The 72,089-nt window shown below is 38.1% G+C and overlaps 3 protein-coding genes across 4 annotated transcripts in view; all 3 read left to right on the top strand.

Annotated features, from left to right (window-relative positions):
• rbm11 (RNA binding motif protein 11) overlaps positions 1-10,292 on the top strand; it is an 11,006-nt gene extending 714 nt beyond the window's left edge. The window contains exons 2-6 of one of the 2 annotated variants that reach the window (XM_022676375.2): positions 7,040-7,202; positions 7,974-8,037; positions 8,294-8,333; positions 8,978-9,154; positions 9,937-10,292. In XM_022676375.2, the coding sequence (XP_022532096.2) occupies positions 7,040-7,202; positions 7,974-8,037; positions 8,294-8,333; positions 8,978-9,154; positions 9,937-10,170 (678 nt within the window). In that variant the 3' untranslated portion in view covers positions 10,171-10,292. The remainder of the gene's footprint in view (positions 1-7,039; positions 7,203-7,973; positions 8,038-8,293; positions 8,334-8,977; positions 9,155-9,936) is intronic. The other variant, XM_007238313.4, reaches the window with a different exon arrangement.
• Positions 10,293-19,781: 9,489 nt separating this feature from the next.
• On the top strand, positions 19,782-52,297 carry tmprss15 (transmembrane serine protease 15). The gene is made up of 24 exons (XM_049466087.1): positions 19,782-20,005; positions 21,328-21,467; positions 22,266-22,333; positions 22,559-22,695; positions 22,883-23,005; positions 23,184-23,292; positions 23,890-23,999; positions 24,775-24,912; positions 26,362-26,511; positions 27,432-27,537; positions 27,651-27,798; positions 28,516-28,660; positions 29,180-29,269; positions 29,694-29,819; positions 34,546-34,686; positions 35,150-35,260; positions 35,571-35,703; positions 36,616-36,711; positions 39,825-39,874; positions 40,548-40,779; positions 41,335-41,516; positions 49,279-49,374; positions 50,042-50,181; positions 50,917-52,297. The coding sequence occupies exons 1-24, from the start codon at positions 19,888-19,890 to the stop codon at positions 51,097-51,099; spliced, it is 3,072 nt and encodes a 1,023-aa protein (XP_049322044.1). The 5' UTR covers positions 19,782-19,887; the 3' UTR covers positions 51,100-52,297.
• Positions 52,298-55,789: 3,492 nt separating this feature from the next.
• poglut3 (protein O-glucosyltransferase 3) lies at positions 55,790-69,179 on the top strand. The gene is made up of 8 exons (XM_007238312.4): positions 55,790-56,248; positions 56,998-57,195; positions 58,574-58,857; positions 61,596-61,812; positions 62,869-63,065; positions 63,274-63,468; positions 66,102-66,206; positions 66,513-69,179. Exons 1-8 carry the CDS (start codon positions 56,050-56,052, stop codon positions 66,654-66,656), a joined length of 1,539 nt encoding a protein of 512 aa, XP_007238374.3. The 5' UTR covers positions 55,790-56,049; the 3' UTR covers positions 66,657-69,179.
• The last annotated feature ends 2,910 nt before the right edge of the window (positions 69,180-72,089 follow it).

The raw sequence follows: 72,089 nt of genomic DNA, 5'->3' as shown, positions 1-72,089 counted from the left end.
AGTGAAGCATACAGATAAAAAGACATACAGAAGAAACAGAGAACAAACAGAACCAAGACAGTAGCCATCTAAAATATAGAGGTGGGCCGAAATATCAACGTTGCAATATATCATCATCATAGTTTTTGTTTGCGGTAGGCTACATTATTGATACATGGTGTCAAATATATATATTTTTTTTATTGCAACTTATTGAAATTTTATTGAAACACAAAAATGAGTTTAAATCAATGGACTTAATGTAGCAAGGCCATTGTTGGCCAATTCTTGGAATGTCACCAGTTTCATTTTTCAGCATGCAATAAATACTTTAGCAAATATCTATTTCAAATATTGGCCAAATCGCAGATGCCTATGTTTTGTTTGTTAAAACAAACAAACAAACAAAAACGGCCGATATTCTGCATCCCTGCAATAAATTAGATTAAAAACAATTAGTAAAATAGTTGCCAACAACTTATAGTTGATTAGTTGGGTCTACAGTGAGTTGTGAGTGCCGCCATGCACCTTGCCTCCCCAGCACACACCACCCGCTGACAGGTGGCAGCCTCATGACTCAACAAAGTTAACTTGACTAACTAGTTTTGGTTAGCACTAGCAAACCCAATTCCTCAAAAGTATAAAAGCACTTTACATTAACGCCTTTTAAGAACAGTGGTAGAACAGCAGGGCACGGCAACACAATATCATTGCATTAGCAGCTGAAGAGGATTCATGTTAGCATTAACTCTCTCATTTTTTCTCTCACTTAGTGTTTTTAGAGCCTTCTAGACTAGTTAAACAAGATATTTCTTATTCTTAGTAAATTTATATCTTACTCGTGTTTAGCAAACAACTTCGCGTTTTCCCTTCCACTTTAAAATTCCACCTTAAAAGTGGCCTTAAAACCTTAAAAGTCGGCCAGTAATGTAGGTCCAAATTAAGTCGCAGTCACATGAGTTTAATGAGTTTTCCTTTCCACCTTAAACATGGCAGCAGTTAGCTACATTCAGAGCAAAAGATAATAAGTCCATTTTTTTTTAAATAATGAATTTTTAATTGATGTTGCATGGAAGTGTTTGAGTCACAACCAAGTTTACACTTACATTACATAAATATCTATTTTTTTTATAGTTTTTTCCAGATTAATAATTAATTAATAAAAAAAAATCTACAGAAAATAAATCCAAAATTTCTGGTATTTTATTATTATGCTTCTGGATTCTTGTCGAGCCAGTATCAGATGGTAGTGGTTGCTGTGTTCTGCTCACACAACTTATAATGTGATTTATTGTGTGTGATTGTGCTTAGGTAAGTGTGTTGTTGCCATAGTTAAAGGAAGTGATTAAGGAGGGATTCTATGTGTTCATAGGTTATTTTTTGGTAGGTCTGTTACTTGGCAGTTGAGGCAATGGACCATGAACATAGTGTTAGGCTGTGCTTCTGGATTCTTGTCGAGCCAGTATCAGATTGTGGTGGTTTTGCTATTGTTGTTAGTTGAGTGAGTAGTAGATCCTGGCTGAGCCCTATGCATAACCCCAGCTGTTAGGTGCAGGATTTGTCAATTTCCTGTATTATATTACTTGATATCTAGTTAAGCTAGTGACTGCTGTGAAGAGAACAGTTGACAACAGAGGAAAGACCCTGTGACAGCATGGAAAGACAGCTGACAAGAGGGAATAGACCCTAACGGTGCTGCCATGGGCTGGCAATCCATGGTAGCAGCCACCATGGTTAACCATGTGTGTGCAACCAAGCAAGCTACATTGAAAAAGAAAAAAGCAATACCCCAGGAGTCAGCGAGAGCAGGGGTGGAAGATGACTCACAGGCGGATAACATGGTTACGGACTCTGGAACGGACATGACTACGAGAAGTGGGTTAAGCATAGAGGCAGGTGGGATGGTAAGTGGAAAGGAGTTGCTGACCTGTGTGTGTGGGTGGAGCAAGGTCACATCAGTGAGAGGGCTGAGGATACACCAAGGAAAGATGAGGTGCTTGAGTGAAGGAGTGCAGGGGCCCCGCATTGAACAATACTTTGAACAGAATTGTTTGAGTCAGTCGGCTGAAGTCCAGCGGCAGGTTACGTGCCACAGTCCGCAGGATATCAATACCTTTGATACTAGGGAGGCTAACTTAAGCACAGAAGGAGTGGAGGATGAAGGAGGTGTTGATAGGTCAAAGGCTAAGGGAAAGCAGATGGGTAGGGAGAAAGGAATCGGTCAAAGATCCAAAGTTAAATGGCCAGGCACAGGAGACAAGATGGCATGGAGGAGTATTAATGATGATTTGAAAGGTATGCTTGAGGGTTTGAAGGGAACAGCAGAGAGTAAATTGAACAGGCTAGGTAAAGTCATTTATGATTATGGAATGGCAAGATTTGGTGTTGTGCAGAGGAACGTAAAGTGTCAAGATGTAGTTAAATCAAGGCGGCAGGTAGAAATAGAAAAACTGGTTAAGGAATCAAGGTTACTCAGAAAGAAGTGGAAGAAGGGGAATGAGGCAGAAAGGGAGGGCATTGAGTTATTGCAGGAGGAGTTGAGAAGTAAGTTGGTAAAATTGCGGAGAGCAGAGGCTATGAGGAAAAGGAGGAAGAAGAAGGAGCGTGCTAGGATAGAGTTCTTTAGAGATCCATTTAGGTTTGTTAAGAGTCTGTTTAGTAAGGAGAAATCAGGAAATCTAAAGGTCGGAAAGAGGGAGTTGGAGGAGCACTTTAAGAGTGTTTACACAGAGAAGGAAAGGTCTAGCGACCTGGACCTACCAGCAGACATGCCGCCGTTAGGTGATATAGAGTGGAAAATGGATGTTAACCCCCCTAGGTGGAGTGAGGTTCAGGAGGTGGTGAAGGCTGCAAAGGCAGGTTCTGCCCCAGGGCCAAATGGGGTTCCATATAGATTATATAAAAGTGCACCAGATGTTTTGAAGTTTCTATGGAAACTAATGGCTATAGTGTGGAAGAAGGGGATTATTCCAAAGGAGTGGCGCAGAGCAGGTGGTGTTCTTATCCCAAAAGAAAAGGATTCTGTGGCTATTGATCAGTTCCGTCCCATAAGCTTGTTGAATGTGGAGGGTAAGATCTTCTTTAGTGTGGTTGCACGTAGACTAGCAACGTACCTGAAAAGAAATAATTTAATTGATACGTCTGTACAAAAGGCAGGAATTGCAGGTTTTTCTGGTTGCATAGAGCATAATAGTATGATTTGGCATCAGATTCAAACAGCAAGAGCCGAGAAAAAGGATCTACATGTGGTGTTTTTAGATCTGGCTAATGCTTTTGGTTCGGTACCGCATGCATTGTTGTGGAAGGCATTCAATTTTTTTAGGGTTCCAGAAGAGATTTCAAGGTTAGTTAAAGCCTATTTTGAAGACATACAGTTTTGCTTTAGTGTAGGGGAGTGTGTCACATCTTGGCAACGACTGGAAATAGGTATAATGGCAGGTTGTACAATTTCACCGCTAGCGTTTACGATGGCAATGGAGGTGATTATTAGGGCTTCTAAGTGGGTCGTAGGCGGGGAGAGGCTGCATGATGGCACCCGGCTCCCACCAGTTAGGGCGTTTATGGACGATATGACAACATTAACGACCACGGTGCCATGTACCCGGCGACTGCTAGGGAAGTTAAATGATAATCTTAGGCTGGCTAGGATGAAAGTTAAACCGAGCAAGTCTAGGAGTGTATCAGTCGTTAAAGGGAAATTGATACAAGAAAGGTTTATGATGGAGGGAGAAGTCATACCATCTATATTGGAAAAGCCAGTTAAGAGTTTAGGTAGGTGGTATACTGCAGCACTGAATGATAAAGAGCAGGTGGAAGGGTTGAGGACAGAAATGGTGGAGGCCATTAATAGAATTGATAAGTCTTTTCTGCCAGGTAAATTAAAATTGTGGTGTCTGCAGTTTGGTTTGTTGCCTCGTCTAAGGTGGCCACTTACAGTTTATGATATTCCGATTTCTGAGGTTGAGAGGTTAGAAAGGGTTATGAGCAAGGCTATAAGGACATGGTTGGGGGTGCCGCGTTGCCTTAGTAGTGTGGCGTGGTGTGGGAGAGGGATGCTGGAACTGCCGTTGACGAGCTTGGTTGAGGAGTTCAAATGTGCTAAGGTAGGACGTGAAATGCAGTTGTTAGGGTCAAAAGACGGGCTGGTTAAAGCAACAGCACCAGTGACTAGGTCTGGGAGAAAGTGGAATGCTCGAGAAGCTACTCAAGCCGCAAGGAGGGCACTGGAGCACAGGGATGTTGTGGGGCAGGTGCAAAATGGGAGGGCAGGATTAGGTTTAGGTGATTCTTGGAAAGCATTCGGCAAGGCCACATCACCTGAGAAAAGGCGTATGGTTACAGGGTTTATTCGTGAGCAGGAGGAGGAAGCAAGGAGGGCAAAAGCAGCAGGGCAGAGTAAACAGGGGCAGTGGATGAGATGGGAAAGTGTAGAGAAGCGGAGAATCACCTGGCGAGAGTTATGGGGATTGGATACAGGCCGTATAAAGTTTCTTTTGGGAGCTACATATGATGTTCTGCCAACGCCACAAAACCTTGCTCAGTGGGTGGGTGAGGATCCAAGTTGTAAGCTATGTGCAGGAAGTGGCACGCTGAAGCACATTTTGTCGGCATGTAAGGTGAGTCTATCCCAGGGGCGCTACACATGGAGGCATAATCAGGTACTTAGATCTCTTGCAGGTGCACTTGATAAGAAACGGTTAGAAGTTAATAACATGCCCGTGGTAGGTTGCAGTAGGGTAATAACGTTTGTGCGTGAGGGGCAGCATAGTGGAGAAACAGCACAGTGCTTGAAAACTGCTGGTAAGTGGGCCAATGCACGAGATTGGAAGTTATTAGTGGATGTAGGTAGTAAACTGCAGATCCCACAGTGCATTCTGGTTACAACCTTGAGGCCGGATGTAGTGTTGTACTCTGAAAGTAAGCGGATAGTGTATTTTATAGAGCTGACTGTTCCGTTTGAAGACGAGGTAGATGGAGCTTATGAAAGGAAAAGGCTGAAGTATACAGACTTGGTGGCTGAGGTGAGAGAGCGTGGGTGGCAAGCGTATATTAGACCGGTAGAGGTAGGTACTAGAGGCTTTGTTGCGAAGTCTGCCACAAGACTGCTGTCTGAATTCGGAATTAGAGGTCGTGTGCTAAGGACTGTAGTGAAGGAGTTGTCAGATGTAGCTGAAAGATCTAGTCAGTGGTTGTGGTTCAGAAGGGCTGAGGCTGTGTGGGGAAGGGAGTGAGTTTGTGCTTCTACAGCAAGCTTGGAGGGGGGTGGGTCTGGGACGCCAGACTTCACTGTTGAGCCTTCTGGAGGTGTCGTGGGCCTAATTCAGCGAAACACTGACGAAGGAAGGTGCCTACCTGATGACCCCTGAGAAGAGCTTGCACTGAAGTTTGTGTTGGAGTTGTTAGATGTAGCTGAAAGATCTAGTCAGTGGTTGTGGTTCAGAAGGGCTGAGGCTGTGTGGGGAAGGGAGTGAGTTTGTGCTTCTACAGCAAGCTTGGAGGGGGGTGGGTCTGGGACGCCAGACTTCACTGTTGAGCCTTCTGGAGGTGTCGTGGGCCTAATTCAGCGAAACACTGACGAAGGAAGGTGCCTGCCTGATGACCCCTGAGAAGAGCTTGCACTGAAGTTTGTGTTAAAGTTTGGATGAAGGGGATTGGTGTGGTCCTGCTCTTGTAATAATTTGTCTCATGAGTTTTGTAGACGTCTGAGTACTTGGCAGTTGAGGCACGGACCATGAACATAGTTCGCTATGCTTCTGGATTCTTGTCGAGCCAGTATCAGATGGTAGTGGTTGCTGTGTTCTGCTCACACAACTTATAATGTGATTTATTGTGTGTGATTGTGCTTAGGTAAGTGTGTTGTTGCCATAGTTAAAGGAAGTGATTAAGGAGGGATTCTATGTGTTCATAGGTTATTTTTTGGTAGGTCTGTTACTTGGCAGTTGAGGCAATGGACCATGAACATAGTGTTAGGCTGTGCTTCTGGATTCTTGTCGAGCCAGTATCAGATTGTGGTGGTTTTGCTATTGTTGTTAGTTGAGTGAGTAGTAGATCCTGGCTGAGCCCTATGCATAACCCCAGCTGTTAGGTGCAGGATTTGTCAATTTCCTGTATTATATTACTTTAGTTATGAGTATTTTATTATGAGTATTTCAACTGTCTTGTGATATATTAAATACTTCAGAATCACAGTTTCATGATATTGTCATTATCGTGGGGAATGTAATGTGATTGTATCATATCAGGAGATGCCCTGTGATTCTCAGCAATATTTTGGTTATAAAATATTAGTGTTTTTTATAGGTACTTTTGCCATTTGGGTTACTCTGTTGAAACCCCCCTTAAACCACACCCATTAATATAATCATAATTATAATATATAGAAACAGTATTCACATCAAGACTTATAATGTTGCCTAACATTGAATAGTATTGTATCTACACCAATTAGTCAAAACATCAGAACTTTTTATTTTGGCAGTTATTAATGTTTTCATTTATATTTACTGTATAAATAAACAAGAAAAACTTTGTGATAATAGGTAGAATATTAACATTAGATATAAAGAACAGAGGAACTTTTTATATACTTGTATTTTTAAATATAAAAAAAATAATGCAAATAAGTTTAAGTCAAAAATAAAAAAAGTCAGTAGGGTGGGAATGGGGGAATGAGTGGGTGAATATTTGAAGCGATTGTTTGGCATCTGATCTCTTGCAAATAACAGAGTGGACATCACTGCAGGAATCAAATCCTATTTGTCTGTATTCTAAGCACATACTTTAAGATTACTGAAATGCCTTCACATGGTCAGGGAAGAGTGTGTGATGATTTGGACTGCAGATTACAGCATGCTAATTGGTGAAAATAGCTACATTAGCCTTGTAACTTTTGTGTAAAGCTAAAGAAGCACCCAAATTATCTTATCTCATTAGCTACATTTGACTAATGTGGGTAAATTTAGACTTTTGCCGAACTGTCACTTTAAGTCCAATAAAATACAAATAATTTATGATGTAAATAGAGTCTGAGTAAAATGAGACATTTTATTTCTTTTATCAGGCGGGTCCAGTGCGAAAAGTGGTCATTCCAAGAGACCGAGAGGGACAGCAGAGGACTTTTGGGTTTGTGTACTATAAACATGCTGAAGCCGTCCCCTACTCCATTGAGCTCCTAGATGGAATATGGCTGTACGGTCGACCCATCAGTCTGAAATATCCTTACGGTAGGGAAATCACTGAATTTGAATCTGTGTTTTTAACAAGCTGAATTTTAAAAGATGTTGTAAAATAATCCAGTATGAAGTTCTAGTAATATTAATATCAAATATTATTTTTTAAACCAATAACAAGAGGTTTAGTCTGGTCACATTTATTTGATTTGTCAACATTACTACACAGCTCTACAGTTCATAGTTAAATTCACTAATTATTTTAATAATGTCCAGAAGCAGCATAGACTTATCTGGCCTCAGAGGCATCTGGGATGGACCATCACAAAGTTGAACTTTTATTTTGGTCAGGTGATAATTATAACAGCTCTGTTTTTTGGAAGAAAGGCTTGTGTTTTAGACCAAAGATGAAACGGAACATCCAGACTGTTACCAGCACCAAGTCCAAAAGTCAGGGTCTGTCATTGTATGGGGGTGTGTCAGTAAACTTTCAGTAATTTAGCATTAAGACAATGCTAAACCATATGCCGCACACATTACCAATGCATGACTGTGGAGGAAGAGGGTGTGGCTACTGGACTGGCCTGCATCCAGTCCTGACCTGTCACCAGAATGTGTGGAGAATTTTGAATAAAAAATTGTGCTAACAGCCCCACACTGTTACAAACCTCAAGGTGTGTCTGCTGGAAAAATGGGACACAATAACACCTTAAACATTTTATCACTTGGTATTTTCTTTGTGCTAAAACATCTTTGTAATGTAGTGAGACGTTACATTACAACATTACGTTTTAGTTTACTTTTGTTTTACCTGTATTTGTGTAGGACACTCTCGGCAGGGCTGCGGACCTGCATCCCCAAACCTGCAGAACGGACTGGCAGGAAACAAGTAAGTGTCCTATTTTATTAGGAATACAGTGTAGTCATTTTTACATCAGTAATGATCTGGGATGTGAAGTGATTCTAAACAGCTAATAATGGTCGAAATTTAGCTCAGCAGATCAGTGGCATCTTAATACTGTACATGGGAGATTCACAGCAAGATCAATGAATATAAGGATTTGTGTTATATTATTATTGTTACTGAAATACAGTAGCACTGCCTTGATATATTTGTTTTGTTATTATTTTCATGTTCTTTCCAGCACGCTCCCACCTCTGGATGGAAACACCTGGAGTGACATGGTAATGCTTCCTCAGACACAGCTTTTATAATCATATCTAGCAACCAGATTCCTCTCAAGCCTGGAACACCAACCAGACTCCTATCTAGCCTGGAACACCAACTAGATTCATATCTAGCCTGGAACACCAACCAGACTCCTATCTAGCCTGGAACACCAACTAGATTCATATCTAGCCTGGAACACCAACCATATTCCTATGTAGCCTGGAACACCAACCAGATTCCTATCTAGCCTGGAACACCAACTAGATTCATATCTACCCTGGAACACCAACCAGACTCCTATCTAGCCTGGAACACCAACTAGATTCATATCTAGCCTGGAACACCAACCATATTCCTATGTAGCCTGGAACACCAACCAGATTCCTATCTAGCCTGGAACACCAACTAGATTCATATCTACCCTGGAACACCAACCAGATTCATAATTCAATAATTATAGAGTACACAGTGTTACACATTTGTTAACTGTGGTTCAGACTCTCGTCTGTTTCTACAGGGGTAACTTTTTTACCCCTGTACCCCTGTTAATTTGGGGTGGTTTGTATCAGAGAACAGCATCTCCTGTGTTCAGATTTTACCACATTGCATTATGCACTCTGTATATTCAGGTGGTTAAGATTTGTATATTCTGTTTCAGATATCTGGTTTGCCCCTGGATCACTTCTGTCCAGCTCTGTTTCCAGCTCAGGGGCAGCACTGGCCCACTGCCTCTACCCCAACCACTGCTGCCCCAAAGTGGCCTTGGCTGGACTCTGGATATGCCTCTTGGATTGCTGGTTCAGAGGAGCCGTCTCCAGCCTGTGCCATGTGTAGGGTATCTGTGTAATGGAATATCTGATAAGTCTTGAATGTTAGGCTGCAACTAAAAATTAGTATAATTATTTTTTTCAATTAGTCAGTTGACAATTAGTCTAATGATTAATATATTGACTATTCTAAGGGGATTGTGTGTGTGCACACTTGTTCAAAGTAGTAGAATCATAAAAATGAGAAAAAAAAAAGTTAAATATTTTCTTTAATCACCTTTTCTTAAAAGACAATGCACACTTCAGGGCATTATTCTACAATAAAAACAGCATTGACTGGTAGCCTCTGTTTTATGTTATAGCAACAAGGGATGCACCAAATGTTTGCCAACAGAAAATATTTGTCCATATCTGATATGTCATCCAACACTAACTAAAATGACACCGCTCAGATGAGTAAATAAACTGTGCTTTTCTGGTTTGTCTGCTTGCATATGAAAAATGTTAAGTTAGTTATAAATGTACTTTTAAATTTGTAAAGTGGTAAATATAATAAAAACCTGTGAAAAACTAAAAAATATATATATTTTTGTGTGTCCCAACCTAAAACTACGCAGTACATTTCAGGACAGTATACTATAATAAAAAATACAAGCAGTTGTTTAATGTGGTGTGGTTTTCAGTGGGCTTAGTCACAATTGTGATTTTCATAATTGATTACATTTATTTTATGCTTATTTATTGTGACTTGTTGCTCCAGCCTTACTTGCATGTTTATAAGTATTTTGCTTAAATTTAAATTACTTCATGCACATGCTAACTTTCTTCCATCCATGATCTTGTTTGTCAGCAAAGACGGACACGGAGCACACTCCTGGGAGTGGAAAGCATCATAAACGCAGAACAAGCCACGACAGGAAGCACAAGCGCAGGAGAAGACAGAAGGTTTAAGTGTAACTGTGAGCGAGTGCGCTTATATAGCTGCTTTAGTGAAGTTAAAAAAGACTCCTGTCTTTACTTCACTGCACATATATCACTAAATTGCACTTTAAGCCAGTTCCTGAATTTTGTTTCTGTATGTTAGTTAAAAATAATGCCCATAACTTTAACATTAATTAAGTACAATGCTGTACCTTTATTTTCTAGCAGAATTAATATTTCCAGTAATGTTTCTGGCATGGTATGAATAAAGAAAGAGAAGCAGTGGTTTGTGTTTTTTTGTATCTAAAATTAGGTTGAACATGAGAGATCACACACATAATAACTGCAGCATCACTGGGCATCCAGCCGACATCAGCCAACAGATGCCTGGGCTAGTCTTAAGACACAAGCTATTGAAACGGGTAAAAATGGTAGCATAGGTAAAATACTATATGCAAAGTTAAACTAGACAAGTAATTAAAACTAAATAGGGCAATAGTAGACATAACATATTAGAGGAAGACATAAATAGGTAGCTTAATAAAGCTGTCACCATATCTGTGGTTCCTGTCCAAAGAGCATGGCAGTAGTTCCATGGGCAGTGTCATAAATGGACTGTGCTCTATGTGGCTGTGGTAAGGCAGCAGCATTAAATGTAGTTATTTTTAAAAAGAGAACCACTACCTGTCCCCCATGAGAATAAATAAAGACAGACTTATAAACTAAAAAAACAAACAAGCATTAGTTATCACTGACCATTTTTCTCTTTTGTTGACAGAGCTCACTGGTACTTGTTGTAGTGAGCTTTTGTTTTATATATTATTAAATGTATTTTTTAAACTATACAATGAAATAGATGTTAATATATATATATATATATTGCATATACAATGCAAACACAACAAAAAAAACTGACTGCCCCAGCCATCAACACCAGAACATCCTTAAAAAATAAAAGACTCAATTAAAGTCTTGCCCTCTGTACAGATAATGTGGAAGATTGAGTTAATTACCATCCACAGGATGGTAAACAGAAGTATGGACATATTGCCATCTTCCTGTGCTGTGCATAGCACTGATCTTTTTGTCTTGTGTTCATACCTGCTGTTTCAGTAAAAATCTCCTTGGAAGTTAATTTAACATAACAAAAATGCCATGTTTAGGGTAGTTTGAGCTGTATAGTGAAAGTAGAAACAAAGTTACTTTTATAATCTTAGGAGAATGCAAAGCAATAAAACTGAAGAAACAGAAGCAAAGTGAGGAAATTGCTCCCTTAGACGAGCTAAGCGAGGATACCAGAGACTCTACTTTGGATATTTTTTTTTTATTTGTTAACAACGCTCCTAAATACGAACTGATTACAACTAGCTGAAACACTGTTTCTGTTTCATCCAGCCTCATAACGTTACCTGGATTTTACAGATATTATCCGATTTACAGCATGAGTGTTTACACTTGTGAACACTTCTGAAACTAGACTTTTAATCCCACAGACTACTTCAAGCTGCTGAAAGACCAAAAAAGGGTGTGACAGTTCTAACAGTAAAGGTAAGCTGCATTAATTAATGAAACTGTGCTTAGCACTACAGACTACTGTTTCTAAAATTATCTGTATACCTGTGGACGGGCCTGAAAAAAATATCTTGTGTTTGAGGACCATTGCTTGAAGAATGTCCTGCATGTATGTGTCTCCTATTTTAATTATATTTTTCTATTTATATTTTAAGAACTTCTGTCCAGCTCAGGGGCGGCACTGGCCCACTGCCTCTACCCCAACCTCTGCTGCCCCCAAGTGGCATTAGCTGGACTCTGGCTATGCCTCTTTGATTGCTGGTTCAGAGAAGCCGTCTCCAGACTGTGCAAGAACAAAATATTTTAAAAACTATGGTAAAACTGTGTCTCCTGCATCAGGCAATGTATTCATAACCGTTTGGTGTAATAACTTTATATGAGTTTTTAGGGGTTCTGACGTTTTGATTTTTTTTAGCACAGCAGGCTTTACTTGTATTACATTTTCTTCCCATTTAACTAATATATTACACATTTTAGCTGTAACAAAAAAATAAAAATCAATCCTTAAATGAAAAATGTAACCAAGTAAATAATCAGTTTGATGATCATGAAGTACAGCAGAAAGTGGACTGCATACAGTTTACCCATTTCTGATGCCCTGCCTGGGTGTCCATGTGCTATCCTACAACATAGGATTAATGTAATGTTAGCATTAACATTATTTACTTTAGAATATGAAAAATCAGCCCACATTAACACACCAGTATAAAGGAAAGCAAACTCCAATGAGGGAAAAAGTGCAGAACTCTTTCAGAGAAACAGAGAAAAGAGAAACTCACCCTGATGTCACCTGTCAACAACCGGTTACTGTGACTCTCTTTAACAAAGTATCTTATACTAATCATTATGTATTAGTATATCTGTATTTGGTTTATTTGATTAAAATTCATTTTATTGAAAGAGGAATTTTGTTTTGAATATATTGGGATACATCTGATTTGTTTTTTGTTTGTGCTGCTCAAATTTTGCTGTTTAGTTTTGAATTTTGCATGATTTCTCATGAAGTAGTACAAGTACTTGATACTTTCTTACTTTGAAATACGTACTTTTACTTCTACTGAGTAATTTTAATTTTAAAGTAACACTATTTCTTATTTTATTTCAGATTTTGGCTATTCTATCTCTACTGGAAAGACAGGCCAATGAACATTTATCAGAACATATACTATTATCTAATTAATTATCCATTAATATACTATTATCCTACCTCAGTCTATATGTAAAACCTTTTGTTAGCACTTAAAATTACTCTTGATCAGCTGATCATTATTGTTAATTTTTTTACTACCCCTCAAAAAATTATATCAATGTTGCAACATTCCAAATCTCATGACTCAAAGCTCTGTTCAGGTAAATTGGTATAATGTTTAAATGTGTTTATCTCAGGTTTGTGGGAAAGGTTTTGAGGCATTACAGATGATGAATGATGATGTAAAAAACTGTAAATTACTGAAATAGAAATAGAAGATACATTTCACTTTGGATTTCTTTATACTTGAATTTTTTCTGGGCAGTATTGTACAGTACATTCTTTAGTGTAAATTCAGGATATTTTATTTGTAGAATAGGGTTTCAAGTTTCCATTTTTTTTATTTAATATTTATGTAATTTCACTTATACGTAATATTTATTTACACTGACAAGGGTTAGTGAAAACCTTTATTCTGTCCCATGACTTTTGCCATGTCTCATAGAATCTAAAGTTAGTTGCACTGAGCTGTCGGATTTGTGTGTATGGTCTCCTGCACTGAATGTGGATGTATGGTAGGGGACAGTAATGAACAACATTGGCACAATTACATATGCCAAGTACAATGTGGATTTTTGACCCTGTCAAAAATTGCCTGCACGTACGTCACGGAGCAGTTTAAGCAGAACAGATTACACCCTCGATTCTTGCTGCCTCTGTTTATGAATAACTATTATTGAGTGTCATTTGATTAATGAGGTTTGTATTGTGAGCAATTATTTTAGATATATTATGGTCCTACAGATTTTATGATAAACTTTTCTTCCACTGTTCTTCTCACAAAAGGATTTTATTTTATTCTTTTATTTTACTGTTCTTCTTACTAAAGGGATTTATTTTATTCTTTTATTTAACTGTTCTTCTTACTAAAGGGATTTATTTTATTCTTTTATTTAACTGTTCTTCTTACTAAAGGGTTTATTTTAATCTTTTATTCCACTGTTCTTCTTACTAAAGGGTTTTATTTTAATTTTTTATTCCACTGTTCTTCTTACTAAAGGGTTTTATTTTATTCTTTTATTTTACTGTTCTTCTTACTAAAGGGTTTTATTTTATTCTTTTATTTTACTGTTCTTCTTACTAAAGGGATTTATTTTATTCTTTTATTTAACTGTTCTTCTTACTAAAGGGTTTTATTTTATTATTTTATTTTACTGTTCTTCTTACTAAAAGGGTTTTATTTTATTATTTTATTTTACTGTTCTTCTTACTAAAGGGTTTTATTTTATTATTTTATTTTACTGTTCTTCTTACTAAAGGGTTTTATTTTATTATTTTATTTTACTGTTCTTTTTACTAAAAGGGTTTTATTTTATTATTTTATTTTACTGTTCTTCTTACTAAAGGGTTTTATTTTATTATTTTATTTTACTGTTCTTCTTACTAAAAGGGATTTATTTTATTATTTTATTTTACTGTTCTTCTTACTAAGGGGTTTTATTTTATTCTTCCATCGTTTCAGTGATTATGATCTGATTTGTTGTGACTGTTTTGATGTGTGAAATTAATTTCAGTGATATAAATATTGAAATATCCAACCTGCTCTTATGTTTACATATCTTTATTTATAAAATTTACTATAGAACCACTCGTTTGAACTCTGACCCAAACTTTTACTCAAACCAAGCCAGGACACTGGCTGTTTGGAAAAGAAGAGAAAGACCATCCACTTATCCTTTTGTTTATTTCAGCATTTCTCCATCCTGATCTGATAGGAACTTCTGGACATGCCTGTGTTTCCTGCTTCAACTGTATCACCTCACTAAATGTTGATAATAATAATCACTAGATTCTTATTTGAACCAAGTGTGGTAATGCTAAAATATTAAAAAGTTAAATGTTTAGAGCAGGGTTCTTCCAGCACCAGGGTTGAGATTTACTGCTCTCTGAGGCAATGAGTCTGAACTCAAAATTTCAAAACAACCTTTTTCATTTATTCTTTTATTGTCAGCTATATTAACCAGGCTTTTATTCAGTACATTTAATGATTTTGGGGTAATTGTTTGCGGTATTTTTTATTAATTAATTCAAGGACAGCTGGTAATATTCTTTAAATACATCTGATAAAATTACCTATATATAGAGACCACTTAAAAGTATAGAGACCACTTAAAAGTATCAGTTTCTTTGATTTTACCAAATTGAAAACCTCTGAAATATAATCAAGAGAAAGGTGAATAATCAAAAACCATCAAACCAAGCTGAACTTGATTTTTTGCACGAGGATGGGCATAAAGATATCCAAAAGCAGTGTGTAAGACTGGTGGAGGAGAACATGCCAAGATGCATAAAAGCTGTAAATAAAAACAAGGTTATTCCACCAAATATTGATTTCTGGACTCTTAAAACATTATGAATATGAATATTGTTTTCTTCTGCATATGTTTGCTATTTCTAATTTTCTATTTTTATTTGGAATTGGTATTTATAGAATAAAACAACAATGTTCACTTTACTTAAACATATACCTATAAATAGTAAAATCAGAGAAACTGATTTAGAAACTGGTACCTTATTTTTTTCAGATCTCTTCCTCTCTTTTGAATTTGATATTTAACACTAATTCATGTCAATACAGTCTCATATATTTCATAAAAGGGCTATTTATAAATATAAGTACCCTTTAAAGTACCTGTAACCCTTTTGATTTCCCACATGTCACATTATGAGAACTGGAATGAGCTTTTAAAAAATATTGAAGTATGGCTTTAATAAATGGCTTTTCCATTTAAAAATGTGCTGTAAAGCCCAGAAGTACGTACCTTTTAATTAAAGTGTTACCCCCATTTTTTACCTCTATTTATTTTCTCTTAAAAATCTGATTAGTTTTAAAACCGACTAATTTTATCCAGCTGGGACTTTGCATCAGTGACACTCTCAGAAGTGTGTGATGAATTGCCTTTATGATAAAATAGTTCTTTGTCATTGCATGATGTTTAATAAGTGACAGTTTTAGGGTGAGAAGAAATAAGCTCTCTAATGGAAGGAGATAAAATATTGGGTTGTGATTGATAAAAGTTTTATGGAGGAGTTTGAACAGTGGTGATGAAGGTACCGTGAGGAGCAGTGTTCTGGTCTGGTTGTATTATGTAATAAGGAAGTCAGGGCTGCTGGGCTTGGTCGCAGTGATAAGATATACTGGAGAATGTTTACAAATCAGTGTCCAAGGTCAGAACATATCACTGTTTATCAAATAAATTAGCTTATTTTTTATCTTATATGAGATTATATGATTATATGTATAAGTTACACACTGTAATCATACAATTTGTTTAAACTCAAATAAATTTAATCTGTTGTATGTGAAACTAGGTACAGTATATTACCATATATTACTTTATATTGCTCTTTTGAGTTAATTGAACATATGTGGTCATTGTATACATTTAAATGGGATGTGTGACTTCAAGTTCCTACGTTTTAAAACTGTGCACTCAAATTTGAAATGACACTGATGTTGGATTTAATATTTTCTAAACAACTAAAAAAGTGAAATGAACATCTTCTTTTTTTCAAAGTATAAAAAAAAACTTAAAATCAGGTTTTTGTAATGTGATTTTATGATATCAGATCACTCCCATCAATAAACTGGCAGATTACTGCCCTGTTCACACAGTTACCAAAAGATTATACTGCCAGTGTATTGGCTGAAAACTAGCAGCCAATTAAAGATCAAAACTTAATTTTAAAAATGTAGGGTTTTCCTTCAGATGAGATGGTTTAATTTAGAAATGTAATTACATGTCAGAAAGACTAAAGAAAATCTATTAAGGTAAGTGTTTTACTTTGTGCAGACTTTAAAAAATCTGTAAAAAAAAAAAAGTAACAAACAAGTTTGTGTTCTTTATAAAAAATAAACTCTTTACTTTGATACTTTTAACACAAATTTCTCTACTAGAACTGTGTGTAATGTCATGAAAATCTGTGTGAGTGTGGCCTCTGACTGCAGGTTACAAGGTTTTAAAACACAACAGCGGTGCAGCGGCCATGGAAGTTAGCAAGCGTGTTGGTTCAGCCCAAATCTTAGCTCCTACACAACTAAAAAGCCTCAGCATTCCTCCAGAAAGCTCAGTGACTAAAGAACAAATATTGGCAGTGAGTTTGACATAGGGAGAAGACTAAGAGCTCAGAAAGACTATAAGACGCTGAGCTGCTACTTTTCTGCTGAACCGCTTGTTATGCTAATTTTGCCAGCTAATTTATTACAACCAGTAATTTATCACAACTTCTAGGCTAGCTTACCAGGACCGGGCATTTTAATTAAAGTATAAATTGGAGTGTTCACATTCATATTAGTGCTCTGTGTGCAACTGAGGTAACATGGCAGAGGATACCTGAGATAGATAGCTAGGTTAGCAGGGTAAGCTAATTAGCTGTTTATCAATCTGCATTCTTTCTGTACTTGTAGTCTTGTGGACTCGGGAAATGTCATCAGTCGCAGCCCAAGTACTGTTCCATTTAGAAGTGTTCAGTTAGCCAAGTACACAACTAATACCCAGATGTGTTCTGGAAAAATTGTGCACTCAGTATTGAGAAATGAACTGGACTGTTGTGGCTAACGCAGTTATGCTAATGCTAACTTGAACTGCAGTCAGTCACAGCAGAGAAGCAGACGTGTCGTATCTGAATATGACCTTGTTGAAAATATAAGTAAGAAACAGAAAGTTAGACACTATCTTATCTCAATTTATTTACAAATGAACGATTTGTTATGTCCAAAGCGAGTAACGTTAAATGTTACTCATGGCCATTTCTAGCAACTTGCTAGCATTAGCTATTTAACGTTGGGCTTTAGTATTACAGACTATAATAGGCTATCTAACTGCGGATAAAGTTATATAAAATCCACATGAGTTGGTTTATAGCGTCGCTTGCCATCATAAAAGTTACTGAACTTGCTTGTGTGGGTTCAGTGTCCTCAGCTTGACAATCTGCCACTCTCTCTGGTGTTTTGAAATTGGACTACTATAGTTATTTCACATACTCGCTCTCTTTATCTAATGATTGCTACTTTAAATAAACACTGGTAACAATGTATTTTTTTTGCAATCAACATAAAAATTTACATTGTGTGGTAAAAGGCAATTGTACTGTGTTTGTTTAACTTAAAAAAAAAAACATTAAATCAGATGATTGTTCATTCCAAGTGTATTTTAGTTAAATAAACATCCATTAACAAGTCCATTTCTTAGGTTAATTAGACAAGCCACATTTTACAATGTAATCTGAACACATGTGAGAGCAACAGCTAATAGAACCACACAGACAAGAGGTTACTGTAGCAAACCCTTGTCAAGTACAACGATTCAGAGTTACATTCATAAATGACATTTAAAAAGCCTTTTGTTAACCATATTGAGAGGTGGAATCGACCTCACTGGGCTTGCAGGCATCTGGCATTGTCCTTTACACAGTGGAAATGGTATTTTTTGGACGAAATGGACAGCATATGATTATGAACTGGACCAAAGGTGAAAAGTCAAATGTAAAATCCTGGGTCTGTTATCTTATTCGTTTGTGTCAGGAAGCAGCATTGTGAAGCAGCATTAATGCTGAAAAGTACATTGAAATCTTAGAGCTACATATATACGGCATTTAAGACCACATCTTTACCAAGGATGTCCATGTTTTTTTTGTTTTAATGAAGGTGCTTGCACACCTACCTTGTTTGGTCTAGACTTTCTCACTTTTAGTTTGGGGTTCATCCCAAAGTAACAGGTGTTAAAAGGGCCACAAACCATGAACAGGACCAAAGGAGCAGTGAGGTCTGACCAAAATAGGTGTTCTCTGTTCATTTCTAATGAACCATGGTTTAAATATTTTTAAACTTTCGGACCAATTATAGGAAGTTGTGTCAGTCTTAAAAAAAAACAGACAAATACAAATGAATTGGTGTTGTGCCGAAATCCAACCCTTTACATGCAAGTGTGTCACGCAGCAGTATGGACACAAGCGCTTAGACTGAGAATGCATTTATTTACTGTAACAGTAGATTAATCCATATTTACAAACAGAAATAAGAGGAATCTGAGAATATTTTACACTCATTCTGCTGCAGGATGGGAGTGTAGGCGAAGGGCAGTCGGATTCTGACAGAGAGCTAGAATTCCTCATAACAACTGGCAAAGCAACTCATAACATTTTACAAACCAGTTATTATGAAGTATATAGAGACTCCACCTACGTAGCTGATGATGACCGGATGGAGTAAAGGTCTTTAGTCTGCTTCCTAAACTGCAGTGTGAAACCAAAATTAACCAGATCAAATTTATACAATGTAAAAAAGACATGAGCTTTTGTGCGGATTTTCAGGATTAAAAACATACTAAGACAATGCAAAACCACATGCTGCACTTACTACAAAGTTGTGGCTAAGGAAGAAGATGGTACCAGGTACTGGACTGGCCTGTCGGAAGTCTTGACCTATCATTATAGGGAATGAGTGGGAAATGCAAAAAACAATGATCTCGGACTGTTACACATTTTAAGAGGTGTTTGCAGGAAAAACAGGACAAAATAATTCCTGAAAAACTTTATCACTTGCCATCCTCTGAACCAAAATGTCTTGTAAAAATGAGTGGCAACATTACAAACTTGTAAAGGCTTTTCTGTCCCAACTTTTTTGGAATGGGTTACAGGCCTGAAATACAGGAATTAATCATTTAATTTTTCATGTCCTTGGATTTGTAATGGACGAAAGTTTCATGTCCTTGAATTTGTCTTCTGAGTTCAAAACCCTTAAACTTTCCCTTTTCCATTGGCGCCACTTTCTATACACTGATTAATAACAGTGTTCATTAATGCCAATAATTATGCTCAGTTATTGTATAGTAAAAGTTTATTGCCGCTATTCTTACAGATAAGCCGAGACGTTCAGACGCAGCAGGAGCTAACTGACCCTCTTTATATCAGACACAGTCAGGAAGAGCTCAGTTACTAGAAACTGACTGCTGCAGGTCATGGTACAGCTGGGCTAAAAGTGTACGTTTGAGGTTAAGTTAGTTAGGGAAATTTCATAATTAGAGAAAATCTGTGGAAAACCTAAGAAGCTGATTGAAGATGTGCCGACGGAAGAGTAACTGGTCTTCTTTTGAGGTTATCCTGACCACTGTGGTCATTGTGCTGTTTATTGTGTGTATTGGACTGAGCGTTGTCTCCTGGTTGGTTCTCGAATCTGGTAAGAACTACTTAATATTAATTCTCCTGTTTATTTCAAATAGTTTTGTGTTCCTCATCAAAAATTATTATAAAGATTATCATACTGATACAAAAGCAGTAGGATTAATATCAGTATAGCATGCCTTTTATGTTATAGCATAGTTGTTTAAATCGTTCAAACACTGTGTAATAATACATTTTTCAGCATTTACTCTAAACACATTACTACACATATAGCGAACATTACCCGTCACTTTTTGTACATGTCATGCAGTGTCTTTGATGTGGGGGAATGCTTTAAATATGTCACCATTTTTACAAAAATTGTTTACCCTGTGAAACAAGTGAAAATATAGTGATTAAGCTGGGAAATATGATTTCTGTGTAGTCTGAAAAATATGAGAAATAGTCAAAAGAATTAAACAGTTTTGTTGGCCAAAAGGCACAGTATTTTAGAAATTACACATTAATGCTTATATTATCACGTTATCATATATCTTAAATCAAATTAAGTTATCGTAAGTGTTACACATTCAGAACTTATATTTGCTCGTACAACATTTCTGTTTTTCTGTAAAAAAAAATAATTATTTTGACTGTAACAATCAGAGTTAACTGTATCATAATTTGTGCCGAAGTTGAACAAGAATATTTGTTGATAAAAACAAATAGTGGCATAAAGTAAGATTTTATAAAGGACAATAATCTGATACAAATAGTACAAAATGTCTTCTTCTTAAAATCAACATATCCAAAGAACACCAGGTACCGATATTTCTCATTGTACCTACAGTAAAACACCTAAAACAAGTATAAATAATTTATCTTTGAATATTTTAAATAAAAAATAGTTCATGGATTTTAGGCTATTAGACTACAATAAAAAGGCAATCTAAAATCACTGTTTTAACTCAATAAACTTTGGAGAACCCCCTTTTTAAACTTGTACTGAAAAAGATAGATGGTGGATTGTATATACTGTAAGTCTGTGTCTGTGATACCAATCGTGAAAGTGACTCTAAAAGCTTTATTTCCTTCTGTTAATTATAATACACTAATAAACGTTGTGTTTCCAGCTGTAATTATTAGCTAGCCTGATAACTAGCTACATACTTCAAAGCAGTAACCAGTTAACTAGCCAGCTCTGTTTGTTTTATGGGTTATATGGTTTGTTTCATGCTGAAATGTTTCCTTTCATCATTTTCTTTTGTATGTTCAGGATAGCAGTGTCTTTATTTTAATCTAAACATAGACATTATTCCATTTGTCATTTTAAAATGAATACAGTAATGCCGTGTACATTAAACAAGCATTCTCTCATCAGATCATTTTCTTTTTTAGCTAATCAAGACCCTGCAGTGTCCCCCAACTCCACACTCAGTGGGAGTCTGACCATCTCTAAAGGAGCTGTTTTTACTCAGGAGCTCAAAAACAAAAGCAGTGTGGAGTTCAAAGCCCTCGCCTTCGACACTGAACTTCTGGTGAATTACATTTTTGTCTAGAAATTGGTTATGATATTAATTACTTTCTGATATTTACTTTATAGACAAAATTATTGGGAAACTTGCTCATTTAAGTTTTCTTCTGAAAAAGGGGTCTTAAAAAGAGTTTACCCTGCTTTTGTTGGAGTAACTGTCTCTGCTGTCCAGAGAAAACTTGATACTAGATTTTGGAGCATTGCTGAAATGATTTGACTATGTTTACTTTCAAGATAAGCATTAGTGATTTAGACATAGTGTAGTTGGGTAGGGTAGTATAAGGTAATCATTCTTTATATTGTATAATGATTTTTCTTTTGACTGGCAGGATAATGCTCACATTTCTGGGAATGTCGCCATCAGTTTGCTTCCTTGGCCTCCCTGATCGCCAGATTTATCGCTAATTCAAGTTGTCACTCCTTATGCTGTCAGCCTGTCTGCTTTTTTGTCCCCTTGCTACCGATCTGTTTTGTTCTTGCCTCTTATATTTCCTGCCTTGTTATTGACCCTTTTTGTTTTTAGATGTGCAAAGCTATTAAAGACAAACCCCAAAACACTTGCAGCTGTAATTGCATCGAAAGGTGGCTCTACTAAGTATTGATATAGGGGACTGAACACTTAAAATTTTCTATCACTTAAAATCTTAATCAAATACATGTATGTTTGTGGTTTTAAGGTGACAAACAATTATGCAAAAAAAAAAAAGAATACTTCTGAAAGCCACTGTAAGTACTAAAAAATCTGTTTCCCTCAGTCTTAGAGGTTCATAATTTTTATTTTTTACAAATACTGTTTTATCAGATCTCTGAAGCCTTTGGATGGAGCTCCCTCAAAGATAACTTCAGAAGCTGCAGAGTGACAGAGTTCAGGTAGGATGTGCCTAATGCCTCACAATGAAACAGTAGTAGATAAGTATTATTTGGGTCAATGTGAGGTAGCATACATTCATACAAAGGATGGTTGTGGGACACAGCACTGTAGCAACTGACCCAACATCACTGATTTCATTCTCAAGAACTGGATCATAAACAAGTCACTTGTAAAGACAATGAATAGAGTTATATAGTAAACAAATCCCTATCTTGTCTCTCCAGTCAGGGAAGTGTTGTCGTGGACTTTGAACTTTTCTTCCTCGATGCTGTGGATTCAAAATCAGCAGAAGATGAGTTGGTAGCCAGTGTCCAGACCAATGGAGGACTCGTAATAGACACTAGCAGCATTCAGGTCTCAGGTACATATATATTTTCTCCCTCCATCCAATGATAAATTCATACTTTTATCCTTCCTTTCATCCATCCATTTATCCCCCACTATCATATCTTTTATTTTACTGTTTTTCTCTGTACTGCATTGATAAGGGCTTGTTCAATTTAATGTGGCTGATTCTGAACTGTGTGTGGGTGTGTGTGGTTGGTTAGCGGTGAAGTGTCCAGATGGCGAGAAGGCATGCAGAGATGGCATCAGCTGTGTCTCTCTCACAAACTTCTGTGATGGGATCCTGAACTGCCCTGACGGCTCGGATGAGTCTGATCGAATCTGTGGTACAACTTTATCAGAATTTTATTTTAGAACTTGATCAAAACTTCCTTAGAGCTTTGTTTTAACATTGTCATATCTTTATCCAAATTTAGTAATGCCTTTAACAGTGATCTATCGTATGGGCTCTAATTATTCTAGATCATTTAGGGCATTTTCTAACTGTGGTTAATGTATCCATAGCGACGGTATGTGATGGCCAATTCCTCTTGCATGGTCCGAACGGATTCTTCCATTCTAAAAACTTTCCACATGATTACGACATTGATACAAACTGCCACTGGATCATCCGGTACGGCTCCAGTGTTCAACACCACAGTTCTGTACAACATCCAATATACACAGTTCCAATCATGCCAGGACACACCCCTCCATCCATCACCTACCCACTAACCTCTCACCCCACCCAGCCACCCACCATCAGTCAGCCCAACTAATCCAACCACCCACTTATCCCCCCACCCACCCACTAACCTCTCACCCCATCCAGTCACTCACCATCAATCAGCCCAACAACTTCAACCACCATTCATCACCCACCCATTACTCCAACCACCCACTAATCACCTCACCATCTATCACACCACACTCACCCACCCATTACTCATCACCTCACCCCAACAATCCATCATTTATCACCCCAACTACTCCAACCACCATTCATCCCCACCCATTTCTCCAACTACTCATCCATCCATTTCTCAACCACCCACAATTACCCTGACTATTCCATCCATCCACTCTTTCACTCTTCACCTCAATCACCCTAATTGCCTCATACATCATCCATTTACTCACCATTACCTGTTCAACCATCACCCCATTCATCCGTCTATTCTTGTAGCTGTTATGTAGCTTTGATCTGACTCTGATTTACTTTGTTCTGCAGGGTTAATGATGGATTCTCTATAAAGATAGTCTTTGAGGTTTTCCAAACTGAGGAAGAAATCGATTTTCTATATCTGTATGAGGGAACTGGACCTGGAAAAACACTGGCATGTGAGTTCATAGCTAATATGCATTATCAAGCCTTTTTGGACCCAGGTTAGCTTTCTCTATAGGGTCAGTCTGCTTGGTCAAGTGTAAAAGCTACAGATCCACGTGGAGGCTTGTGTCATTGGCTAATTTTGTAGTGTGACACTTCAAAAAAAGCCTAATAAACCCACTCTGTGAGGGGACTAGACAGAGGGTACTGTAATAATCTCACTAATGTGAAGCTGGCCTGCATGGATAAAAATATTGGATAACAGCTGCTCGTTCAGAGGAAATCCTGCACACTGAAAAGCTACACATCCCAAATATATGTTGTGTAAAATAAAAATAATAATACACAGTAAACGGACAAAGATTTTTGGAAACTTCATAATTCATAAAAATTATGTGAAACCAAACCAGCGATAACATGCTCCTCCCCCAAACAAGCAAACAACAATTTATTAAATACTGTGAAAATGTAGAGAGCAACTACATCCAGCAAACTTACTGGGCTGCTCTGTTTCTAGAATTAATATATTTTATGTTGCAGGGATGATCATGTCAGGACACTGATATCATTAATTAAAATATTTGATCTCTAAAATTGTGATCTTGATTCACAAATTTAAGTATTTAGCTCTTTTCGAGTCTTATAGCACTTTTGCTATATGTCATTAAACACATGTTTTATAAAATATTCTTGCAATCAATTCTAAATTTTTGTGAAAATGTATTTTTCCAAACATTTTAAAGCTAAATTAATGATTAAACTACAAATTTTACATTTCTTTCTCCTCAGACTCACTGTCAGGCTCCTCTCCTGGAATCATCTGGCTGTTTTCCAGTGAAGCGACTGTGGAATTCTCCTCTGACTCCATCAGCAACCAGCAAGGCTTCAATGGCTCTTACTGGGAGGAGAACATCAGCATGCTTTCAAGTATGATTCACTTTCACACCTCTCAATATTTACTCATTTACAAATAAACCGAGTGGTTTATTGATAAACTTAGTGCTTAAGGAAACTTCTTCTCTTGGTGTTGGATTAATTTAATCTCCAGTAACCAAACAAATACTCTAATCAAATAGTTCCACACAGGGGGGCACCACCAATGGAATTCTGAGTGTGAATATGGGGTTCAGATGTTGTACTCAATGTATTTTCCATGGTAGAACATTAGAAAGTGACTAGTTTTAATCATGACAATGGTCAGAAATATATTCTGGCATGGCAATAAAATTTGATTTTGTCAATTTTAAAGCATCTCCAGAAGAGCAGAGAAGAAACTCCTAGCTGATACAGTTTATTAAAAAAAAAATAAAAAGCAGGTGTATTTCTGTACAGATAGTATTCTACTGCAAGATAAACTTGGGTTATGTCATGTGACCAATCAGGTGTTAAAATTAAAAACACTGTGATAACTGTGGGTGTGATTTTCCTCGATTTTTAACTAGGGGGAACTTGTTATCTTTTTTCTTCTACTGACAATACACTGTGGACAAATGTATTGGGGGCACCTGCTCTTTCATTTTTTCTTCTGAAATCAAGAATATTAAAAAGAATGTGTACTGTTTTTGTTGGAGTAACTGTGTCTACTGTCCAGGGAAGACCTTTTTACTAGATTCTGTTGCTTTCAGCTTAAAAGTGTGAGATCAGAATGTTGATAGGTATAGGCACCAATGTTTATCTGCTACTGGGAAGGTCCTATTCTTTCGGCATTACTTCTGTAAGCTGTGTGTGTGTGTTAGCACATCCGTTTTAGTAGCCAAATCAGTGCATTCATTAGAGGCAGATATGTAGTATATATTACACTTATTTAAGATTAAAGATAAATTTATTTATAGAGATTTTTGCTAAATAACTGTATGTCATTTTAAGTAGAAGTATTTCAATACAGTACTTAAGCACTAAAATGCTGTATCTGTACTCTAATGGAGTATTTTTTTTTTTCACTTTTAGTGTTTTACTTCAGTACTTATTTTAGACAAGTTAAATACCTTTACTCTGATACAATTTTTTTGTGCTGCATCATTACTCGTTACAATGTAAAAAATGTTAGGAATCATTCCAAACCCACATTATCACCAAAGCCAGAGTGGTATATGCCCTGCACTGTCATCGGGATAGATGAAGCAGCTCATCAATAAGAGAATTAATCGATCAAGCTGATTATACATTATACAATAAACTACTTGCAATACTTAGGTACAAAATATGTTGACTACTTTAATACTTCCATTTTAGTGCAGTGCTTAAAGAACACTTCAGGGTCTACTCAGGTCAACTTCTGCTTTTTAGATAGAGCACGTGTACTTTTACTCAAGTTTGGGTTTCTGATATCTTATACTAGAGGCATCTGGTGATCACTGACTGACCATATGTTTGCAGATGAGGAGAAGATAAAATGCTCGTTTGAGGATGGGTTCTGTTACTGGAGGCAGGATCCTATGGATGATGCAGACTGGGTCAGAACATCAGGCTCCACTTTCCCTCCCCTCACTGGACCAAGCTTTGACCACACACTGGGCAACCAGTCTGGTAAACTACCAAACATCTAATGAACTGAACATTAACACTGTAACATGGACAGAGATATAGCTCTCAAAAAAAATGAAGCCACCACAGGTCTAGCGCCTCTGCTGGCTGGTTGCATTCATGTGTAGCTTTGCCCACATTTGAATAACAGAACAGCCCAACCATTTTCCATCCCATTTTTTTCCTCTAAATTGTCTTTCCATCCTCAGTGTCTCATTCAAAGAGTTAGTTTTTCCTGTGCTAATATTGACACATTTTTAATTTTTCCACAAAAAGTCTGCTATATCATACGAAGACAAGGCTGCCCTTTGGAATAAAGTGACTGACAGGGGCAGGGACAGACTATTATACATAGAGATATAGTCGAGCTGTAAGGCTAGTTATTCAGTAATACGGTTATTGATCATGTGGTGTTATGATGTTGGTCATATTCACAGTTACTTTGAACACTGTAGTTTTTACTATGTTCTTTGTTAAGTCTTATGTTAATATAAAATGTTCACCGTCATGTGATTAGCCAGTCTGCTGACATTAGTGTAGTTAGTCGTGTTGGACTGGGTAGTATTTGTACTTAGTCAGCGTTCTTGACACATTTTTTTTCTGGTCTGGATGAGAAAATGTGGTCCATGTTTATATACAGTTATTTTTTAATTATATATAACCATGTAATTACGGTAACATACAGTAGTTAGCCAACAGTTTGTATTCAAGCAAATTACAAAAAAGCAATAAAAAAAGTTTAAAAAAAAATGTTTTTGTGTGAAAGCGAACCAGAATAGTAAGCCCCTCCCCCAAACAAGCCAGGAATAGGATTCAGGATAAAATAGCCACTTAAAAATGAGAGAACATGCAGCAGTTCTGTCTGTTTGAACAGTAGTTTAGGATTCTACAGGTCTGTGAATAAACACACACTGGTTCTGCAGGGTTCTACATTGTAACTCCAAGCAGTCCAGGCAACTGGGAGAAGGTTTTCCGCCTCTACAGTCTTCCTCTGTCCTCAGCTAATGGAGAAATTTGTCTGCAGTTCTGGTTAGTGATGCTTTTTGCACCTTGAAGACTACAACCAGAAAACAATATAATGGATATTAAACACAGTGATGAACATTATTAAATTCTATATATTTGTATGTATGTCGATTTAGGTATCACATGTATGGGGTGGACGTCTTTCGTCTGGCGGTGATGATGGAGCGAGGGTCACTCAGTACAGTTCTCTTCCAGCAGGAAGGAAACTATGGAGATAACTGGAACTACGGCCAGATAACCCTAAACAGCACTGCTGACCAAACGGTCAGTCAGACCCATAGATCTGACCATCTCTCAGCATTAACACACAATCCTTTCCATTTCCTCCCTTCTGAGAGAAGGACTTTGTGAGCTACACTTTTTGTAGCCCAAATACATTGATAATATTCTTAATATATATGCTATTATTAGAAATTATAGCTGAATACCGATTTTATAAAAAAAACTTTATCTCTGCACTTTCAATATGTCTGTATGGCTTTTGAGGTTTCAAAGAATAAGCATCACATACAGTACCAGTCAAAAATTTGGACACTTTTTCTCCTTCAATGTTTTTCTTTATTTCTTTATTTAATTTATTTTGTACATTGTAGATTAATATTAAAGACATGAAAGCAATTAAGGGACACATATGAAATTATGTTGTAAACGGTAAAAAAGTTTTTTTGACCTAAACCTGATCAACTGAAATGGTGATTTGAGATGAGCTGAAGCTTCACAGCGTATTCGAGGTGACTCTCCTTCATGAAGAGGTTAAGAGATTAAAATACCAAGTGTGTGCAGATCTGTCCTCAAAGATAAATGTGCTACTTAGAAAAATCTTAAGGATTAAAGTTCCTGGTATTCTGGTTTTACACTTTTACTATTTTTTTTTCCTGCAGCAGAATTTGGTTGTATATGAAAACAGTGCTTTTTTAACTCAGTTTAGCAGTTTTTGTAAAGCTCAGGATTGTTTGCAGCTTTGATTTGTTCTGGTTTCAGATTGTTTTCGAAGCGCGGAAAAACGGGGGCCTGAGGAACGATATTGCTCTGGATGACGTCACTTTAACCTCTGGACCCTGTAGAGAAAACCCATATCCAGAACCGACTCCGGTTCCTCTCCCCACCACTCCCACACCTATAAGACGTACGATAAACTCTCTTATTCAGATACACAGACAGACAGACAGATACACTACACTATATGTCCTACTATATGTTTGTGGCCAGACCTTCTTAATGCCTTCGGAATGCCTTCAGCTGCATTAAGTGGCACTTACTGCTGACACAGATGTGCAAATGCATACACAGAGCTTGTACTGCCAATAGAATAGGACTCAAATAATGATGCAGATAATAAATGTAAACTTGCCGGTACCATGGCAGGCTAGAGAGGTATAAAGACCAAAGCATTGAGTTGTGGAGCAGTGGAAGTGTGTCCTCTGGAATGATGCAGCCCCATTCAATATTTTTGGATGGGAGGAGTTGGAGAGTTGAGGATGAGGTGAGGTGGTGATTACCCAACAATCTGACCTCACTAACACTCTTGTAGAATGCAATCAAATCATCTGAACAATGTTCTAAAACCTAGTAAAATGTATACTTTTGTCCATATAGAGTATCCGGATTCAGTTGATCAGTAAAGGCATGTTTATTTTTTTGGCAGCTGACTGCGGGGGTCCTTTTGATCTGTATGAACCAAATACAATCTTCAGCTCACCAAACTATCCGAACGGCTATGGGCATAATGCATCATGTAAGTAATAGAAGTTCCTGGTTCCTGCAGTTCAAACGTGAAGTCTCCAAAAGGTTGTACACACCACTGATGGACACAGTAAATGCAATAAATGCATCTGCATTAAGGTGCACCAACTGTTGATATACAGTACCAGTCAAAAGTATGGACACACTTTGAATTATTAAGCAGAATTCAGCACAACACCTGGAAAGGCAAATTGCCGACCTGTAAGCCAGACTCCACCCACATAGGTGTTTAAGACAGGATTTAACAAAGCACTTTAAACTGTAAAAAATGTAAAACCAAAACTATCCAGAATAAATGTTCAGTACACAAAAAAGCCTTGGTTCAGACTGTGGTGCAGACTTTCATATATGAAAACATTCTTAGAGGTGTGTGAAAATTATTTCAGGTCTAATTGGTTGTGTGTGTTTTTGGTCAGGTTTGTGGACACTGCACGCCAAAGAAGGGCAAAATATCCAACTACATTTCCAAGATTTTGCACTGGAATCAGCGTATGACATGGTGGAAGTTCGTGATGGAGTGGATCCTTATTCAACATTACTAGGTGACTATAACAAAAAAGGTGTTAATGGGTCCTTACTTTTTATTTAGCTTTGATTATTGATATCATATTTCATTTAGTGTTGAATATATGGCACCTAAAGTGGTGCTTTAAAAGTGTTTAAATAAGCTTCCTCTGCTGCCCTATAGACAGGCTGACAAAGGCTACTTTTGGGTAGTCTATCTTTTGGTGAGAGATTGTTGGTTGCTATACATTACACACTCTGAAGACATTTACCCAGTGGACAGACTTTGAGAGGGGTCACGTCATTTGTCTGGAAACAGGATGGTTGTATCGATAAATTGTCCACTATCTAGGCTGTCCATGAGCCAGCCAGTCAATGTTTTCCCTTGCAGTCGCGTCAAAAACACAAAAACCTGGACTGCTACAGACTGGACTTATTGCATACGACAGTCAGTCAGAAATGAGAGGAACATTAACAACTCAGATAACAACTAGATATGTGCAGGACATCCTGCTCCACGCATGTTGCCTCTAATGACATTTTTCATATAGCGCTTTATCAAGAACCCAAAGACGCTTACATTACAGGGTACATAGAAAACACACTACAATCAACAAGAGCAACAATAACACAAGAATACAAGAGAGTATGTGGACAGATCAAATAGAAGAACAAACAGACTGAGATAAGAGAGCGATTTACAGAGTGAACACTGTACAATGGCAGTCAGACATTGAAAGCATGAGGGAGGTTGTAGGCAAGTGAGAAGAGATAAGATTTCAGATTAGATTTGAATATGGAGAGTGAAGTGGTTTGTTTAATGGGAGAGAGTTCCAAAGTCTAGGGGCAGATGTTGAGAAGGCTCTGTCACCAAAACCACGGAGGGTAGATGGAGGGATGGTGAGAAGTCCAGCTGAGGATGACCTGAGAGAGCGAGAGGGTGTATAGGGAGAAAGAAGATCAGACAGGTAAGAAGGGGTGAGGTTATTCAGGGCTTTATAGGTGAGCAAAAGAATTTTGAACTGAATGCGATATTGCACAGGAAGCCAATGGAGACGCTGGAGGACAGGGGTGATGTGGTGATGTGCACGAGTGTGTGTGAGAAGACGGGCGGCAGAGTTCTGAACCATTTGAAGTTTGTGAATGGAGGAAGAGTTGACACCTAAAAGGAGAGAGTTACAGTAGTCTAGATGGCTGGAAATGAAAGCATGAATAAGGATTTCAGCAGCTGACTGAGAGAGAGATGATCTGATTTTAGCAATATTGCGCAGGTGGAAAAATGAAATTTTGACAATAGAGTTAATATGAGCAGTAAATGAGAGGGTTGAATCAAGGATAACACCTAGATTACGGACAAGTGTGGAGTGAGATATGGCTACACCATCGATACAAAGAGTAAGAGTGGGAGTTTTCTTAAGGATAGACTTGGATCCAATGAGAATGAGTTCAGTTTTGGAGCTATTTAACATAAGAAAGTTCTGATTCATCCAACTCTTGATTTCAGACAAGCAGGCCTCTAAGTGAGAAAGGGTTGGGTTTTTAAGTGATTTGGTGTTAAGGTAAATCTGTGTGTCATCAGCATAGCAGTGAAAATGCAGGTTGTAACGACGAAGTATGTGGCCAAGGGGAAGGATATAAACAATGAAGAGGAGAGGTCCAAGGACAGATCCTTGAGGGACCCCTTGAGAGACCACAGAGGTAGAGGAAGTGTGACCAGAGAGGGTGATAAACTGCTGCCTATTGGTCAGGTAGGATGTAAACCAATCGAGGGCAGTACCATCAATTCCCAGTTCGTGCAGCCTAGACAGGAGAATGGAATGACTCACTGTGTCAAAGGCGGCACTTAAGTCAAGAAGTAACAGAATGTTTAAAGCACCAGCATCTGCAGACACAAGGAGATCATTAGTGACCTTAATTAGAGCTGTTTCTGTGCTGTGGAATGGACGAAAACCAGACTGGAAGGGTTCAAAAAGACTATTAAGAGAAAGGTAGTCCTGTAGCTGGCTGGCAACAGTACGTTCAAGAACTTTAGACAGAAAGGGAAGGTTAGAGATAGGACGATAATTATTTAGATCAGATCTGTCGAGGCCCGGTTTTTTAAGGATAGGAGTTACTGCAGCAATCTTATAGATTGAAGGAACCTGGCCGAGGAGCAGAGATTGATTAATAAGGATGGTGAGGTGAGGGACCAGGACAGGTAGACTGGCTTTAGTTAAGGATGTAGGAAGTGGATCAAGAGAACAGGTTGTGTTCTTGGAAGTAGTTATGATATTAGCAATGAAGGAAGAGTTGACAGTGTTAAAGGCAGAAAGAGAGGAAGTGAATGATTTAGAGCCAGAAGGAAGAGTAGAAGGAGAAGATTGAAGAGGGGTAGCAGCAGTAGCAGTTGTCAGAGAGCTATTAATAGTTGCAATTTTGGATTCAAAGAAATGTAAGAATGTGTTGCAAAGTTCAGAGGAAGCAGCTACAGTCTCATCAGGGGGTTTAAAGAGCTTGGTGACTGTTGAAAAAAGATGACGGGAGTTAGTGCTATGTTGTTTATTGATGAGGCTGAAAAGATAAGTTGACTTAGCCGTATGTAAGGCGTCTCTGTAGTTGGATGTTGGATGAACGGTGAGCTTTGACTTCTTATAAAGTCGCTCCAGACGGCGACCAACCTGCTTCATAGTACGGAGCTCACCGGTATACCAGGGAGCAGGGGTGGAAAAGGACACAGTTTTGGTTTTTAGAGGAGCTAGTGCATTTAAAGCTTCAGAGAGAGCCTCATTTAACAACATAGCATGAACTTCGGGAGAAGAAGGAGCAGCGTGGACAGGAAAGGCAGAAGAAATAGACTGGATGAGGAGAAGAGGATCAACAGACGGAAGGAAATACGGAAGGAAATACTCTTATTTTGAGTAGAGTGGTGTGGCACAGGCAGAGGAGCAGTAAAGAGTATCAACTTATGATCAGAGAGTGGGAACAGTAGAGGATGTGGATTAATGACAGACAAGGAGGAAGAACAGACCAAGTCAAGGGTGTGACCTTTGTCATGGGTGGGGAAATGTACATGCTGTGCAACATGAAAGCATTCAAGAATTGCTAAAAAGTCCTTAGTGAAGCTAGAGTCTAGAGAGTTAACATGGATGTTAAAATCACCGACTAGGAGGAGGCGGGGTGAAATTGAACAGGTAAGTGTGAGTAACTCAGATAATTCGGAAAGGAAGGAAACATTAGGTTTTGGGGGACGGTAAACTAATAGTGCAATAATAGAGCTCGGTAATTTAAGAGCGATACATTCAAAGGAAGTGGCAGATGTAAGACTAACTTCAGAGATGTTGACTTTAGTATTAAAAATCACAGCAAGACCACCTCCTCTTCCGGAAGAACGAGGTTTGCAGATATAATTGAAATTAGGTGGGGTTGCCTGATTTAGAGCAAAGAAGTCACCAGCTGGTTGCCACGTTTCAGTTAGGAAAAATATGTCAATACAATTGTCCAGTATAAGCTCCTGCAACAAAGATGATTTGTTAGACAGAGATCGAACGTTCAGCAACCCAGAAGTGGTACCAGTAGAGGTGGGAGGTAGACAGCGCAGGTTGCGCAGGTTAGCGCTCCGAGGTACAGAGAGTACTGTTGGGCGAGATGTGGTCCAGAATGAAGGTATATTGGTGCCAACGGAGTGGTGGACAGTTTTATTGTGGTGCTGTCCTGAACCACGGTGGACATAACGGCGACGGCGCAATATTCCAGCTCTACTGGCAGAAATAGCAGCTGCTTTAGGGAGGTGGTAGAAACTGCTAAATTTGTGCAATTCATTAGCCGTGTAGGAAAAGAGGTGAGAGCAGTAAAGAGACGGTGAGCAATGGAGAGTGTCAACATAGCCAGGAAAAACTGGGGCACCTAACAGCAAAGTTAAGGCTAGTAATGACAGCATCATAGAATAGGAGAGTAGTATAATCAGTGGTAGCGCGAGCAGTCCTACTCACTCAGTTGTCGTGCAGTGCAGGATCACAGCAATTCAGTAGGTAAATTCAATCAGTAGTCCGAGCAGAACTTCCAGCTGGCGGGGAGACAGTGTAGAGAGTAGACGCGTGCAGAGTAGAGTACAGTCAAAAACAAAACAAAACAAAAAAAAACAAACACAGGAGACACGGGGAGAAGCGGCAGTCACACAGAGACCCCAGCGATCCTCTCACCCGGAACTGACGTCAGACGAGACAAGACAAGACGATATGAGAAACTAACTACCTTCTACTACCAGATCAGGAGAATCTCTCACTATCTTTAATAAACTCCTGAAGACAGAGCTCTTCAAAGAGCACTTACTCTCCAAACACCTCTAACACACTAACTACTTCTAAACTCATTTCCTTCCTCCGCTCCTTCACTCCTCTATCCCACTATTTCCCTTTAAACTCCTTTAGGCCCTGTCTAAAGATATTTTTTACCTTTAACTTCTATTACTTTTGTACTTAATTATTGTAAGTTGCTTTGGACAAAAGCGCCTGCCAAATGTAATGTAATATAATGTATGGGAGCATCTAGCGTGCCAGCTTTTTAGCCTATGAATGTACAAGATCTACAGGCCCAGCTGCATCTGTGGGTAAATGTGCTGCAGCATACTGTATAGGTCCTGTATACCTCCATGCCCAACCATATCTCTTCATGTATCCAGGCACTTCATCTTGAACAGCTTTCCCCAATAAACATATCATTTCATTTTAACACTTTAGTTACTGTAGTACTGTAGTAATTTATTTGCAATTTAATATTTATATTAAGGTGTCCTAACTGGAGATCGTGTGTTTCCTGACCTCTATTCCACAACCTCTCAGATGACAGTGAGGTTTTTCTCTGATATTTCTGGGAATAACAGAGGATTTCTCGCAAATTTCAGCACAGGCGTCGGCCTCGGGGAGCCGGGTGAGTAAAAACACAGAACGTGTTAACATACACATTCATGACCAGATTAGTAAACTTGCAGATTATTCAAGTAGTCAAGTAAACAGCATACTCACATTTCTTAGACTCAAGTAATTTATTTGATCTAAATGCGTGAAAACAGGCCGTGGTACTGGAAATAAGTGATACAGTCCCCATACCTTAACCTTCACTGTTGTACCGGAAGTAAGTGAGCAGCGTTAAAGACAGCACCTGCGAAATGGCATCCAAACACTTTTGGAGCGGACCTAAATAATCTTCATCTTCTTGCATGTTCACAATGCAGATCAATGTGTTAAAAAAGGTTGCGGTGTGATATTTAAAATCTGATTGTCTGATCCATGTAAACTCAGAATGGAGATTATACAAGTGTCAGGTGTGTGACAGGAATATCTTCAAGCTAAACCTTTTTTTATTTTATAATTAAATATATATATTTTTGCAGAGCCATGTAAGACAGGGCAGTATCAGTGCAGGTCAGGACCCTGTGTGTCCAGTTCCAGTGTGTGCGACAGCGTGGTCAACTGTCCTGATGGTTCTGATGAGGCATACTGTGGTGAGTGTAAACAAAACTCAGAAAAAGAATTAGATTACCATAGTAAAGCACTTCATCAGCAAAATACACAAAAACTAAAAAAAAACAGCCAAATGAAAAGAATGATAAAAAAACTGCAGGATTTTTCTTTTGATTCTTTGAATATTGATATTTGAATATTGATACTTGATTTTATTGCTTAAATGTGTAAAACGTTTAGCACAAAATTAACTTCACAGTACATCCCCACTTAAGAATCAGAGTGGTCTGGTTAGATTAAATAAAAGGGTTATCTGTACATGCACTAATCCGTCACTCTATAATGTTTCAGTACAATCAATTCCAGTAAACATCACTGGAGCTCCACGACTGAAGCTTCAGATTCAGGACAACCTCTACACAGCCTGCTTTCTGAACTGGACCCCACAGTTCTCAAACTTCTTCTGCCAGTATTTAGGCTATAGGTAAGTTCTCAGAAGAGAACGTTGAGAACACATTATGAATATGACTATAATTCATTACTCATACTTTGACTGTAAAACAGTTTCTGCATTTTAATTGAGTGAAGTTTTAATACAGTACCTATAATTTTGCTATAGTACAGTTTCTGTCCTTTTGAATTAAATTGTGATACTGTACTTGTATTTTTACTATAGTGTCATTTCTGTCCTTTTAATTTAGTTAGATTGTGATTCAGAACCCATGCTTTAACTATAGTGTTGTTTCTGTCCTTTTAATTGTGTTACACGGCAATACAGTTTCTGCATTTTTAAATGAGTTAGGTTGTAAGACAGTATCTATAATTTTTAGGGCTGTTAACACTAAAGTGTTAACACACGCAATTCATTTTGAATCAGTAACGTGTTATTATTTTTTTATGTAATTATTTATGCCACCAAGTGTGCACCCAAATTCGTCTGTAATCTGCACCACCTCAACTCAATGTGTGTATTTCTCAGTCCGGTCCCAAATGAACCCTGGAGCGGTTCGCTTGTGTTGAGAACGGTATCAGATCTCAATCTGATCCAGCTATCAAATACACTCTTCTTAATTGAGCTAAACTGCAGATAAGTGTCATCTGTCCAATTTTTACTATAGTATCTGTTTCTGTCCTTTTATTTGAGTTAGATACAGTAGATGTTACTAAAGTACAATCTCTGTATGTTTAATTGTGATACAGTAGATATAATGTCACTATAGTACAGTTTCTGTCTTTTTGAGTTAGATTGTGATACAGTAGATATAATGTTACTATAGTAGAGTTTCTGCACGTTGAATTGTGATACAGTAGATATAATGTCACTTCAGTACAGTTTCTGCATGTTAATTAATTGTGATACAGTACGCATATGTTTGCATTTTTTTATTAAATTCAGGTCAGGACATAATTCCATTTTGCCCCAGTCAGAGGAGGATGCTCCCTTTGTCATTGTTGACTTCCCTACTAATGGCTCTTTGAAATTAACGCCCAGGTATGTTTTAAAACTGGGAACTGCTCACTTTTCTGTGATCAAAACTGAAATAGCAACATACTGCTTGTAACTATTTAGGGATAATAGATTGTTTTAAGAATGTTTTACAAATTGAAAGGTGAGTATATTTTTGCTAGTTTATGCAACCCCAAATCAGAAAAAAATGTTTATTCAACACAGTGCTCATTTAATTTATTAATAAAAATTTATTTCTACTGTTCTACTGCAACAAATTCCACAAAATTCGTTTGGACAGGGGCAATTTAGGGCCAGAAATAAGTTAGCCTTCTACAGTGCATTAGACTATTCAATGAATTGAGAGTAATTTCACTGTCTAAAGGGTAAGATTACAAGCCTAAGCTGAACATGTGATCTCTGATCATGCAGACTAGGACATAATTCCATTTTGCCCCAGTCAGAGGAGGATGCTCCCTTTGTCCTGCATCAAGAACCATCATTTAACAATAGTTAACAGAACTATATGGACAAGGAACTACATGGACAAAAAAAAAACTTTTTTTAAACATTACAACAAAGAGTTACATTAATAAATGATGTTAACCATGTCCAGAAGCGTCATCAAGGCTTCAGTGAAGGACCGTCCCACAGTGTTAATCTGTACTGTGGTCAGAGGAATCAGTATTCCAGACTAGAATAAATTGAGTCCAAATATAAAGTAATCCATCCATATTGTTCTGGGGTGGGTTTCCCAAAAACAATCTATCTTAGTGAATAACAAACAAACCAACGAATGACGTGAGTAAAGAACAAGCCAGTTCTATGAGTGTTTCCCAAAGAGCTTCGCAAAGTGAAAATGAACGAACAAAGTTAAAGAACGTCTTTGTTGACTCCTCCCCCGACACAGCACGCTCAATCAAAGCACAAATATCGATTCAAAACTGCCAATATGCAGTATTTATTCACTATTACACCCCAAAAACATAAAAATGTGTAGTAATCATCAACATTATACATATTCTGATATTTAAATTACAAAAGTATGTACTTTGGCATTAATAAAATACCCCTAATCATACATATGACTAAATAAATAATCAAAAATGTAATCTATTTTAAAACATTAAACTTTTTAAAATAAATTGTTTAATGTTTTAAAACAGATTGTAGCATTAATATAGTTAATTTTGTTTGTTAATTTAGTCATATGTGTTATTAGGTATGTTCCTTTATATATAAATATTTAAAAATATAAATATTTTTTTATTAATTTATTTATTTATAGGAACTAAACTAAACTAAAATTTAAACCAACCAGAATACGTTTTATACTTTATACATTTATCTTTGAGGACAGATCTGCACACTTTTGGTATTTTAGACTCAGTGTTCTTATGAGGGAGAGTCACCTGGAATAGTTTTCTCAGCGCCTTGAAGGAGTTTCTGGAGGTGCTGAACAATAGTTGCTGTTTTTAGCTGTGAAGCTCCAGCTCATCCCAAATCACCATCTCAGTCGGGTCAGTTACGTCAGGGTATTGTGAAGGCCATGCATATTTTTGTTTACTATATAATACCAATAAATTCCAATTAACAGTTTTCATTGTTTTAATATTAATCTACAATGTAGAAAATAAATTACATAAAAAGAATAAAGAAAAAACATTGAAGTTTTTGACTTTGCGAGCTGATACACCCCAGAGTTTACACAGTTGAACGGCAATAATTTTGGTTAGAAGCACCTGGTTATTAAATATTATTAAATATTTAAATATTTAAACACTTTACAATACCTGTAATCATACCTATAGGTGTGATTACAGACACCGCAGACGTCCCCTACACCGGACCTACAATACCAGAGATTTTCCCAATTGCATGGAAATATATCGCGTTGTGCTGTAATTCCCGGCCTGTGTATAGGTGCGTGTATGGCACAGTTACAGTCTGGTTACAGAATGCACAGACTTGGACTATGAGCATCATCTGCAGGAATTCATTGATTGCGTTCATTGCAGCATTAATGTCAAGAGCTCTACCTGGATTTAGTTATTTATGTGTGGGTTTGATTTAAATATGCCCAGTTAGACTACAAGCTACAGATAAAATGTGGCATTACAATATAATATATTATAATATAGTATAATACAATTTTATAATATGATTTTAAAATATAATTTTATAATATAATATAATATCATATAATATAATTGATTCAACCACGGAAGTAATATTTTTTCTCCCTCAAAATTGGCGGCCCCTGGTGTTTATGGTGGTGAACTGCATGCAGAATTCTGGCATTAAGTTTAACATTATACAGTATAGGAATAACGACTGGGTCAGGTTACTTCTTAATCTGCGAGCGAGTTTATGTAGTACTTTAGTTACGCACGGGTTTGGGAAACACTATTTAATTAACAATCAATCTTAAGTACAAGTTAACGAAGTTCTTAGCGTTACGAAGCTTTCGGGAAACCCACCCCTGATCAATAAATCCAAAAGCCAGTGTCTGTCATGGTACGGGGGTGTGTCAGTATATTTATGTGATGCAGCATTAACAGTGAGAGTTTCTTATGCTACCCTGTTTTTTTCCAAGGATGTCCCTGCAACAAAACGATGCAAAACCACATGCTGCATACATTACAAAACTTATTTGTGAAAAGGAATTATGTGAGAATATATTTTGGAATATGTTTTAGGCCTGAAATGAAGAAATGCATGTATAATAGTAAATAAATGAAAATGAAATATTTAAATATCTGCAATCAAATAAAAGTCATTTTAAAAGGCATTTTACATACAGCTACAATGTTTTCTGATTCAGGTTTACATTGTATTTTAACTAAGTATGAGCATAAACTGCATTATGTGTGCTTGTAAAGTCATTATGACATTTGATTTTTATTGTGAACAAAACAGGGAGAGGCTTAACTATGGCTTTATCATTTAGTGGTTCTTTATGACTTTTATAAACTAATGATTGCGAAAAGTAATGAACCAATCTGATTTGTAACGTGAGTTTTATTAGAACCAGTTGAATAGACTTTTTTATTGTTATGGTACAAAAATAACATTAATGATTTTTATGTGGAGGAAAGGGGTGTGTTACTGTAGATCATAAGCATTGATTGTTCTCTTCTGTTTTTTTTTTTTTTAAGTGAGAGATGTCCGACTGAATTTGTTATATCACTTCACTGTGACAACCAACGTAAGTAAGATACTGATACAGATACTGGAAACATGGACAAACATTTATATCAGTTACAACTTATCAACCTCAAGTATAGGGAGACCAGACCTTTAGGTGTTAAAATGCCCTGAGGCTGCCTCTTTTGGTTTTTTGGCCTAGATTGTAATTGGCAGTACCTTTCAAACCTGCTGTTTTGGTTGAGACCAAACTGAAAAGTCTGAAGGTCCAAAGTAGGGCTATGAGAATGCCCATATATCAGAAGTATTGTGATATTTTGTTTTACAATACTGTATGAATTTTCAAAAACAAAGTTCAGATTTTTAATTATTAGTTTATCTGTAAAGATTGGTGCCAGACAGTGGTTCGTTTTGTGTTGTGTTTAAACCCCACCCCTTCCTGAGTGGATAAAGTTGAAACCAGACAAGGGGAGTGTGAAAAGTCACAAGTTGACGTAAAATTTTGAAGACAGCACAGAGTATAAGAGGTTAAACAGTTGTATTTTTAAGCAATAATATTCAGATGTATAAAATGGAACACACAGTGAGTCCTATATTCAAAGCACTATTCTTCTATTTAAAGCACTATTCTTCTATTCAGAGCAGTATTCTTCTCTTTGTCAAATCATTGGTGAGAAGTATTTGTTGGTTTAGCCTTTAAAGAGTTAAGGATTAAACTGTTTTGTGTGTTCCAGCATGTGGAAAGCAGAAGATTACCATAAATTCTGGCTCCAGGACAGGAGGGATATGGGTGGAGGAGGATGTAGGAAAGGCTGAGAGTTCCTCAGGCCGGGTGGTTGGAGGAGAGGATGCACTGAAAGGAGCCTGGCCCTGGACGGCATCTTTGAAGTGGACGGGCCGGCACGTCTGTGGGGCGGCTTTAATCGACAGAGAGTGGCTGATCACTGCTGCACACTGTGTTTTTGGGTGAGAGACAGATTTAGATATATTAATATGTATTTGTCAGTATATACTCATTGTCACAAACATAGTTGTACCTAGATGGAATTAACTGATAGGACTGAAACTTGGTGGGTAGTCGTGCTAGACTGTCATAGAATGACTCAGAATGGAAGAGGGAATGGAAGTCAAATTTTTGATGATGGAGACGACCAGTGAATCCATGTGTGGAGACACTGTGGTCAGTGCCAAGATCACTTTTAGTTTTTTGTTTTTTTTTAGAGGTATTTATAACCGTCTGGCATAGTTCCACAAACATGCATTACTAATGCAGTACACACTAGTTCTGTATGTATAGCTTAAATAGTATTGCCCATATCAGTCTAAATATTAATAATTTATTGTTTCCTGATAACCTTTATCTACCCTCTAAAAAAGCATTACAATCTCACACTTCTCTTTGGGTGCCACCATATATAACTGTGTATATTTAAAGAGAGATACATTGATAGATGTTCAGTTACAGCAGAGTATAACAAAACTCAATATAAACTGTATAAAATTATGTGTCTTTCCCTGTAGGAGAAATATCCATCTCTCTAACTGGGCGGTGGTGTTAGGTCTTCATGCCCAGTATGAGTCGGACACTTCTGAAAGACAGACTCATCTAGTAGACCAGGTTATAATGAACCCTCGTTATAACAGACGGACTAAAGAATCAGATATTGCTCTGATTCACTTACAGACTAAAGTCAACTTCACAGGTAGGCTGAAAAGATTTTGTTCCATTATCAGTTTTTCATATATTATATTATTTACTATATTTTCTTGTTTTACCTGTTTGCAATATGAGTAATTTAGTAAAGAGTGAAATATTTATGAACAGCTATTAAATATTCAGTATCTTCTGTGATTTTTTTTCTGAATAAAACTAAATTACTCTACAATTAAGTCTACAATTAAGTTTCCATATCCATAACAAATCCAAAATAAATTACTAAAGTAGCAATCATAAATAATTTATTATGTATTATGAATTATTCAGCATACATTATGAGTTATTTCATATATTTTATCATTTATTCAGTGTGTACTATGCCTCTCTTAGTACCCTCTATGATTTTTTGAGTATAGACACATCATTTTTTAGTATCCACAATTTATTAAATTCAACTGAACTCTATGGTGAATATAAATGATTCTCTGTTAAATGTAACCCTACACTTTAAAGTTTAGTTTAAAGTTTGGGTCAGGGCTGGGTTTTAGGGTTGATTTATGATTAGGGTTTGGGTTAGGGCTGGGTTTTAGGGTTGATTTATGATTAGGGTTTGGGTTAGGGCTGGGTTTTAGGGTTGATTTATGATTAGGGTTGGGGTTAGGGCTGGGTTTTAGGGTTGATTCATGATTAAGGTTTGGGTTAGGGCTGGGTTTTAGGGTTGATTCATGATTAAGGTTTGGGTTAGGGCTGGGTTTTAGGGTTGATTCATGGTTAAGGTTTGGGTTAGGGCTGGGTTTTAGGGTTGATTCATGGTTAAGGTTTGGGTTAGGGCTGGATTTTAGGGTTGATTTATGATTAAGGTTTGGGTTAGGACTGGGTTTTAGGGTTGATTTATGATTAGGGTTTGGGTTAGGGCTGGGTTTTAGGGTTGATTCATGATTAGGGTTTGGGTTAGGGTTGATTTTTAGGGTTGATTCACGATTAAGGTTTGGGTTAGGGCTGGGTTTTAGGGTTGATTTGTGGTTAAGGTTTGGGTTAGGGCTGGGTTTAAGGGTTGATTAATTCATTCCCGTCCACCTCCCGTATTATTATTTTCCAGTAAATTTCCCGTTTTCTATTAACATGAAAATAAAATTATTACGAGACAGGCGCTGTGTGAATGAGAAATCTCTTAACCAATCATGGAGCCGGATCAAGGCGAAAGTCCCGCCTTTCAGGAGAAACAGCCAATCAAGCTTGCTGGTTTTGCGACGCGAGGAGGAGGGTCAGTGTGGGAATTGTCAGTTGTTGGAATTTGTTAAATTCTCAGGTACGGTGGTGTAATGTATTATTTAGAAGGGGTAGAAGAGATGGTTAAACTGGAGAGAGAGGACACGTGGAGAGGACTGAAATTAACTAAACTGATCAGGACTGGACTGATCAAAGAAAGAAGTATTAATTCAAGATTAATTGTGTAGACCCTTAGGACTAACATTTATTAATATTTCTTTAAAAAAATGTTTCAGTGTGTTATAAAAGGTAAAATAACAATTTAGAAACAAGTGAATTGTGTACATTATTACATTGCTACATGGAATCCATTATTGACATACTGTTTTGCATACTTTATTAAGGAATTATGGATTCACTGATGGAATATATCTGCTCCATGTGTTACGCCCTCGCCAGGTTTCCCTCTGTTTCCCCGTTTCCTAGTGTGTTTCTCTTGTACTTTTCCATTACGTGTGTCTAATTTGTAACTCCGCCCCTTCCCAGGTGTTCTGTGTTTCATGTTGCTATATATAGTCTCACTTTGTTAATGTTTGCTGTCGGTCTTTGCACCTTCCCCTGTTGTTTTGTCTCGCCACGTTAGCTATTGTTTATTCACGGTTTCGTCACGCTCTGCTTGTTTCTTGTTTATTTCTAGTTCTCTTTATTTCTTGTATATTTCCTAGTCACGTTATTTCCTTGTTTTGTATATATTCCTGTATTTATCCCTGTATATATATCCCTAGCCCTGTTTTGTACTTGTCTGTTTAGTTTAGCTCTTTGTTTGTTTTCCCTGTTTGTTTATGTACATATATTTATTCGTTTTTCCCTTGTTTGTTTATTTGTTTATTTGTTATTTATTAAAAGTCATGTCTTACCCGTTTAAACGTCCGCCTCCCGTCTCATCACGCGTTACAGAAAGACCGACCGCCATGGACGTTTATTCGGGAAACCCTTGGGTTGGATCTGGGCTGGCCATCCGTCATGCCCCCTTTGGGACCTCGGCGCAGGAAAATCCGAGGCCTCGAGGCCGGAGAAGGCCTCGGGCTGGGCGTTCTAAGAGGTCCCAAAAATCGGAGGATTTTCTTGGGGGGGGGCTAACGGTTGGGGCCATCGGCCTCGCTCCGAACCGCGAGGTAGGCAAGGCGGGCAGAAACGCGGACTGTGAGGACTATTTCTGGGATTACGTGGACCTCCTCGCAGCCGCGTCCAGTTCGGAGGACGAGTTCTACCCTCCGACGAGAGCCCGCTTGCCGCCGCTTGCGGAGGCTATCCTCCACCCGCCTCCCAGGGCGCGCTTCACCTCGTCGGCTCCGCAGCTAGCTTCTGAGGCTAACCAGCTAGCTCCTCCGGCGGCTGCAGCTCGAGGCTTCCCCACGGCTACGCGGCTAACGCAGTTAGCATCTTCAGCGGCTGCAGCTCCAGGCATTCCCACGGCTACGCGGCTAACGCAGTTAGCATCTCCTGATTCCACGGGTCAAGTTTCTCTGGCTGCTACGGCGCTCGCATCTTCTACGGCTGTAGACCCAGCTTCCACGGCGGCCGCCGAGCAGCGCTTCCAGTCACCCGTAGCGGCAGCAGATCTTCGCTCCGGGGTTCCCATGACAACGGCGCTACACTGTACTGCTACTGCCACCCCGGAACCTGAATACGCTGCGGTGAAATTAGGTCAAGTCCCCGTGCAGTCTTCAGCAGCCCGAGTCGTCACACAGACACCTACAGCCCAAGGGTCCAAGTCTGTTCATGTGAGTGTTCCTGTGCCAGCGGTGCCCACCGCCAATGTTCCTGTGCCAGCGGTGCCCACCGCCAATGTTCCTGTGCCAGCGGTGCCCACCGCCTATGTTCCTGTGCCAGCGGTGCCCACCGCCAATATTCCTGTGCCAGCGGTGCCCACCGCCAATGTTCCTGTGCCAGCGGTGCCCACCGCCAATGTTCCTGTGCCAGCGGTGCCCACCGCCTATGTTCCTGTGCCAGCGGTGCCCACCGCCTATGTTCCTGTGCCAGCGGTGCCCACCGCCCATGCTACGATGCCAGCAGTGCCCACCGCCAATGTTCCTGTGCCAGCGGTGCCCACCGCCCATGCTAAGATGCCAGCGGTGCCCACTGCTCCTGCTACGATGCCAGCGGTGCCCACCGCCCATGTGCCGATGCCAGCGGTGCCCACCGTCCATGTCCCTGTGCCAGCAGTGCCTACCGCTCCAGCGCCGATCACGCCGCCAGCCCCAGCTGCTCAAGTCGCCACGCCGTCAGCTCCTGCTGCCCGAGATGCCGCACCGCCAGTGTCTACTGTCCGTGTCGCCGCACCGCCAGCTCCTGCTGCCCGAGTCGCCGTGCCGCCAGCTCCAGCTGCCCGAGATGCCGCACCGCCAGCTCCTGCTGCCCGAGTCGCCGCACCGCCAGCTCCTGCTGCCCGAGACGCCGCACCGCCACCAGCTCCTGTTGCCCGAGTTGCCGCGCCTCCAACTCCTGCTGCCCAAGCCGTCGCGTCGCCAGCGAGGCCCGTCACCACACCCAAGCCCATCCCGGCACCCAGGACTAAGTTTTGCCCCAAGCCTCGTGTGCCCAGGTCTACCCCAAGGCCCCCGGATCCCAGCCCAAGAACTTTGCCCAGGCTGGCTCCACGAACTTTCCCACAGACTTTAGCCAGTCCTGGGCATCCCCAAGTTTATTTTGTACCCCTGTCGCTCCCCGTTATGGTTCCTGTGTCGGTCTATGTTCCTGTTCCTGTCTTGTCTGGTTTCTGTGTACCTGTCCCTGTGACTGTGTTCGTGTCTGTCCCCGTTAATGTTTTTGTTCCCGTTCCCATGTCCAGTCCTGTCCAGTCACTAGTCATGTCTCATGTCCAGTCACCGTCCCCTGTCCAGTTCCCCGTCCAGTCTCCTGTCTCGCCCAATGTCCAGTCTCCAGTCACGTCCTCGGTTCAGTCTCCTTTCTATGTCCAGTCTCCTGTCACGTCTTCTGTCCAGTCTCCTGTGTTGCCTCATGTCAAGTCACCGGTCTCGTCTTTTGTTTTTCCCGGCCTCTCCCCGCCGCCGGCCCCCGGGGTTCGTTTTTACGCGCCTCGGGAGCTGCGCGTTTAGGGAGGGGCTTCTGTTACGCCCTCGCCAGGTTTCCCTCTGTTTCCCCGTTTCCTAGTGTGTTTCTCTTGTACTTTTCCATTACGTGTGTCTAATTTGTAACTCCGCCCCTTCCCAGGTGTTCTGTGTTTCATGTTGCTATATATAGTCTCACTTTGTTAATGTTTGCTGTCGGTCTTTGCACCTTCCCCTGTTGTTTTGTCTCGCCACGTTAGCTATTGTTTATTCACGGTTTCGTCACGCTCTGCTTGTTTCTTGTTTATTTCTAGTTCTCTTTATTTCTTGTATATTTCCTAGTCACGTTATTTCCTTGTTTTGTATATATTCCTGTATTTATCCCTGTATATATATCCCTAGCCCTGTTTTGTACTTGTCTGTTTAGTTTAGCTCTTTGTTTGTTTTCCCTGTTTGTTTATGTACATATATTTATTCGTTTTTCCCTTGTTTGTTTATTTGTTTATTTGTTATTTATTAAAAGTCATGTCTTACCCGTTTAAACGTCCGCCTCCCGTCTCATCACGCGTTACACCATGTCTATATGTAAAAGCTCATAATACTATTTTTAGCTCACCAACAGTCATTTTGAGGAATTCGTGCACCCTTTGTTCAATTTTCAATAAATTAAATACAAAAAAATATTAAGTAAATAAAAAAGTAAAGATTTCATGTAAATATCTAGAAAAGGGTTTTATTTTGGCTGTATTATAGGAATTACATATGTAGGAATGTTCACAACATTTCAGTGTCATCAAAGATAAACCTATTAGATTCTAAATCTCTAATTGTAGTTTGTAAGTGATTCACAGGTGGTTATTTTAGATTTCTTGTAAACCTGTCTTAAAATGTAAGGCAGGGGTCGGCAATTAAGTTTGGACCCGGGCCAGATTTTTTCCAAGCCATTACATGGCGGGCCACAAGCACTTGGTGCGGGGGGGGTGGTGGATGGGGGGGGGGGGGATTGGCGGGCGCGGTGGCGGGAGGGCGCGGTGGCGGGAGGGCGCTCTTAAAATGACAAGCAGACATTCAAGTGGGCTGATGTGGGTGAAATCTGTGGACTGACCATTGGGGGCGCTATTAATGATATACCTGTTTGTTAAATAAAAAAAAACAAACGAATAAAAAAAAAAATAACAGAATAAAGAAGCTAGCAGTTATCTAACAGCCCGTGGCTCTATCATAAAATCTTTAATAAATTTTTCTGTTTTGGAAAATTAAGTTTCTAAATAAAGAGCATTTTTGAGACGGACAGTCCGATTTTTTTTTTCATTATAGTTCAACCTCACGGGCCAGATGTTTCTTGCTTGCGGGCCGCATCTGGCCCGCGGGCCGCCTATTGCCGACCTATGATGTAAGGGATACTAAATCTTAGTTGGGCTGGCGGGATGGCTCGAAGCGGCGGAAAATTTCCCTTATTTTTTAATTCAAAACTTGACAGGTATGGGTTAGGGCTGGGTTTTAGGGTTGATTTATGATTAGGGTTTGGGTTAGGGCTAGGTTTTAGGGTTGATTCATGATTAGGGTTGGGGTTAGGGCTTGGTTTTAGGGTTGATTTATGATTAGGGTTTGGGTTAGGGCTGGGTTTTAGGGTTGATTTGTGGTTAAGGTTTGGGTTAGGGCTGGGTTTTAGGGTTGATTCGTGGTTAAGGTTTGGGTTATGGCTGGGTTTTAGGGTTGATTCATGATTAAGGTTTGGGTTAGGACTGGGTTTTAGGGTTGATTCATGATTAGGGTTGGGGTTAGGGCTGGGTTTTAGGGTTGATTTATGATTAGGATTTGGGTTAGGGCTAGGTTTTAGGGTTGATTCATGATTAGGGTTGGGGTTAGGGCTGGGTTTTAGGGTTGATTCATGGTTAAGGTTTGGGTTAGGGCTGGATTTTAGGGTTGATTTATGATTAGGGTTTGGGTTAGGGCTGGGTTTTAGGGTTGATTCATGATTAGGGTTGGGGTTAGGGCTGGGTTTTAGGGTTGATTCATGGTTAAGGTTTGGGTTAGGGCTGGATTTTAGGGTTGATTTATGATTAGGGTTTGGGTTAGGGCTGGGTTTTAGGGTTGATTCATGATTAAGGTTGGGGTTAGGGCTGGGTTTTAGGGTTAATTCATGGTTAAGGTTTGGGTTAGGGCTGGGTTTTAGGGTTGATTTATGATTAGGGTTTGGGTTAGGGCTGGGTTTTAGGGTTGATTCATGATTAAGATTGGGGTTAGGGCTGGGTTTTGGATTTGATTCTTGGTTAAGGTTTGGGTTATGGCTGGGTTTTAGGGTTGATTCATGATTAGGGTTGGGGTTAGGGCTGGGTTTTAGGGTTGATTCATGGTTAAGGTTTGGGTTAGGGCTGGGTTTTAGGGTTGATTCATGATTAAGGTTTGGGTTAGGACTGGGTTTTAGGGTTGATTTATGATTAGGGTTTGGGTTAGGGCTGGGTTTTAGGGTTGATTCGTGGTTAAGGTTTGGGTTATGGCTGGGTTTTAGGGTTGATTCATGATTAGGGTTTGGGTTAGGGCTGGGTTTTAGGGTTGATTCATGATTAGGGTTGGGATTAGGGCTGGGATTTAGGGTTGATTTATGATTAGGGTTTGGGTTAGGGCTGGGTTTTAGGGTTGATTCATGATTAAGGTTGGGGTTAGGGCTGGGTTTTAGGGTTAATTCATGGTTAAGGTTTGGGTTAGGGCTGGGTTTTAGGGTTGATTTATGATTAGGGTTTGGGTTAGGGCTGGGTTTTAGGGTTGATTCATGATTAAGGTTGGGGTTAGGGCTGGGTTTTAGGGTTAATTCATGGTTAAGGTTTGGGTTAGGGCTGGGTTTTAGGGTTGATTCATGATTAGGGTTTGGGTTAGGGCTGGGTTTTAGGGTTGATTCATGATTAAGATTGGGGTTAGGGCTGGGTTTTGGATTTGATTCTTGGTTAAGGTTTGGGTTAGGGCTGGGTTTTAGGGTTGATTCATGGTTAGAGTTTGGGTTAGGGTTAGATTTTAGGGTTGATTCATGGTTATGGTTAAGGTTAGGTGTAGGATCAGGTTCTATAGAGAATCGCTTACATTCAACTAAGAGTGCAGTTGCATTTAATTGACATTCAGTTGAGTGCTAGTTGAACATCTCTGAGGCATCTCTTACTGACCATCCAAATAAAGTGTTACCAGTTATTCAGAATCTACTATGATTTATTCAGTGTGTTGTATGATTCATCCAATGATTCAGTATCTACTATATTATTCAGTATGTACAAAAAAGTCCACTATGGATTATTAACCAGGCTATTAATGGTCCGGTAACCATAATAAATTATCCATTATCTTTAATGAATGAGTGGTACCATCTTCACTAATATCACAAGTGTCTACTAAAATTTTTTTTTTTTTTTGTATTTACAATATACAAGTATTTACTATTTATTAATTCCTATTTGAATCATTCAGTTTAGCTTATGAATAGTATAATATATATTATGTATTCTTCAGTTAATAACTAAAAACTTTACATTTCCACAGATTACATTCAGCCTATCTGCCTGCCACACCCTGACCAGCAGTTCGCGCCAGGGAGAAGGTGTTTTGTTGCTGGCTGGGGGAGAATGACTGAAGGAGGTCTGTTGCATTAAAATATTTAAAAAATTTGTTCACATGTCCCTCAGCAGCCACTTTATCAGAATATAATCAGATTCTATAAGGCCTACTGCCCCACATTTAACCACAGGTGTTGAAGCTGGATCTGTAGATCCTGCACACCCATAGGTTGCTGAAGCTGGCCTCCCTGTTGATCTTAACCCTGCAATAAAACAGTCAGGCAAACAAGCAATAAATGAGTGTAGTTTGACAGAGATGTTACTTAGAAACCCTTGCTGTGTGTGTGAGCATTATCCTGCTAAAAATGCCAGTTAGAATCCTTGCCATGAGAGCCAACACATGTGACCACACACACATGTTGCTCACATCACTGAACTGTTAGTGTCCCTCATATCACAGCTAGGGGTGACCAACTGTTTGAAATAGCATCCCTGATCATCACATGATTGAGCAGGATTAAAGTGCCTACCACAAAGCCTTTATACTCTAACCTGACCATCATCAGATCCCAAACAGAACCTGTATTTGACACTGAAGAGGATACAGTTCATGTCCATAGCAGTCCAGGTTTCTCATTCACTGGGCCAAACGTCTTCAATTGCACAACTTTGTCTAGAAAACTTTATCTAAATCAACTTATCTAAATATAGTGTATGTGACTGAATGTAGTGTGTCGTTTGTGTTGTAGGTCCAGTAGCAGATGTGATGCAGCAGGCTGTGCTGCCCCTTCTTAATAACTCTCAGTGTCAGGAGTGGCTGCCTGAGTATAACATCACCAAGCGCATGGTGTGCGCAGGATACGCTGAAGGAGGGGTGGACTCCTGTCAGGTGGGTACAGATAATAAATTTAACACCTAAAGCAGGCCAATTAGCCCCACTCATTCAGCCTACAGACGTTTAGACACCCCTAATCAACCTACAAGAGATTAGACAAACCCTTTTAGCCTCCTGCAGCTTTATCCCACCTCATTCAGCTTACAGCAGTTTAGCTCCACCCATTTAGTCTGTATCAAATTAGCCTTTCCAAAGCAACAGCCAGTCAGAGTGCAGCTTATTTACATACAGTACATCAGTCAACAACACAGCCTGCTTATTATCAAGGGGTGCAAAAAGTATGGAATTTTTTGTGTAATAATAGATTACAATAAAATGAATAAAGTTTTTGTCCATAAAGCCACACAACAATTTAGTCTACGGTAGTTAAGCCACACCCATTCAACCTACAGTAGTTTAGCTTCACCCATTCAACCTACAGTAGTTTAGCTTCACCCATTCAACCTACAGTAGTTTAGCTTCACCCATTCAACCAACAGCAGTTTAGCTTCACCCATTCAACCTACAGCAGTTTAGCTCCACCCATTCAGTTTGTAACAGTTTAATGCCGCCTATTCAGTATTCCTAAGTTTCGCCCCACACATTGAATCAATTGAACTCAATTTCACAAACCACACTTTAGCCCCACCCCTTTAATCTACAGCTGTGTACTTCTGCCAATCCAGACTACAGCAGATTAGCTACTGTTAAAGTGTCCAGCCTAAATGTAAGTGTGTTTATCTGGGTCAGGGTGATTCTGGAGGTCCGCTGATGTGTGAGGAAGAGAAGCACTGGGTTCTGGCAGGTGTGACATCGTTTGGAGTGGGTTGTGCTCGACCAAAGCGGCCCGGAGTCTATGCCCTGGTCAGCGAGTTCATAGACTGGGTGGTGGAGAATCGACGCTTCAACTCACACTGGACTGGATCAAGATAAAAACAAGATTATAATGGCACTAATGAGGGAGAAATTAGTTGGATGCACAGTTTAAAAAAGCAATATATTTTTTCTTCAGTGTTTATTGAACAAGTAACATTTTTAACATCTCCCCCAGACAAACCAACACTGCACGATACATTTACTTCAGCTTTGCTATTGTAATCATAAATAACATCAGCTGTTATGTTATTCTAGCCACACATTTAGCTAGTTAGCTCTTTAGCAACTTTAGTCAACAATTCACAATTATAAATGTACTTCAGTACTCAAGTCACATGTGAGTAAAATCCACACAGAGAAAGGTAGTTAGTCTTTTAGTATACAAAGAAATGCTGAGGCTAAAAAAGTTACTAACATTACTAATATTGCTAACATTACTAATATAGCCCTGTACAGATGTCACCACTGCATAAAGAAGGAGCAGTAATAAATAAACTCATCATTGATTGGTGAACGGTTTTATCAAACATTCAATTCACTCTACTTTTCTTCTTACTTACCACATAATTTGACATATGGTCATTCCTTTTTTGATGTCTAATCTATAATGTAGATTTATATACACATTCAATAGTAAAAAATCTGATTTATCAATAATATGAACCATATACTGCTACAAATAATGTATGAAGTGATTCTAATGTGCTATATCACAGCTTGTATATAATCAGTAGATATTTGTAAAGAACTGTAAAGATAAACGATTCTAAATGACCGAGTAAGTTAGAACATTAATAATAAAGTTAACATTACATAACATTACTATGCAGAATTAAACATATTTCAAAAATACATATACTGTATAAAGGCCTGGACAATATTGTAAAAGTCTTCATCACAATATATTTCTTAATTTTAGTTGATAGAATACAATTAATATCGATATGAACAGTATAAAAGCATCCACCTTTTGTGTACGTAATCACTGCACATGATATGGTAAAAATATTATATTACAATATTTAAAACATTTTCTCAACACACAGTATTAATGTATACACTCAGTATACACTCTGTAAAGAAATTTGATAGAAACTTTATCAAGAAAATATCATAAAATATTGTTATATTGTCCAGCTCTAGTCATATACTATGAATGTCACTTAAATGTGTTTATACATTTCAATGCCTGATAAGGAAATATTGTAATTAAATAATTTCAGTGTATTATTACCTATGAAAAATGTTTTGAATTCCTGAATAAAATATTTGGTAGAATTTCTGTCTCATTTCTTGCACTGTAAAGTTTATTTTTACATAGAATTTAGGAAACTGATTGCCTTAAAAAAGACAAATAAATATAATGTTATTTTCAAGTTATGTGTAGTTAATGTGTACTATTTACCTGAACTTAAAAAGCAAGTGTGGCAACTTACTAAAGACTTACGGGCATAATAGAACAAGTCTTCATTCTGCAAATTAAAATGGCAAGCACCACTGCACCTGAATTATTTGGCTTGTTGGCTGCCCTGAGCTTCCATCATACACAGTCTTACATACATTTTCACCACTGCATTTTGGGTAGATATTTCAAACAATATGTGAAATGTTATCCATGGTTTACATGGTTCATTGGTTCTATCCATGACAAACAAGAATCATTGATAAACATTACTTCATCTGGGGTGTTTAAATATTAAAGCTTAACCCCTGGGAGCCTGGTTCACACCCACATCTGTGAGAAATTAGGTATACATTCAGTGTAAAACACAAAAAAGCCCTAAACAATCTAAACTTTTGAGAAGAATAATACATTATTTTTGATGGGAGGCCCAATACCAAACAATATGCAAATAATTCAAAACCGCTTCACTATTCCTGTGGTAGGGGAAGTTGCTTGTTTTTCAGTAGTCGCCGGTTTGAGCTTGGGTCTCAACTGGGTCCCGACCGTTGCATTTTCTTCTTTTTGGCTGGAAAACAAGATACAAATAAAGCAAAAATGCCCAAAAAGCCCTATGGCCTGATATGTCTCACCTGTTGACCTGAACCAATCCAATAGGAGGAGGAGTCACTTGTGCTTCAGTGGTTGCTGGTGTGAGACTGGGTCACAGCAGTGTTCAGGAGTGTTAAGGTTTTTGTTCTTTTTGGCTGGGATGCCTAAAACCAAATGAGCTGTGCCATTTCAGCTGGAGTTGCCTGTGTTTTGAAGGTCCCAGGTTAGCGACCAGGTCTCATTGCTGTTTGGGAACATCAGGAGTTTTGTTTTGTTTTTTTTTTGGCAGGGAGGCCCAAAAGCCTGTGGTCTCATGTGGCTCACTGGTAGAATTTGATGATCAGATGGAGTCTCTTGTGTTTTGTTGTTCGTTTAAAACTGAGTTTTAATTATTTTCGACACTGTCAAGGTGTTTTTTCTTTTGGCCGATTTAATACCTGCCCTAAGTGGTGTTCCAAGTAATGCGAAACCGCCACAAAAGCTCAGAAAGAGACACAAATGATGCAAAACTGCCCATTACTCTGAGGGGTGCCCTGTAACTTACTGGCTGAGTAAACCCATCTTGTGGCAGGTGAAGTTGTTTGTGGATGCCGGTTAGAGACCCTCTGATTCTTATCTTCTCTTTGGCAACACCAAACAAGACACAAATGATGCAAAACTGCCTTACAAACCTTGTAGGCTACTGTGCCTCACTGTGGCATGTGGAGTTGCTCTTGTTTCGCTGGTTGCCGGTTCAAGACTGTACCTCTGAAATCTTCGGGATGTTTTCTTCTTTTTGGCTGGGATGCCCAAAACCAAAGCGATGTCCGGACCCTGCAGTTGCTTTCTTATTTTTGGCTAGGAAGCCCAAACTCTTAAGACAAGATACAAATTATTCAAAACTGCCCAAGACACTCTGTGGCCCATGTAGCTCAATGGTAGAGCTGATGTCAAGGCAGCCCGTGGTACTCTTGTTTAAGTGATTGGTGGTTCGAGGCTAAGTCCCGGTGGTCTTTTGGCCCGTCAAAGTGCTTTCTTCTGTTTGGCTACAAGGCCCAAAACCGAAAAAGATGTTAATGATGCAAAAGCAGCCAAAACACAGTGTGGACAGCTGCTACTGTGGCTAGCTGCTAGAATCTGCTGATCCACGGCAAGTGGAATTGCTTCTGTTTTTTAGGTTGCCAATTCAACACTGGGTCTCTGTAGACTTCTAGCCTATAAAAACTGTTACAAATGATAACAAATGATACAAAACCGCCCAAAAATCCATGTGGGTAGTTGTTGCTCACTGGTTGAGTATGCCAATCTGGTGGTGGGGGGTTGCAAGACTCCCAAAAAACCCTGTGGGCACAATGATAATGTCCAAAAATCCTATGGCAGGTAGAGTTGGTAGTATTTATGTTGTTGCCAATTCAAGACTATCCCAGTGTTTTCTTTTTCTTTTTCGCTGGGAGGCCAAAAACTGAACAACATACAAATGATGCAAAACTTTCTAAGGATCGTTGTGGGCCTTGTGAGTCAGTGGTAGTCCAATGGCAGTTAAAGTTGCTAGTGTTTTGGTGGTCACCAATTCAAGCCTCTCGGACCCATGGGTTGAGTCTCAGTGGTATCTCGGACCCTTGGGTTGAGTCTCAGTGGTATCTCGGACTCTTGGGTTAGGTTTGAGTGGTATCTCAGACCCTTGTTTTTTTTCCGTTTTGGCTAAGAAGTCCAAAACTGCAAACTGCAAAACTGAATGGAATACAAGTTATGCAAAATCGTGCAACAAATCCTGTTAGCTAATGTGGCTGACTGGTTGAGCCTGATGCTCCTATGGCAGGTGCAGTGTTTTATTTGTCATCTTATTGGTTGGGTGTCACCAAACTGTGTGCTGGTTTGGAAAAGGCCTTGGCGGTCTTCTGGACTATTAAGTGATTTTCTTCTTTTTGTCAGACTCTTTGTCCCTGTGGCAGATGGAGTGTCTCATGTTTAAGAGGTTGCTGGTTCATGCCTGGACTGTTGTTTAGGGATATGGTGTCAGAATGTTATATGTTATATGTTTCACTTCTCATCACACTCTTTTTAAAAGTGTTTTGAACTTAATGTTGTGTCCACTTTAACCTGTAAAATCAAACCAGACATAAAATGAATGTTAACATGACCGTTAAATGCCAAATTCAGTCCAGCTAAGGATGCAAGTGTACACTGTTGTAAGACCAGGCTCTCCACATAATAATATTTACTAGCTAGCTAGCTAAGCAGGCTATGGCTTGACTAACGTTACCAACACAGCAGTGAGGCGGCACTGCTAGTACCCAGTGGTACAACACTACTTCTGTACCACACAGCCTCGTTTTGGTAGACAATGGTGATGTAGGTGAATAAAGTGTATAGGCACCAACTTTTACATAATCCATTTATGCTTTCACAATTCAAACATTGCACAGATTTTTTCCAAGTGTTACCCAACCAAAACCCATCAGTTTTCTTTATTACGATGCATAATATTAATATTATTATATTAGATATTATTATATTATTTTTAATTACATTACATTACATTATATTACATAGCACTTAGTGGACGCTTTTACACAAAGAAAATTAATAAGCTAAATCATGCAAAGTGCAAAAGAAAGCTAGCAAACATTTATAAAATACAGATTAATACCTGAACCACATAAAAAAAATAACTAAACATAAAGCTCAAATTATTATTATTATTATTATTATTATTATTATTATTATTATATAGGCGGAACCTTTTATCTCATTTTCTGAAACTTGACGGACTGGTTTTCGCGGCGCACTTAGAGCGGTTTAAAGTTTGGCTGTAAATTTTTTTAAAGTTTAGGTCGTTTTTGAGGAAAAAACAATCAGAATTAGTGTGTATAAAGTTAGCAGGTCTGTGTATGACCCTTTAGACTGGTTATGAAAGGGCGTTATAAATGCGGTAAAGGACAGACAGTGTGTGTATTTATGCTGGAGCTGAGGGTAACTGCAGTATAACTGTAGTAGGTTATTTATAGTAGTAATTAGTGGCTCTGAGTAAATACATGGCTCTGAGTCTGATCATTACTTTATTCTTCTTTAATCGTGTAAATATCGCGTTATTTCAGAATCATAAGCCTGAGATTAGTGCAGAAAAGTGTCTGGTTTGGGGTGCAGGGCTGGAGCCCCGGCTGGTGCTGCCTGTGCGCTATTTCTATATCCAGGCGGTGAGCGAGAGCGGGCAGATCATCTCCAGCTCTCCAGGTAACAGAGACAGATCATATACCTATACATACATCATCAGTACACTAACCTTAAAATAACCACCAGTTAACCTACAGCGTTTATTCTTATACACACAGTGTATGAAATGCAAATTTCAACAAAAATAAAAAGGTACCAGTTTAGAATGAAATAAAAGTATATCTTCCTTTAGAGATAGAACATCTGAAGCTTTGAAAGATTCCCACATAAACTTATAACTAGAGCAGCAACTGACGATTATTTTGATGATCGATTATTTTTCATCAGCTGCTTTATTGATATTGATACATACAAGTACCCATTAGAGAAGCACCAGTTTAAAACTTACAATTTTAATGGGAAGCCCAGTCACAGTTTGACAGATTTGACAACTTTGAGCCCAAGCCCAGTTTATGTCCAATATACCCTGATAAATCCCATGTGGGACCCATCTGGGAACTGGGAGATTTAAATGAAAACTAGTAAATAGAATGATTATATTACCCTTTCTGTTCAGTCGTAATCTTTTTTTTTGGGGTTCAGATTGAATATCTGAAGCGCTAAAAGTTTCCCTAGAGCAGCAACTGAGTATTATTTTGATCATCGATTATTGTTCACAAATCAGCTGCTTTATTGACAGAAGTGCTATGAAAATAGATTTAGAGTTCTGTTTGTAGTGTTTATGTAGTGTGTATTTCTGTACTCTTTGTTTTAAATATTTTACTGTAGAGAGTTTGTATTATTTCACTTTTGTTTTTGTTGAATATCAGGTAAAGACTCCTTCAGGGTGAAAATAACCTCGCTGTCACAGAAGGAGCATGTTCGGATCCATGTCCCGCCGCCGCTGGACCGTGGAGATGGATCTTTTCTGGTCAGGTTCCGGATGTACAGCAGCTCTTTGAGTGGACTGAAGGTGGAGGTGTTTTATAAGGATAAACCAGTGGCCCAGTCGCCGTACAGTATTAAAGGTACAGTGGGTTATATTTCTAATGTAGTGTGAACAAAACCATTGGCCAAACCCATTCAAAATGCAGTTTTTGGCCAGCAGCTGAACCTGATTGTTTCCGTAAAAAAAATACAAAACTACCATTTAAGAACATTTACTGAACATACTGAACATCTTTGTGATGCCAGAAGAAAAACAAACAATAAAACACAATATATTTACCTCAGCAATGCTATTTAAGTCATAAATGTACCCCAACTGTGCTATTCTAGTTACACATTTAGCTACCTGGGCAATGCTATTTTCTTCAATAACTCAGTAGTGCTACTCTAATATTAAATTTGGTAATACTTTCTATGAATGTCAACTCTATTAGACTCTATAAACACATTCATAACATATTATAATGCATTCATAATGCATTATACACATGACTTTAAATATTTATAAAAATCCATAACCCATTATAGCCAAGTTTATTATGCATTATGAATTGTGATCATAATTCATTATAAGCTGTGCTTATAATATTTATGTTAAAATAGTATATATCTATCATTACTAATCTTGTCCCATGATGCAAGTCTGTAACTTTACTTGGAGCACAGAAAGACCTCTAACAATACATTATCAGAGACTGTAGCTAATATTATATTCAAGACAAGAATAACTCATGATTGGTTAAAATATTTAGAGCATTATAGAGGGTGAGTTTATAAGTTGGAAGCTTTTTTATTCATAATGCATAACGTCTGCAAGCTGGGACTGAGTTTCTTGGCATTAATGTATAACAAGTTATAAACACAGCCATTAATGCATTATGATCACAATTTATGATGCATTATAAACATGGCTATAATTGGTTATACATTTTTACAAATATGTATAGCCATGAATATAATGCCTTATGAATGCATTATAATGTGTAATGAGTCTTATAGAGATGACATTCATAGAAATTGTTACCGTGATTTCTTTTTTTGGCCAAATAAATATTTGCGTGGTCAAATATTCTATGCATTTCTATAGTATAGTAGAATATTATTATTCAAGTATAATCAAGATTTTAGGTAAAAAAATTAAAATAAATAAATAGGAATATATTGATATATACGATATATCGCCTAGTACACTATGGGTGTAAGTAAATATCAATATATCGAAACACTGATATATTGTTTTGTAATACTGTATTGATTTAAAAAAATACAGTATTGACTTGGAATGATTAGTTGAGATGTGAAGGGTGTCAGACAGTAGTTCATTTAGTTATGTGTTTAAACCCTGCCCACTAGGTAGCAGTGTTGTACTCCATAGTTAGATCTCACTGTTCTGATTTTTTTAGCAAACATTGTACAGTTAATGTCTGATTGTGGTTAAATCTCTCTTTTTGTCTCCAGGTCCAGTTTATCATGAGTACTGTGACTGTCCTGAGTCAGACTCATCAGCCTGGCAGAGTTTATTACAGTGTCCTTCAGCTGAGCCACAGATAGAGCAAGATTTCATCTCCTTCCCCTCTATAGACCTCCTCCGGCTCCGACAGGAGGTTCCAAAACGCTTCTCCAGCAGAGGAGGCCTGATCCACTACAGCATCATCAATAACCAGGTGTACCGGAAGAGCCTGGGCAGATACACAGACTTCAAGATGTTCTCCGACGAAATGTTTCTGTCTCTCACCCGCAAAGTCAGTGCAGTTTATTTTTTATTATTTCTGAACAGATTTTGAAGATGGATAGTCATGCTACAGCAATATATAATCAGTGCACAAATTCAGGTCTCGAGTCGATTCAAAATCTATTTATTTAGTTCAATATGAGTTACAATAAAAATTGTAGTTTGAATATGAAATGTTGTAACTATACAAGGAACACTTAAACTTCCATTATTAAAATATTAGTGTTTATATTATGAAGTCTTAACACAGCAGTTACATTCTTATTTTAATATCATTTAATGTAGCTTAGTTATTTACTACACCATGTTTCACATCTTATACAGGTTTGAAATGTGTTTCACGTGTTGGTAAAATATAACGTGGTTTCAGAACAATAATGGGGCTTTGGAAGCCATCGTTTTCAACAGCGCTGTATAAACATATATACTGAACTATATTTTAGTTTATAAAACAAAAACATAACATGCTTCATACATTTCTTATTTATTTGCAAATGAAAGTGTGAAATTTACCCAGACCCACTAGTTCAGATATGACACTACAGAAAGCATCGTGATAATAAAAACACAGCAAGCTAAATAAATAATATAAAGAGAGAAAACTTTATAAAAGTAACTAATGCTGCCTCCAGCTGGTCTGAGCAGAGTTCAGCTCCCCCGTTATAAGGGCCCCATTCCTCACCCTGTTAAACACGTTCATCCCTGGGGACAAAATAATCTGAATTAGTAACAGCGTTTCATGTAGAGCGCAATCATAATTTCCCTATTAACACATTAAATCACTCAGTTACAGGTTAATCTACAGTTATTCCGTGTAACAGGTAAACCTGTTTGATAAACACAGAGAGCAGTTAGAGAAAATACAGAAGAAAATTACTTACATTTTTACAGAAACTGCCCCACAGTGCTGACTCCTCTGCTCCAGTTCATCCCAGCCAGAGGGCGATGCTCACGAGGATGGTCTCGCCAAATAAAATGTGAGACGTTAAAACTGTACACATTGTGGTAGGCCCCCTGGGTTAGGGGCGTGACCATTGTGACCCGGAAGGAGGAAGCACACAGATAACACAGACACGGGGAGTAAATTAACTCAAATCATACCTTTTATTTGTTTTAAAGGCCCTCCACCACACCCAGAATAAACTCAAACAAACATAATGCTAGCCCAGTGGGGCTCTAGAGATCAGTAGTGTACTTAGTTTCTCTGTTAGAGTCCGTGCAGCCTCAGCCCTCAGCTCCCCAGTGAAAGGCCAGAGCACAAAGCCATGTCTGTCCCAGCTGGTCCGCATGAGGACTGATTGAGCCGCCAGCTGGGACAGACATGGCTTTGTGCTCTGGCGTGGGGCGAACCCACAACTCCCCCGCCTCCATATACGGGGAAAATTGGCTAATTCTGAAGATCGAGTCGTCTTTTTATAAATCGATATCGGATCATTCAAATGAAGATCGATTTAAATCGAAGAATCATTTTTTAAAACACACCTATAGTATTATATGTACAGCTCTACTATACAGGCAGTAAACCCAGACATCTTATTGCACACTGAAAAAAAATTACTTTATGCACTAGTCAGTCATAACATTAAAACCAGCTGAAGTAAATAACATTGTTAATCTGGTTCCAGTGGCTCCTGTAATGGTGTGGATTTATCAGGCAGTTGTCAAAACCTGCCAAAAGTGTTAAAGTAAGGACAACCGATAAACTGGTGACCGGGTCACGGCCCTCATGGAGGCTTTGCTCACCTCACAACACTACAAAACTTTTATAAGAGTGGTCTGATATCTGCTCTACTCTATCACTTGTAAAGGGATATATTTTAGCCTAGGCTTCCTCTAGAGAGCAGCTCAAGCACCTGAAAACTTCTAGACAAAACACATTATAAAACTGCTCCTCAACTCTTTCCATCAGTTTGATATTGCTGAGTGCTGCACTGCCCCCTAGCGGTTTTGTTCTGCACCCACATGTACATGCCACAATTATTTTTGAAGGACGTGTGCAACCAAAGCACCAAATGAACACAGGATACGTCAGCCGTCATGTGTACAAAAACAGCAAGTATATCTCTGTCCTTACAGCTAAGTTGCTGTGGATATAGGTAAAATAATTATATAGGGTCACTGTAACTGTTTATAAAAATGGCAGAATACTATACACTGTGATACTGTAATAAAGACAGTAGGGATGCACTGATTATTCTATGCAATCTACAGTAATAACTATAAAATGTGTCAACACATAATTTAATTTGTGTGTTCCTTATTCATTGATACTCACTGATAGAAAACACAAATGGGGGGCATGATTATTTGACTAGTAAAATATATTCTATATATAAATATAAATATAAAATAGTTGCAACTGTACTACTGATGTATGTGTTAGATACATACATCATACATACATACACAGATTTAGATATTATATCTCCCAGCACACACACAAGCAGACAGGACAGATGAGAAGACAGCAGCCAGCAGGAAGCGGGGTGAGGAGAGAGGAAGTGCTGACTGGAGAGAGGGGTGCTGAGTTCAGTTCTGACAGATCAGATGGATGAACAGTCATGACTGTATCAGGATGAGCTTTATCATGTTGGAGGTGTCTGTATGTGTCAGGATGTGTTATAGAGCAGTGTGTGTCAGTGTGACTGGGTGGTTATTTTATTAAATATAGCTGAGGTTTGTGTTTATGTAGACTGCGTCATTGTTCTTCATCTGCCTCCTCTATTTGTTTCTTATTTATTATTATAGGTGAAGCTGCCTGATGTGGAGTTCTATATTAATGTGGGAGACTGGCCACTGGAGACTCGAAAAGTGGATGCTGTACATGGACCTGTGCCAATCATTTCATGGTGTGGCTCCACTGAGACGAGGGACATTATTTTACCCACCTATGATATCACACACTCCACTCTGGAGACGATGAGAGGGGTGACCAATGACCTTCTGTCCATTCAGGGGAACACAGGTGTGTGTGTTTTTTTTTTTACTTTCTGTTTTAAGAATGTAGATTAAAAGAGTCCTGAAGGCAGAGATGTATATTAATGAAGTAGAACTAATTCACTACTGTACTTAAGTAGTAAACAGCTGTATCTGTATTTAACTGGAGTATATTTTTTTCTCATACTTCCACTTTTTCTTCACTACATATCTTTACTGAGTTTAATACATTTAGTCCGATAATTTCTTTACGGGCTGCATCATTACTCACCAGTCCTTTTTTAGAGGCTTTTTTAGAGACCCCAACGATGAACTATGTTCACTCCGCTGACCGCACACACACGCACACAATATTAAACAGCGCACTTTATTCTGTTCTGTCCACTCCTGATGTGTGCATGGCCAGTCAATCAGTGAGTCAGTCATGGATATTGGGTTTATTTTTCAAAATAAAGGGCTATATTCAGATTCATGTGAAAGAATAAACAGTATTTCATTGCTTAGTTTGAGCAGATGCCCTGAATAATCCATGAGTAGTTTTTCGCCAAAAGAACAAAGAGACCAGTCTCACATTCTAAAAAAAAAAACAACAACAAATGATTATTCTTAACCGAAATGATAAAAGTGACATAAAAATATACTGATATCAACACAGTTCTTTTGGTATGTTATGGAATAGTGTAGGGTTCAGTCATTTATACATATAAGGTTTAAACCGGCCCCATTGGCAGCACCATGGTTGCTCAGCTAATCGGCCAACAAAAACTCCTGGGTACACCAACCAGACCACTCCTTTTTAGAATGTTTGTTTGGCTTTGCCGAGATGGCTGCAGAAATATACTGATGCCATTAATTAGAATAATTTCCCCTCATTTAAAAATACTACTACTTCCAATTTACAGGAGAAAATCTAAAGAACTGCTACTTAAATTGCTTTAGTTGATAATTTTGCATCATTGTATTCATTGTATTCAGAACTGTGTCTGGGTTAGGTTCCTTAATTCTGAGTTATTAGTAAAAATATCACAGATATTGTTAACTGAATGAACTGCTTCACAATGTTCTCCTCCTGCTACGTTTGCAGGTCCTGTCTGGGTGAATAAAACCAGCCAGGCATTTTTCCGAGGCAGAGACAGCCGAGAGGAACGCCTGAACCTCGTCTCCATGTCCAAGAAACACCCGGACCTGCTGGACGCCGGAATCACTGCTTTCTTCTTTTTCCGGGAGAGAGAAAAGGAGCTCGGTAAAGCCCCTCTCATCGGATTCTTTGACTTTTTCAAGGTAAATATATATATTTTTTAATTGAATTAAAGAACTCTTTCACATGCAATTATAATCCTCACCAGAGAATATGTATTCCACAAAAATTACAGACGATCACTTTAAGTGGTAAATTGTTGTGAGTTGACGGTCAATAGACTAAATTGACGAGGGATTTTTCTAAATGCATTTTAATGTGATACAGAGATACTGTCCCCTGTCTCTGCAGTATAAGTTCCAGGTGAATGTGGACGGTACAGTGGCCGCCTACAGGTTTCCCTACCTGATGCTGGGGAACAGCCTAGTGTTAAAGCAGGACTCTCCGTACTATGAACACTTTTACACACACCTGAAACCTGGCCAACATTACGTTCCTGTGAAGAGGACACTGTCCGATCTCATCGAGAAGATCAAGTGGGCCAAGGTGAGGAGTTCAGCCTTTGGTTTGTTTAAAATGATTCCTTAATAAAAAAAAACAAAAGAAATTTACCCAGTGTTTTCCTGACTGGTGTTATGGATTAGTCAGGTCTAATGTCTTAAGATAGGATAAAGACAGAAAGATTGATTGGCTATGAATTGGTATTTTCCTAATTTAGCAATTCCTTCGAGCTGATCAGATCACAGTGGAGAGTTGAGGATTACAGCAGCTCTGTGTGAGACTCATTGTAGGGACTCTTCGAGCACAGAAGGTTGTGGATACTTGTTCAATGGTTAGATGGAACTACAGAACTGGAGCACAGCTGCAGACACTCATTAAGAGGAGTTTGTTTACAGGTTTTATTTGTCTCTTTATTTGTAGAATGCTTAAGACTAAGGGCCCTAATTTAACAATCTATAGTGCACTAGTTGATTGCGCTTTGCGCAGCTGGATTTAGGGGCGTGTCCTGTGTCTGCTATTGTAAGGGCGCGGAAAATACGCCTTGCGCGGCTCCAACGTAATAATTCCCTTAATTATTTATGGGTGTGTTTTGGGCATAACGTGAAATAAACCAATCAGTGTGTCTATATCCATCCTCTTTAAGAGGCAGCTGCGCTCTGACTTCCGTTCATTCCTATTTTAAGAGCGCATAAACTGACTGCGCTTCACGCTGTTCAAATAAGGGAAGCAGCTGAAATAAGGGAAGTGTAATGTTATTTTATTCTTTATTCTGTTTATTGTTTATATATTTTTTAAAATTAGAAATAAAAACTGACATTTACTATATATATATATATATATATATATATATATATATATATATATACTATATATAGGTAAAAAAGAAAAAATAGGCCATTTTAAAAATATCATAAATATTGATACATAAAAAAAAGAATGTATATCTTATAAAGAAAAAAATAATAGTAGTGAATATAAAGTAAAATGATAAGAATGATAAAAAAATATAAAATTTATGAGTAAACGAAGAACATGGGAATCATGGGAAAATATATATAAATGTTTATTGTTTTTTTTTATATAATTTAATCAACAAAATAATAAAAATAATTCAATTTAATTAAAAAATAAATAATATAAAATATAAACGTATAAAAACAATCACAGGCTTTCTGAGTGCGCAGAATAATAAAAGTTTCAGTTTCAAATCAATGAAACAGCTCATCAAAACCTCAATCTGTCCTTTATATTTGACAATATTTGACTAACTTTACAGGTCCTTACTCATCTTAATTTATTTATCTAAACTGAGTTTTGCAGCCTTGCGCTGAATTCAGCTCCGCGCTGCGAAAGAGAGAGGAGGCGCAGCACATTTTGCCTGATTTCTTTTGATTAATTATCCATAAATATAGTGAGTTTATAGCATGAATTTCTCTACACTTGATACGGCCTTATTTATTAAAAGACTTTTTTTAAGAAAACAGAGGTAATCCCGCGCCGTGCGCGCTGCCAAATCCGTTATGCACGCCTGCGGTCTTTTTTAAGCGCTGAACCAGATTTCCGTTAATGAATTTATATATTTAATATTTGTATAAATTTTCCCTGGTGATAAGAAACGAAAGCTAACATATAGCTTTATATTTCTGTGTATTTTAAAAGTTTTAAGTTTTATATAATTGACGCACAGCTCCAGAGGCCAGGGTGACAACATGCATTATTTTTCAGATATATAAAAAATAATAATAATAAAAGTGAATTTTTAGTTAAATAATAGTGAAGTGAAATAAAAAAAATGTTTAGTCGATTTGTCCATTATGTTTATTTTTTATTTCTAAAACTCCAGCATTTGAGTGAGAATAAGCATCTGTTAAAATTCATAAACAGCAGAATGCCTGTGTCTGCTGAAATTAAGTTACAGTTATTAAGTCTGCGTACTGAACATAAATATAAGTCCTTGTAACTGTCATGCAGATTTTTAAGTATATTTTATTTTTATAGTTAATTGCTAAAGGCTCTGGGTAAGTTTTTTTTTTTTTTTTTTTTTTTTTTTTTTTACTCTGGTAAAGAAGTTTTTTTTGGAGGGTGATCGTGATTCAGTTCTGGGTGCGCGCGACTGACCATTGAATTTCGACGCCTTTTCACAGGATCAATCGTGCAAATCGTTTTTCCGCCGCCAAGATAGAAACACGCCAGACATTTATCTGAACACGTCGTTTCCAAACCACCGCGCCCATCAGCGTTAATATATTCCAGAAGTTCATTGCTATTTTAAGGACATGTGTGCAAGGCGTAAAAATAGACTGTTGACCGGGTGTACGATGGCAACGCGCCACGCTACACGCCTTGCACAGGGTGTACGATAGGGCCCTAGGTGTCGCAGAGAAAAGAGAATAAAGAGTTTTAATACCCTAAGGGTTATACCAGTTATCTCTATTGATGAGGCATATTTCAGTCCATTCAGTGTGTACCTATTAGCACAGCTGGAGCTCAGTCAAAATAATTTACTTGATTGCATGACGACACATTCCCAGGTTCGTCAGGAAAGGGTAACATGGTTTAGGACCTTACCCTTAATCGGTTACCCTTATCAGTTTTATAGATAATCATCTTTTATTCCAATGTGTGTGTGTGTGTGTGTGTGTGTGTGTGTAAATGTGTGCTGTGTGTTCCTCCCTCAGGAAAACGATGCTGAGGCAGAAGCTATAGCTAAAGCAGGTCAGGCTTTGGCCCGGGATATCCTGCAGCCCCACAGACTCTACTGCTATTACTACACTGTTCTCCAGGTAAAGAACACATCATAGTCAAATGGGTAAATAATTTATACCAAACAATGACTAATTTTATTTATATTTATATGATAAAGTATAGTATTCAATAAATCATTTAAAATTTGTAATTTTGCAATAGCTTTTTCTTACAAAATAAAGACAATGTTTCCATTTTAATTTGTTCAGTGGTAAAAAAATATATATCATTTCCTGTTTTCATTACCTATAATTTATTACCTATAATAATATTTTAACTTAATATTATTAATATGTACTAATAGTTATTGTCAAAAACAATGTGTTATTTTTTATTTTTTGTAGACATATGCAGCACGGCAGATCGGTACACCTTCTGTCCATCCTGATATGGAGCTGGTGCCCCAGCCTGCTGACCACAGCACTGTGTGTCAGTGTGAGAGAGGGACGGGTGGGGAGGAGCTCAGGCAGAAGAAGGATGAGTTATGACCCAGGAAGCACTGCAGAATTAGCCTTACTGGTATCGCTTGGTGATAAACGTGAAAATTCACAACTGTGACAGTCCTACTTCATTCACAAGTGCCTCTCTTACTGAACCCAGGTCTGATTTACATTAATCACATCAGGACCAGCAACACTGTCTGTCAGTTTACTTACACTGGCAATAACACCCTGATTATCGTGTATAGTGACCCAATGATTCAGACCACACTAAACCTTTTAGAGCATTACTGTGAGGATTTGATTACATTCAGCCACAACTAAAGTATTAGTGAAGTCAGATGTGCACCTCACCTCATCCACAGCTCACTGCCTCATCCCATCCAGAAATACAATGCCAAAAGTAAGTAAACTGAAAGACATAACTGTGTGTGTGTTTGTATGTGTATGTAATAGACTGGATCTTAAAGTGGATTTTAATCCATATTAAAGTTCTATTGTATAATATTTTTCAGTGATTTTATACCAACAGTCAGGACTATTTTATACTTATATGACTTTGGACTGCTGATTTGTACAAGCCATTGAAACTGAAACTTTTATACTGTAGTAAAGTTAGTGTATTACAGCATTGTTTAGATTCCACTCTACATCTGCGTTCATATTTGTTACTGTTTTATAAACTGTGTTATTTATATGCTCAAGGAGAAAACATGCTCAAGCCTTTTAAAGTTAAAGTTTGTTGGAACAGTTTCATTTGACTATTTCTAATGAACTATAGTCAGAATTTGAGTTGGCTGCTGCTATAGCTAGTAAAATAAAGGGTTCCTTAATAGTTCTGTCATTTGTATACAACTGTTATAAACATTAATGAAGTCTTTTTCTTTTCATTGATTTTTTAAAAACTTATGTTTAGAAAAATCTTTTTGTAATTTTTTTTTCCCTACAGTCTTCCTAGAAAAAGTAACATTATTTATCAATTTAGAACATTTGTTTTTATAGGCTGTGCTGTTTTTAGCCCCGAATCTTTATTTTAATGCATTGAATAATTAATTAATTGTTTTGGGAAAATTGTGTAAATTCATAAAAAGCATAAAAAAGGCAAGAATTTTCACCATGTTGTCAACAGTAACAGACGCAGAGCAGATTTTCCCCCTTGAATTCCCAGTTTGTCCAGTAAGTGCAGTTTTATTATTTTATTAATAAACCATTTACGTTACAATACCGGATCTCAGCTCTGTTTACTCTTAATACCGCTGAGCTGAACCAATACTACTTCAGTCCAGTTTAGCCCCTGAGCTGCTGCAAGAGAGTCTGCATGCACCAGTGACTATTAAAAGAACAACCTAATGTTTTAAACGCTATTTGGACCTGGTCCAGATCAGTAAATAAATGTGACGAGAGCACTGACTGAGGTGACTGTCTGTTTCAGCTTTCAATCACTTTATTTCTAAGTAAGGTTTTAAAAAAAAAAAGATGATTTCTGGGGGAAAATAAAAATTGTACAATATTTGCATAGGACAAACATTGGAGACGGAAATATGGAGAAGTTCAGAGGAGAACGATTCGTGGTTGATTTTTCATTAAAACATATGAGTGGAGCTAAACATCATACTGCAACCAACCAGCAGAGGTGCCTTTTCTTTTCATAAAGCTCCTGAGCGTTCATATCTTAGACATCACACAGTTTCACACAGCAGCCCAAATTCAGTTTTTTCACAAATTCAGTCTATTTAAGACTGTTGATGTCTTCTTTATCAAGGAGTTCCAGTGTCTGCAGCTGGGCAGAGAATGCGTTTCAGCTTTATTCAGCCTTGTATACTTTATTTGTTTGCATCCTTGGTACCTTTAAATGTTTGATTTTTTATTTTTATGTTTTTCTATGATGCTGCAGCAGCGCCCTCCTGTGACTGTATTCAGCAATTTCTTTAAAAAACGGAATCTTTAGGGATATGATCCTTTTAATTTAGTTTAAGATATAAGTCCAGATATTTACTTACCTCACTTACCTCCCGTCCCGTCACTAAAATCCTTCCTCAGTGCTGTCGTCCATTTCTCCTTTTCCTCAGTGAACATTGGGTTTGATTAACATAAATGTTGCATGATTCCAATCTGGTTTTCAGGCTTAAAGAACTTGCTGCATATCACATATGTATCAGATTTCAATAACAAATATGAAAGTGAACCAAATCAACTGAAAATATCAGATTTAGCTTGTGTTTACCACACATATGACCAAAAGGATCAGATTTGGGTCATTTTTACCTGCAGGGTGCTCACAGCTGGGGTTTTTTAGCATATGTATCTGTTTTGGGTCATAGTTGCCTTAATCCTTATGGAGTAAATAACTGCATATGTTCTCAGAAGGTACTCTGAAGAATTTTGAGCTTAGTTACTTGATATGTTTCTGTTAAAAACATACATACCATATTCCATGTTTTATTTTTTATTTTCATTTGTTTCCAGATTCATTTGTTGTTTTTTATTATCCGTTTTGTATTTTTTATATATATATATCAGATGTAATTTTTGTTTATATGAAATAAACCATGAAGGAAGTTTTATCACTGATTTCAGATATCACAGACCTTTATTGTGTCTCACTTTAAATATACTTTAAATATGCTCCAGGTTGTTTATAAAGGACGGTTATTATTACCACAGAAATAAAAATAAAAAAATAATAATGTTGGATATAAAATATCTGTACTTTTCTCACAGGGAATGTAATAATCACAGATTTACTATATATAGGCCTGTCAAAATAATTGGTAACACTTTTACAATAAGGGTACCTACAACAGAATGTGTCAACTAAAAATACATTAATAATCATTACAAAGTTTTAAATAATGAATCAAATCATTATTAATTACAACATTCTTAAACATTAAAATATAGAAATGTTTAATAATATATTAACTAGTGTCGAGTAATAATTAGTTTAGACGTTACAATGTTTATTACTATCATAAATACTGTTATTTGTAGCCTTTATTGTTGATTGTTACCCAGTAATTCCCTTATTAACATATCATACAATAGATAGATATAACTTTCATTTTTGCTGACCTCAATAAGTTTTCTTAATGTGATAATACCATAAACATTAATGAGGCTGTATTCTGTCTAAAAACAAGTTTTTGTTTAATTTATTTGCAACAAAAAAAAACATTATTCCAATATACTTTATGTTCTTGATAATTAAAAGTTAATCACTCTGAAAATGCTGCTGTATTAGACATTTATAAGTTCCAGTACTATTGATATTAAATAAATTGACATAATATTGTTTATACCAATATGTTTTTTTCCCTAATCAACTAAACAATACAAAAACACATTTTATTTAGAAATGTAAAAATACAAATGCAAAAATGCACTTTATTTAGCTATTTTCATTCATAAAGGCCCTTAAAAAAAGAATAACTCAGTAGTAAAGTAAATAACTAATTTAATCCAGTTGGTAAAAATGGTTGATATGTGATTTTTGTTAGAAGTGGTAAATTATTATTCAAAAGATTTACCGTGAAAGATAATTTTGGTTGTTTCTACAACCATTACCAATTTTTTTTCAGCTCCACAGATCATAAAGGAAACTGCGTAGATCTATCATTACAGACTGTGAATTATTTCTGTACATACTTTATTATCCTTCAATCACTGTGTTCTTCAGTGCTCAGGACCTCGCAGCTACAGTATTATTTGGGCATTCTCAGCACTGCAGTGACTCTGCCCTGGTGGTGGTGTATGAGGTGTTAACAGAGACTGTAAAAAAAGATGGACGCCGTGTCGCCGTTTCCATTCATTCAATGAAAATGAAGCCAAAATCTTCCGTCATGTTGGCGATCCTGATACCCAAGTCTGCGCAGTAGAGACCAGAGGAGGGTAGAAAGACTGTGGAGAGACAGCCTATTCATTTGAATAACCCCGCCCCTGAGGGCTGCCTGGCGGTCACAGGCTGCAGAGCGGAGCTGACGGTCAGAGCCATAGAAAGAAATCCAGAATGGATTCAGATTAATTTTCACAAACTTAATATTTAGAGTTTTTAATCTAAAACTAACCACCTATTACGTTATTTACCGCTGACAGAAATTACAAAAAAATATTCTTTTCATTAACACTTAAAATAATTAAATAATTTTGTGAAAGACCACCAACCAACGATGACAAAAAAAATCTCTTGTTACAATAAAAGTGTTATTTAAGGGAATACTCTCTTCTGACAAGAAATCAAATCTTTTTAACCCCTTACAGATTTAATGTTTTAAACTATTATTAAATTGATTTCTTCTTTGTAATAATTTATAGTATTTTTAACCTACTACACTGGTACGAGTGGATCAGAGACAGCAGTGCTGCTGGAGTTTCCCTGCTGGACTGAGAATAGTCTTCCATCAGTGTTCTGTGATTAGTGCCCTGTGATCATTGACGGAGCACAAGAGGATGAGTGATAAAGTGAATGAATCCAGTGTTGCATTGGAGCTTCATTTACTCTGACACACACATGGTTAGTTTGTGTATTTGGTCGTTGCTTGAGTCTCACTCTCACAATCTCAATAGAGCATTTGTTAAAGTCTAGAGTTAGCGTTACTGAAGCAGTTAGGCTTAGGCGTACAGTTGGGTTAGGGTTATTGAAGCAGTTAGGGTTAGGCCTACAGTTGTTTTAGGTTTAGGGCTACAGCTGAAATTAGGGTTAGGGTTACCAAAGCAGTTAGGGTTAGGATTACAGTTGTTTTAGGGTTAGGGTTACAGCTGAAATTAGGGTTAGGCTTACCAAAGCAGTTAGGGTTAGGCCTACAGTTGTTTTAGGTTTAGGGCTAAAGCTGAAATTAGGGTTAGGGTTACCAAAGCAGTTAGGGTTAGGATTACAGTTGTTTTAGGGTTAGGGTTACAGCTGAAATTAGGGTTAGGCTTACCAAAGCAGTTAGGGTTAGGCCTACAGTTGTTTTAGGTTTAGGGCTAAAGCTGAAATTAGGGTTAGGGTTACCAAAGCAGTTAGGGTTAGGCCGACAGTTGGCTTAGGGTTACAGCTGAATTTAGGTTTATGGTTAGGGTTATTGAAGCAGTTAGGGTTGGGCCTACAGTTGTTTTAGGGTTAGGGTTACAGCTGAAATTAGGGTTAGGCTTACCAAAGCAGTTAGGGTTAGGCCGACAGTTGTTTTAGGGTTAGGGTTATCGAAGCAGCTAGGGTTAGGCCAACGGGTGGGATGGGGTTAGGCCTACAGGTGGAGCTAGGGTTAGGGTTAGGGTTACTGAAGCAGCTAGGGTTACACCTACAGCTGGGATGGGGCTAGGCCTACAGGTGGAGCTAGGGTTAGGGTTACCAAAGCAGCTAGGGTTAAGCCTACAGCTGGTATGGGGTTAGGGTTACAACTAGAGCTAGGGTTAGGGTTAGGGTTGCCGAAGCAGCTAGGGTTAAGCCCACAGCTGGGATAGGGTTAGGCCTACAGGTGGAGCTAGGGTTAGGATTAGGGTTAC

This window comes from Astyanax mexicanus, chromosome 17 (assembly GCF_023375975.1).
Source record: "Astyanax mexicanus isolate ESR-SI-001 chromosome 17, AstMex3_surface, whole genome shotgun sequence".
NCBI lineage: Eukaryota > Metazoa > Chordata > Actinopteri > Characiformes > Acestrorhamphidae > Astyanax > Astyanax mexicanus.
Note: the sequence above shows the minus strand (reverse complement) of the source record. Positions and strands in the feature narration are given on the sequence as shown.

Bases quoted from the DNA above. Each gene is read 5' to 3' on its own strand.
- tmprss15 (XM_049466087.1), top strand. From the start codon at position 19,888: ATGTGCCGACGGAAGAGTAACTGGTCTTCTTTTGAGGTTATCCTGACC. The intron at 29,270-29,693 runs GTAAGTAATAGA...GTTTTTGGTCAG, and splicing joins CTATGGGCATAATGCATCAT to GTTTGTGGACACTGCACGCC. The intron at 29,820-34,545 runs GTGACTATAACA...ATTTATATTAAG, and splicing joins TCCTTATTCAACATTACTAG to GTGTCCTAACTGGAGATCGT.
- poglut3 (XM_007238312.4), top strand. From the start codon at position 56,050: ATGGCTCTGAGTCTGATCATTACTTTATTCTTCTTTAATCGTGTAAAT. The intron at 61,813-62,868 runs GTGTGTGTGTTT...CTACGTTTGCAG, and splicing joins GTCCATTCAGGGGAACACAG to GTCCTGTCTGGGTGAATAAA. The intron at 63,066-63,273 runs GTAAATATATAT...CTGTCTCTGCAG, and splicing joins GATTCTTTGACTTTTTCAAG to TATAAGTTCCAGGTGAATGT.